The sequence below is a fragment of the Schistocerca nitens genome, chromosome 10 (assembly GCF_023898315.1).
Source record: "Schistocerca nitens isolate TAMUIC-IGC-003100 chromosome 10, iqSchNite1.1, whole genome shotgun sequence".
Lineage (NCBI taxonomy): Eukaryota > Metazoa > Arthropoda > Insecta > Orthoptera > Acrididae > Schistocerca > Schistocerca nitens.
In genome coordinates this window covers 202343891-202415979 of record NC_064623.1, presented here as the reverse complement: position 1 = coordinate 202415979, position 72089 = coordinate 202343891, and the positions used below count along the sequence as shown (strand labels likewise).

Here is a 72089-nt window from a genome sequence, read left to right as displayed (position 1 = left end):
TAGCGGACCATCATGAAATGCGGGGAGTAGCACACAATTGGTTCACATCTTACTTTAACAATAGACAACAAAAGGCCATTATCCACAGTGTTGAGAATGGCTATGGTGTGGAGTCTGAGTGGGTCACAGTCAGATGGGGGGTGCCCCAGGGATCAGTGCTGGGGCCACTGCTGTTCCTAATTTATATAAACGTATGCCCTCTTGTATTGCAGGTAATTCTGAAATAATTTTCTTTGCTGATGACACTAGCTTGTTAGTAAACGATGCCGTGCGCACCACTGGCACTGTTTCAAATAGTGCAGCTCATGGCTTGTAAAAAAATAAACTAGTGCAAAATTACAGTTTCTGACAAACAATTCAACAAAATGGACATTTTAATTTTTCAGAATGAGCATATGATAAGTGAAACTGAACAGTTCAAATTTATAGGTGTTCAGATAAATAGTAAACTATCGTGCATAGCCCACATTTAAAGACTTAATGATGTCATTTTTGCTATTCGAACGGTATCTGAAGTAAGTGATACTTTGACACGAAAAGTAATCTGCTTATTTTCATTCGATTGTGATATATGGTAGTATATTTTGGGGTAACTCTTCCCTTCCTCACAGGATATTTTTGGCTTAGACATTGACGGTCTGGGCAAGAAGTGGTATACGTTCGCAAACCTCTTGTCGATGCCTGTTCGTTGCTCTGGTCATTCTGCCATTGGCCTCTCAGTATATATATTCTTTGCTGTCGCTTCTTGTAAACAGTATCAGCCTATTCACATGAATTAGCAGCTTTCTCACAGTTAATACTAGGCAGAAATTCAATTTGCATTTGGATCGCACTTCCTCGATTCTAATGTGGAAATATGTGCACTATAATGCTGCATCCATTTTCAGCAAGCTACCACAAGAATTCAAAGATCTTAGTAGCAGTCCACGAGCCTTCAAATCGAAACTGAAGAGTTTTCTTATTGGTCACTCCTTCTATTCTGTCGAGAAGTTCCTTGAAAAATTAAGCTGATTCCTGTGTTACATTGTTGAGTACATGAACTTATGGCTCGTCTTTTTTTGGGTTCATAAACATTTTATTGTATCTGTTCTTACTTTTATGTTGTAATTTCTTGTACTGATACGTTCCATGACCATGGAGATTTGCTTCTCAGTTTGGTCCCATGGAACTAGATGTGTAAAATAAAATAAAACACTGCGCCATAAATACAAGCTGTTATCAAAAAATAGGGCAAATAATTTTATTAGAAACAAAATAATATTCTTGAATGGAATTTGATTTAATCTCCTTCAAAGTACCGTCGTTGGCTAGCAGTGCTCTTATCACAACTTTGAATCAATGACTGGAACCGTTTCTCGAATATCTCTTTTGAAAGAGCATTCAGCTGTTCCGTCATGGTCCTCTATACGTCAGGAATGGAGTCAAACTTTTTCCTTTAAGCATGGTTATAATTTATGGAACAGCCAGACGTCGCACGGTGCTAAATCTGGCGATTAAAACGGATATGGACAGGCAGGAACACATTTCCCGGGCAAAAACTAGCGAATCAAAAGCGAGATGTTGCATGGTGCGTTGCTGTGATGAAGAAGGAAGCCATTCACCTATTTTTCTGGTCTCTTTCTCCGCACATCGATTCACGATTGTCACAATATGTCCTTGTAAAATTCGCCGTTTACAGTTGTTCGCCGTGGAACGGACTCTCATAGCATTATGCTCCCAGTATTGAAAAAAAGAATGATGGCCATGTCTTTGATATTCGCTTTAGTCTGGCATGCTTTTTTAGAGCGAGGAGATTCACTGGTTCTCCATTAGGAACTCTGAAGTTGCGCCTCAGGGTCACACCCACTGACCAAAATTTCATCTCTAATTACAATTTAGGGCATGAAGCGGGGGTCTGAATGAAGAAAATCCTTCAACTCCGTGCAAACTGACACACAATTTTCCTTCTGTTCATCACTCAAAATATCGGGGAACAAATTTTGCACTCATGTGATTTGAAGGATGTTGTTATGGGTGGATTAATACAGTTCTTTATTTACATGAACATTTACTTGTATAGAGTTCATGTGTCACGGTACAAGCTCATCAGTAATACTCCTCTTTAGACAATATCGATAATCTTGCTATTACAAACTGTAGTCTCACTACTAGTCCCGTTTTAATCACAAATCTTGTTGCTATGTACTGTCATAGCCTGTTAGATGAACTGAGCCCGGTCTGCGAAGATACTGACAGAGGCCAAACTGGAAGAGTGATTCAGTGAGGACCTCCGGTCGGCAGCAGAGGCCTAAATACTTGGTGTCGAGAGGGCGTTGGCGACATGTTGCTTGGGGGTGTGTCTCTGGCCTCTCTCATGATAATCGCGCTTGAGGCAGCACCTATTATCGATCTGTGTGCTTCATCTTTGCTGACCAGTGAGCTGGCGACAGCTTATGCCGGCACATGATTTGCAAATTATTGGTTATAATGCCATACACGGACTTGTATGAGATGCTACATTCTTCCGTAATCTCTCAGATAGTTGTTCGCCTATTTGAACGAACAACTATTGCCAATTTTTGCACATTATCTTCTGTTATTGATGTTAATGGACGACCCGAGCTTTGCTCACGTTCTACTGACTCGTTTCCGCTTTTAGATAGTATTATCGACATATACCAAATCCAGCATTGCTGAGTTTCTTTGGCACTTTGTTGCAACTTGAAACAGAACTTGACGCTCATCCGTTGTTCGAAATTCACGATGCGCAATGGACTGTGTAAACACACCTCACTCCAGCGTCTCTGGAAGCTGTGTGAGAAGTCAGAACATATTCCAACTTAACACTGCCTGTGTCAACAGATCACGCTATCGTAATTACATGAAATGATTGTAGTGTCAGTTATTGCTGCTAAAAAATTCATTCACAGTATTTTTATTTTACACTTTGTGTATATTCTTACGTTTGAGGCTGCAGTGAACCTAGCACACGAGATATGTCAGGAAAGCAATGAACTGCTTGTTTTATCTACCAAACAATGTCAAGGAAAGCGTTTCTGAGGAAGAGAAATTTGTTATCATCTAGTATAGATTTAAGTGTCAGGAAGTCGTTTCAAAAGTATTTGTGTGGAGTATAGCCATGTATGGAAGTGAAACATGGACGACAAATAGTTTAGACATGAAGAGAATAGAAGCTTTCGAAATGTGATGCTGCAGAAGAATGCTGAAGATTAGATGGATGGATCATATAACTAATGAAGGGCTATTGAATAGAATTGTGGAGAAGAGAAATTTGTGGCACAACTTGACTAGAAGAAGGGGTCGGCTGGTAGGACATGTTCTGAGCCATCAAGGGATTACCAGTTTAGTATTATAGGGCAGCGTGGAGGGTAAAAATCGTAGAGGGAGACCAGGAGATGAATACACTAAGCAGATTCAGAAGGATGTAGCTTGAAGTAGGTACTTGAAGATGAAGAAGCTTGCACAGGATAGAGGAGCATGGAGAGCTGCATCAAACCAGTCTTTGGACTGAAGACCACAACAACAACAACAACAGCTATAGGCGGCAGACGCGTTGTTCCCAGCCTTGGCAGCAGCGCTGAGAGGTGTCAACTGGGAGGCCCTTTCACAGAGGGTCAGACTCTTTTCTTCAAAGTCCCAAAATGCGTTCCTTTAAGAGATTTTTCGATTTTGGGAAAAGAAAAAAATCACACGGGCTGCGATCAGATGAATAGGGGGGGAGGGGGCTTTGGAACAAACGAAATGCTGAACAGGAGGCCTGTGGAACAACAGAAACGCCTTTTGAAGTTAAAAATTCCGTGGTGGAAGTGGTCGTGTGACGTGGAGCGTTGTCAAGATGCAGCATCCATTTGTCTACAATGTATGGTCTCACTCGACTCGCCCTTTTTAATAGCGTTTCAATGATTTTTTTTGTAAAACACTTCATTGACAGTTTGTCCTTTACAAATTCGTTATGCATGATACCCCCACGTTCAAAAATGCAAATCAGCGTTGTTTTGGTCTTTGGTTTGCTCATTCGGGCTTTTTCCTGTCGAGAAGGTGTCTCAGTGTGACACTCCCCACTTTGCCGCTTTTCTCAGAAAGATTCAAGATTCATCACTTGCGATCACATGACTGACCCGTCCGTGGTCATTGACAGCCCTCGGAAGGAGATTAACGCACATGTTTCTTCATTTGGCCTTCTGCTTACTTGTAAAGTTTTGTGGCATCATTTTGGCACAAACTGTTCGGATGTGCAAAACTTTGGTCAAAATCTGATGTATGGTGAAAGCGTTTAATAGGTCACCCTTAATCCTTATTGTTAAGTTTCGGGCTAATATCACAAGAGCACGCACACATTCGACGTTTTCGCCAGTTTTTGAAGTTGAACGTCTCCCTGAGCGAGGTTCATTTTCAATGTCAACTCGAGCTTCCAAAAATGATTTGTGCCAGCGAAAAAGTTGTGCTGTTGATAACGAGTGTTCTCCGTAAACCTGTTTCAAGTTTTCATGTTTCACACTCGTGGATTCTCTCAACACAAAACTTCACAGCATAACTTCACTTGTAAGTAGGCTGTTTAGGTTTTTATGTTGGTAACGCCACGTGCTGTGTGCACCCTGTGGCTGGTTTGTATTGTTGGAATTTGCTGTTGTTGTGTTGGGCAGTTGGCTGTTAACAGCGCGTAGCGTTGCGCAGTTGGAGGTGAGCCGCCAGCAGTGGTGGACGTGGGGAGAGACAGAACTTTAAAAGCGGACGATCTGGACGTGTGTCCGCCAGAAAGAGTAAATTTGTAATACTGGATACCATAATGACATTTCAACACTATTAAGGTAAATGCATTGTTTGTTCTCTATCAAAATCTTTCATTTGCTAACTATGCCTATCAGTAGTTAGTGCCTTCAGTAGTTAGAATCTTTTATTTAGCTGGCAGTAGTGGCGCTCGCTGTATTGCAGTAGTTCGAGTAACGAAGATTTTTGTGAGGTAAGTGATTCATGAAAAGTATAGGTTATTGTTAGCAGGGCCATTCTTTTGTAGGGATTATTGAACGTCAGATTGCGTTGCGTTAAAAATATTGTGTGTCTTTTTAGTGATGATCAGAATAAGCAAAGAGAGAAATGTCTGAGTACGTTCAGTTTTGCTCAGCCGTTTGAAAATCAAATAACGTAAGGGGTTTATCAGCACAGTAATTCATTAATTTTTCTAAGGGGACGTTTCATATGATGGCGCTCTCAAAAGTCACTTGATGGCTGTACATAGCTGAACATGGACTGAGCATCTGGAAGGGAGGAAGATACCGGTTTACACAAGTAGAGCCACAAAGCCTTACCAGATCGCTCCACGCCCGATTTCCCGGGTTCGATTCCCGGCGGGGTCAGGGATTTTCTCTGCCTCGTGATGACTGGGTGTTGTGTGGTGTCCTTAGGTTAGTTAGGTTTAAGTAGTTCTGAGTTCTAGGGGACTGATGACCATAGATGTTAAGTCCCATAGTGCTCAGAGCCAGATCGCTCGCCGTGTTGTCAGTCTCATTACTATTGCCTCACCACCTCGTAAGATCATTAATGTGAAGACAGCGCCAAGGACGCCCGTACGATAGTTTGTAGGAGGGAGCCTCGAGCTGGAGGCATGGAGGGCTTTTATATTTTGGAAGACGAATAGTGGTTTGTAGGTAACCACAAATAAGTTTCGGTTCTGACCCTTTAAAAACCAGAGTAATACCGACTTTTAAATCATTTTCTCGAAACAAAAACACCTGAATATACTATATTTTTTCCTTCCTTTCCATGTCAGCTAGAAGGGGGCTGCAGCCGGCTTGTGCCCCCGGTATGAGCGCCCTTGGATAGTGCACACTTTGTACTTCCCTGGCACTGCGTAAAGATGTCTGACCATTTCGTTTCACAGCAAGGGCTAGCTTCGTTATCATGCTCGCCAGGCTGCCTCCTGAACAAGCCTGATGAGTGATCAACATTATCACATGATCAGTTTGGCCTCCAGATGCTCTTGCGAACAGCAATAACAACTTATCAGTACAGTGGTGGGAAAGAGAGCACCAGGACTGGAACATGGATGAATGGCAACGGGTTCTCTTTGCCAAGGAGTTTAGGCTTTTGGTGATGCACGATCATCGTAAGGGTGTGTGGCGCCTTCTGGGAATGAAAACGCGTTTCTACGTGCAGTAGTGATATAAGTTCACAAATTAAATGTACTGTGACCAAAACGGGCTGTGTTTGTTTTTTGGAAGTTGGCAACACCGAGTCGTAGAGGGGGATCCCCTGACCAGAGCGAGTAACGCCGGAACACAGCAGTAGGTAAACTCATGTTGTAGTGTCCAGTTGGGCGAAAGAGTTCAGCAAGACATTCCGCCTAGTGCAAGCAAAGGGCTGTCATCCGCTTCCTATTCGTGGAAGTAATAGTGCCTACCTAATGTTTTTCGCTAATCAAAACGGTTTACAACGAAGATGTTAGGAATAGGACGGGTGTGTATGGAATTTAGGAAAGGCAGAACAAATATTCATGACGAACAGGGGAGTGGATGACCTATTCATTTTGACTGATGAGTTGGTGCAAAAAAATAGAGGAAAGTGTTCGTGAAGACCACCGATTGACAGTGGATGAAATTTGTGTCATGTTCCTACAACTTTCCAGAACTGTCTTATAAGAGACACTCACAGAAACACAGGGATACCGACTTCGTACACAAAGATAAGGAGAGGTGGGCGACCGAGTGGTGCGGCAACTGTCGTCATAGGAAAGCTAGAAAGGAGAAGAAATGACTAGCGACCAACAAAGTAAACAGAAGATTTACTCTATTTGTATTTTTCCAAGTGTACGAAGAGTCATCACAAATAATACAGCAAGAGATAGAGTCCTGCTCTCATTGTCAAGAAGGAAGAGGCTGTACTGAGCACGAACGATGGTGTCGTAGCGAAGGGGCTCATGATTTCAAACAAATATTGTGCTGATACAAAGAATAATAAAATTAATTATAACACCAAATCCCGACGCTAAACCGCCAACCATAAACGAAATAGTAGAAATTATCAAGACACTGAAAAATAATAGAGCCCCAGGAGAAGATGGAATTATTGCAGAAATATGGAAATTAAATGATGAAAGATTAACAGGAAAAATCCACAAAATCATATTAAACATTTGGGAAACAGAACAGATCCCTTCCGAATGGAAATGCACACTTCCATCCCCTCCTCAAAAAAGGGGACAAAACTGAACCAAATAATTACAGGGGTATCTCACTCGTGCCGGTCACATATAAAATCCTATCAAAAGTTCTCATGAATAGATTAGAAGAACAAGCTGACACACAAATAGGAGAGTACCAGGCTGGTTTTCGCAAGGGACGATCATGCATAGAGCAGATCTGGAATCTGAAAATGATTCTCCGGATGAGAAACACCCGAAACACAGTGGTCACTTTTGTAGTTTTTAAAAAGGCCTACGACTCAATAGACAGAGTAGCGCTCTGCAACACGCTGGAAGAATTCAGCATTGACAGAAAGACAAGAGCAATCATTCGGCAAGCATTAACTGACACAGTCTCCAAGGTTAAATTTATGGGGGATATCTCTGAACCATTTGAAATCCAAACTGGAGTGCGACAGGGTGACGGACTTTCACCATTACTCTTTAATATCATTCTTGAAAAAATTATCAGGACATGGGAAAAAGAAGTCAAAGGAATCCAAACTGGCCTTTAGAAAAGATAGTAAATTCAATGTGAAGTGTTTAGCTTTTGCAGATGACCTTGCAATCCTCACAAATAATAGAAAAGAAGACACTAACGCCATAGAGAAGTTACAAGTTCAAACGCTCTCTTTAAATGGAAATAATCGAAAATAATAATAACAACAAAAACATATCAATAAGAATTAAGAAAAACCTTTTTGTATGGCATTTTCTTCGGTGTTTTTGATCTGCAAGTTTCAGCAGTAGTCTGCCACCATATGGCGATCCCAACGGCCTTAATATCGTTCCTCCATCATCTTGATGTCCTGGTGGAGCCGTCCCCCTTGTTCTTCTTTCCAATCGTCCAAGCTGTCAGCAAATTTATCTAAATGACTGTAAAAAATCCCATTTGACACTCATATCAGCTTCTAGTTTTTGAAAATTCTGGATCATTTTGTCTACTATTTCGAAATATTCTTCGCTTTGTGATTCCCCAAAAGCTTTTTGACACCTGACACAAAGGTTGTACATTCTTCCATTTCAGCTTGAGTACTGTTCTTCGTGAAATCATTGTTTATAGGAGTACGAATTTGCAGCCCATCAAAAATTCGTGCTTATAACTTTTCTATACTGAGACCAGGAAATGATTGGCAACTATATTTGAAACAATCACTATTCCTATCTAAAGCTTTAATAAACTGTTTTATAAGCCCAAATACAATATGATTTTTTTCCTGACTGACTGGCTGTTCATAAACAATGTTATATTTTCCTGTAGTCAGGTTCATTCTCAGTCGCCAGTCTTTCCTGCTCCAATGTTCAATTTTCGCACGACTGTCCCACAGACAAAGAAAACTGGGATATTTAGTGTATTCACTTTGCTGACCCAATAAAAATTCAGCATATTTAAATCTAGACGCACTGATCACTGATATTAATGAAATGAAAGTGTGTCTAAAACAAGTTTAAAATTTTGATATTCTTCCTTAAGAGTAGTTGAATGAGCTATCAGGATCGAAGCTAATTTATTTCCTTTATGCAGTAATATATATTGAAAACTTTTTTGAGATATCTAGGGAAAATCACCAATGTTTTGGTTGGTATACTGGAAGACCCATAAATTTAAAACCCCAGAAATATAACTACAATATAAGATTTCATTCGTCTCGTTAAAATATGGAAGAATGTCGCACTCTCTAGCTTGACAGGATGTTACTGATACGCTAGGCTGAAGGTAATGTTTTTCTTTCATTTTTGGCTCAAGGAGCTCAGCTGATTTCTTAGATACATTTAAATCTCGAATCAAGTCCTTTAGCTCGCCCTAAGAAAAGCTTTGCAGTGTAGGACTATATTCTTGGAATTGACATTCACTATTGCTTTTACTCTGACTGTCTAACATTTCGGCATCATCACGGTGTTCGCCTGATAAGGAAGTAAATAATGGTACTGGCGAATTTTCACTATGCAAGATTGATAGGATACAGATTATACGTTTGGGCAAACACAAGAGCGCTTTTTGTATCGATTGATATCTTTTACATTCACAGTACAAAAGTAGCAATCATCAAGGTGGTTTTTTGCCCCTGTCCATGTCATTGGTATTCCAAACAGAAGCACTTTTCGTTCTCCATGACTCCAGTATCGAAATGATTCCAGTGAAGTTTTACAAACGTTGTGTGGGGTCCAACGTTTATCTTGTTGTCCAGGCTCTTTTTCCAAAATATGCCCGATAGCTTTGTTTTGCCAAATCATTTGTATTTTATCGTTGCCTTTCTTGACAATATTTACAACATATGATCCGTGTTATTAACACAAGACTTCCGTTAAGAGTTCATACTTTATGTAACAAAAACGCCCAAACAGGGCAGTTGCATGAAGTAATTGACACAGTCTCAAATCTGTAGAAAAACTGTAACGAATGAGTGAGTAACCTGCACAAAATAATGTCTGAATGGCAAAAAACAAAATCTCACCTGTGAAATGGCTGATAGTCTTGGCACTCCCTGTGAGAAGCAGAGATTGTTAACATAGTTTGCTAAATACGCATGAGGTGCCATCTGTTGGATTCCTGTCATAATTAGCATGGTAAAGGCACTAGGCCATACTGAGTCACAGGCCATATTTGGTACAGTTACCTTACTTCGAAAAAGACACGCTCATGAGGGTAGATTAGTAAAAAACGTGTATTTTTTATAGAATCGTTCCCATGACAACCAGAGTCTATTCAAACAAAATCATTTATAGGTTAAGTACTTCATCATCGTAAGTATCTAAATCGTAAACTTAGGCCGTAAAAATCTTTTTGTTCCCCTGTGTTACCTTCATGCTGTAACTTCACACAGTTAACTCAGTAACCTGCATACGAACACTCCAAGGGACGCATTAGTACTGCAGCTATAACATTCATGCAACTCGAGCACTTGGTAGTGCGGCTACAATATTCCACTGTCTGATGGCGCTAGCAGACAAGTGCGGAGTTTTGCATGAAAAAAAAAAAAAAAAACACTATATTCGTTTATATGATCGAGTATTAATCAAGCATGGTTTCGTGTTCTTTGGAGCGGTCAGGGTCAAATGTGTCCCATTTAGAGCAGTTTGTGAGACGAATTGAGGTGGAGCCAAGATCAGTACAGAAAATATAGAATGCTCCCTGACAGGAGTTTTGTGTCACGTAACCTTTGCTGCTTCATTTACATGACTGCTGAAGGTGTGTAAGCCTTCTGAATTTTGTTGGGTTCTCAAAGTTTCCATATTTATTTCTTGCAATGAGCAAATGCAGCAATAAGGGGTTCAGTTATAGTCGTCTCAATTTTTCGAAAACTTTTACGCCTGTGCTGCTGTACCTGAAACATAAATTTTGCTCGGAGTGGAATCTAAAAATATACCCTCCCTGATAAAAAATTTGAAGGCCCCAGAAGGGGAGGGGAAAAGAAATGAAACTTGAGGGATTGAGTGGGAACGTGATGGTAATAAAATCGAGTAAGATTTACAAAGGACATGGCAGTATAAGCCTATTTATTAGTAAGCGTTGCAACCCCCTCTGGCCCGGATGCATGCACTGGTTTGGGTAGGAAAGGTGTCTTAAAGAGGTTGTTTCTTCTCCTGATGAAAGCTGACTCTCAACTGTTGTGATTGGCTCTTGATATGTTGGATATTGGCACTGTGATGACGTTTATGTCCAAGCTGATCACACACGATCTATGATAGGGCAGAACTGAGGCTCATGCTGGCCGTGGGAGTACCTCAACATCTCCCAGACAGTTCATAAAGACATGTGCCATATGTGGATGAGTACGAAAGGGAAGCAGTGATTGGGAAGGCTGTGAGACAGTATTGTAGCCTCTCCCCGATGTTATTCAATCTGTATATTGAGCAAGCAGTAAAGGAAACAAAAGAAAAATTCGGAGTAGGTATTAAAATCTATGGAGAAGAAATAAAAACTTGAGGTTCGCCGATGACATTGTAATTCTGTCAGAGACAGCAAAGGACTTGGAAGAGCAGTTGAACGGAATGGACAGTGTCTTGAAAGTTGGATATAAGACGAACATCAACATAAGCAAAACGAGGATACTGGAATGTAATCGAATCAAGTCGGGTGATGCTGAGGGAATGAGATTAGGAAATGAGACACTTAAAGTAGTAAAGGAGTTTTGCTATTTGGGGAGCAAAATAACTCATGATGGTCGAAGTAGAGAAGATATAAAATGTAGACTGGCAATGGCAAGGAAAGCGTTTCCGAAGAAGAGAAATTTGTTAACATCGAGTATAGATTTAAGTGTCAGGAAGACGTTTCTGAAAGTATTTGTATGGAGTGTAGCCATGTATGGAAGTGAAACATTGACGATAAGTAGTTTGGACACGAAGAGAATAGAAGCTTTAGAAATGTGGTGCTACAGAAGAATGCTGAAGATTAGATGGATGGATCACATAACTAATGAAGAGCTACTGAATAGAATTGGGGAGGAGTTTGTGGCACAACTTGACAAGAAGAAGGGACCGGTTGGTAGGACATGTTCTGATGCATCAAGGGATCACAAATTTAGCATTGAATCGCAGCGTGGAGGGTAAAAATCGTAGAGAGACACCAAGAGATGAATACTCTAAGCAGATTCAGAAGGATGTAGGTTGCAGTAAGTACTGGGAGATGAAGAAGCTTGCACAGGATAGAGTAGCATGGAGAGCTGCATCAAACCAGTCTCAGGACTGAAGACCACAACAACAACAACTTATTTTTTCCCATGAGACATGACACATGAAGAAGCCAGATGTCCTTGACACGTCTTTGTACCAGCAGAGTAGCCTCAGTCACTGCCAGCCATGAGCTGAAGTCCTATGCCATGGTGCTTCACAGCAAGACGTCAGCAGTAACGCCGATTTGTCTCTTCATAACACCAGAAGTATGGAACCTCTCCCCAGATCGCCACTACACTTGGCGACGACAGTGATCCAGCGTAGTGTAAAACTGAGACCACAGAGCACAATGCGACGCCATTCGTCACCAGTTCATTCTTTTCGCTCACAGCACCATTCCAAACGCAGCCATTTTTGTTGTGGTATCAACGGCTTTCTATGTATGGAACGTTAATTCTACAGTCAGTTGTCCCAGACCAGTCGTACAGGATGACTGGGAATGTTACAAGGTCCAGACATGAAGGGGTTACGGCGTACTGGGCGTACAAAATGGCGATCATCCATTGCGGTGCTCGGTCGCGATCGACTGGAGCCTTGACGGTGAGTGTGCCTGCCTTTACGTTCCCATGCTGTCCAAAACTGGGTCACCGTGACCTCCAAATGCTTTGCAAATCGGAATATCGTACAACTCGACCAGATGGTCAAATGAAGACAGTGACAGCCCTTTCTGAGTTTGCCAGGTGCTGAACATCATGTCTAGCACGAGTATGCAGCATCTCAGGATCCTTCAATGATCACACTGACTCTGTTCGCACCTCTTACATTTACCGAGCGAGGTGACGCAGTGGTTAGCACACTGGACTCGCATTCGGGAGGACGACGGTTCAATCCCGTCTCTGGCCATCCTGATTTAGGTTTTCCGTGATTTCCCTAAATCGCCTCAGGCAAGTGCCGGTATGGATCCTTTGAAAGGGCACGGCCGATTTCCTTCCCCATCCTTCCCTCACCCGAGCTTGCGCTCCGTCTCTAATGACCTCGCTGTCGACGGGACGTTAAACACTAATCTCCTCCACCTCTTACATTATGTGATCAAAACTACCCGGACACCCCCAAATTCATACGTTTTTCATATCAGGCTCATTGTGCTGCCACCTACTGCCAGAAACTTCATATCAGCGACCTCTGTGGTCATTAGACATCGTGAGAGAGCAGAATGGGGCGCTCCGCGGAACTAACAGACTTCGAATGTGGTCAGGTGACTGGGTGTCACTTGTGTCATACGTCTGTACGTGAGGTTTCCACACTCCTATACATCCCTAGGTCCACTGTTTCCGATGTGATAGTGAAGTGGAAACATGAAGGGACACATACAGCACAAAGGCGCACAGGCCTACCTCTTCTGTTGACTGACAGAGACCGCCGACAGTTGTAATAATGTGTAATGTGTAATAAACAGACATCTATCCAGACCATCACACAGAAATTCCAAACTGCATCAGGATCCACTGCAAGTACTATGAAGTTAGGCGGAACGTGAGAAAACTTGGATCTCTTGGTCGAGTGGCTGCTCGTAAGCCACACATGACGCCAGTAAATGCCAAACGACCCCTCGCTTGGTGTAAGGACCGTAAACATTACACGACTGAACAGTGGAAAACGTTATATGGATTGATGAATCACGGTACACAATGTGCCGATCCGATGGCAGGATGTGGGTATACTGAATGCACGGTGAACGTCATGTGCCAGCGTGTGTGGTGGCAACAGTAAAATTCGGACTCGGTGGTGTTATGGTGTCGTCGTGTTTCTCATGGAGGGGGCTTGCAGCACTTGTTTTGTGTGGCACTGTCACAGCACAGGCCTACATTGATGTTTTAAGCACTTTCTTGCTCCCACTGTTGGAGAGCGTTTGCATCTTTCAACACTATCGTGCACCTGTTCATAACGCACGGCATGTGGCGGAGTGGTTACACGACACTAACATCCCTGTAATGAACTGGCCCGCACAGAGCCCTGACGTGAATCCTACAGAACACTTTTGGGATGTTTTGGAACGCCGATTTCGTGCCAGGCCTCACCGACCGACATCGACATCTCTCCTGAGTGCAGTACTCCGTGAAGAATAGGCTTCCATTTCCCAAGAAACCTTCCAGCACCTGATTGTATGCCTGCGAGAGTGGAAGCTGCCATCAAGGCTAAGGGTGGGCCAACACCATATTGGACTCCGGGATTACCGATAGAGGACACCACGAACTTGTATGTCGTTTTCAGCCAGGTGTCCGGATACTTTTGATCACATAATGTATTTATGCTACCAGGCCTGGTAACAACTCTCAAGTACGACCAATACTAATGGACTCTGGTGGCCATGCCAACTGTTACAGATAATAGCACTTCTAATCATGGGTTGGGAACTTTCTCTGCCCAGGGACTGGGTGTTTTTGTTGTTCTCATCATTTCACCATCATCATCATCATCATCGTTATCAGATCTAATCATTTACTTTTGTTCTTTGGCGCTTTCAGAGCAAAACATGTCCCCTAATGATATGATTATTATGAATATCAGTCTCTTTAAATGCCTTCTATTTCATAACTCACTCATCATGAGTCCATTTCATCATCTTCTTATGTATTTAGAGAACACCTGATGACGACAATGTGCTTAAATGGTCCCATCGTGAGTGATTTATAAAATAAGAACCATTTAAAGAGCGGTGTAGCTGCCTGATATTCATAATAATCACTAATAATTTACATTCCTCCAGTGGTATGTAGGTGTACCAAGTTACATTGACTTTCGACCATGGCTTCTGGGTGTTTCCCTTTTTTCTCAGATTGTATAATTGCCTCAGAATTTTTGAAACTATCGAAACTACGATGCATCTTTTCCAAACACCATTGACAGCTACTTCACAACATATTCATTTCTTGGGCGCACTATTTCCACATAACGCATAACGAAATTCCAGTGAGCTACTTTATGGCAGTCAGGTAATATGCTAAAGAAGTTCATCTGAATTACCAAATTAAGTAGTGGTATGGATTTTGTCTCCACCCTGAGCCCCATATCAAAAATCTACCTTAAGAACAGTAAAACGCTGAGTACTATTCACCATAAATTATTAACTGTTGTGAGCTAATCCTATGATGATATAGAGATGTTCTTTCTTAATTTCATTTTCTCTCTTTCTACAGCGACGGACAGTAAATAATAAATTCAAAGAAGTATCGTACTGCTGTGGCAAATCCAATCAGCTTTTACATTGTAACATTCCCTAGGCCCATGTACCACCTTGTAACATCCCCTCTGCTGAATGACAAACTTTAACTTATAACGCAATGGACCCCTTGGACTGTCTGGTACGGTAAGCGATAGATTTACAGGGATGCGTGGCAGGTCGTCTTTGTGGCTCACCTGTAATCTTACCTGCCCTTACCTGTAGTTCAGCCACTCGTATGTTATTCGGCACCCTGTGGATTCTGAACTTTGCACATACGTAGAAGTGAGGTTTTGGAGAGGAATTCCGGTGCTGCCAAATAGTGCAACGCAGCTCTGATAAAAGCAATCATATTCTAGAGACACGTTGGCCTCAAAATCCTTTGATACAATTTACACTACTGGCCATTAAAATTGCTACACCCAGAAGAAATGCAGGTGATAGACGGGCATTCATTGGACAAATATATTCTACTAGAACTGACATGTGATTACATTTTCACTCAATTTTGGTGCATAGATCCTGAGAAATCAGTACCCAGAACAACCACCTCTGGCCGTAATAACGGCCTTGATACGCCTGGGCATTGAATCAAAAAGAGCTTGGATGGCGTGTACAGGTACAGCTGCCCATGCAGCTTCAACACGATACCACAGTTCATCAAGAGTAGTGACTGGAGTATTGTGACGAGCCAGTTGCTCTGCCACCATTGACCAGACGTTTTCAGTTGGTGAGAGATCTGGAGAATGTGCTGGCCAGGGTAGCAGTCGAACATTTTCTGTATCCAGAAAGGCCCGTGCAGGACCTGCAACATGCGGTCGTGCAGTATCCTCCTGAAATGTAGGGTTTCTCAGGGATCGAATTTAGGGTAGAGCCACGAGTCATAACACATCTGAAATGTAACGTCCACTGTTCAAAGTGCCGTCAATGCGAACAAGAGGTGACCGAGACGTGTAACCAATGGCAACCGATACCATCACGCCGGGTGATACGCCAGTGTGGCGAATACACGCTTCCAATGTGCGTTCACCGCGATGTCGCCAAACACGGATGCGACCATTATTATGCTGTAAACAGAACCTGGATTCATCCGAAAAAATGACGTTTTGCCATTCGTGCACCAAGGTTCATCAACCTCAGTTTCGGCTTTTAGCACTGCCTACTCGTAATGTCCAAATAGTGGTATGGTCTCCGATTACAATATGATTTTTGAGAAGAATTTCTAAAAATCGGAATCAATAGGAAAATACTGGTGAATTTTTTGTAGTAGTTAACCCCTTATCACGTTTCGAGGAAAGCAGAGATTTGTGGGCTGATTAAGTTTTCTTTTATTTGCCTATTTAATCAGATATTTCGATTCTATGTATCTTGAAACTAGCGTTGAAAAAAAAGATACAACGAAAAACCGATTGTATCAGTGATAACAGCCACCCCTGATGACGCGTTATCAAAGTGGGTACACCAAGTGAGTACTATCATTGTCAGATTCTACCAGATTCAGTCATGTTAACCCTTCAAATGAAATGTTTCATTATTCACCAACGGCGTGCTAACGTTAATTCAGTATGTATCTAGTTATCCTGCCTGCTCATTACTGTGCTACAAGATTGTGGTGAACAATGTTGCCAAACCAGCTTCTGAGAGAAAACTCCATTTCCATACTCCCTATATATGTCATTTAAGTTTGGCAAGTCATCAGAAACCGCCAATGTTTACATTCATTTCTTTGCGGAAATAAGTAGAAAATATTTGCAAATACAATTATGATAAATGCTAAAATTTAAAATCGATTGTCTTACTATGCAATAGCCTATTTCACATTGGAATGACTGTTGCATTCAAAGTAGCAGGGGAACAATCTCACTAGTCATATTTAAAATTAAAGAAAGCAGTACACAGTATATTGGTTAATTATAGCAAGAAAACAATAACTAATGGATGATTTCATACATGTTTGTTCATTAGATCACAGCGTGTACAAGAATGTTCATGGAAGTCGAACTCAAAAAGTTGAGTTATCAGGAAAAGTAAGCAGCTCATTCTACACCTAAAGATATCTACTACGTCTACTGCCATAGTTAATTCCCCAAACCATTCTGTATCATCAAAATAATCCCACCGATTTGCAGTGGTTAAAAAAAAAAAAAAAGAAAACAATTTTCAGACAAAGTTCTTGAAAGAATTGCATAGCAACAGCCAATAAAACATACCGTAAGACCCAAGTACTTTTGGTGATTTCAACGTAAAAACATTAATAGTTAACTGGCTCAAACATGATTGTCAAATCTTAACAACATAATTTGCTGATCGATTATGTTCAATCCATGAAATAAAAACACTGAGTAACAAAATGAGTACATTTGAAAGATATTTACTTAAAATTTATGGGATGAGCTAGAACATAGTACAGAGAATAAATTTAACTCTTAAATGTAACTATGCAGTGTTGAAGACTGGTTTACTTTAGCACAGTTTAGTACAAAAATGAATAAAAGTGTTTCCTGCTAGAGTGAGGTGTATCTTATTACAAAGAGAGCGCTGAAGAGTTGAAACTAATTTATCAGAAGTACTGTAATCCCTCCAGTGTGTCACAGCAGTAACACTCTATAAACATAAATTAAAATTCCAAAAATGAAGCAGACATTGTTTGGGACTTACACAAGAGACAATAAAAAAACAGAATAACGCTGAATTCCCAAAACGATAAGTGGCACCTACAAATAAACAGTCACCACATTTGCTTCCCATATGACGTAAAGACATCCATTTCTTTTAATTTTATTTATTAATTTCTCTCATTGCATTTTCTATTTTTTTAGCTAAAATATGTATATTAACTTTTGTATTAATTTTTGATTGTATTTCTCCTAAATTTATATGTTAATAATTTTTGATTCTACTTTTAATTTGTATTTATTAATTCTTCATTCTAATTCATTATTAATTTTTTTCTGTTTGTAATTCACATTTACTAGTTTTTATTCTACTTCTTTATTAATTCTTGATTCTAATTCCTTATTAAGCTTTGATTCTATTTCTTCTAAATTCATTTTTTCTAATTATTGTTTATTAATTTTCGGTTCTATTTCATTCTTCTTCCAGTTCGTCATATTTTGTTTTTGTTGTAATGCAAAAATGTTCATTTATTACATTTAGTTTTTTTAATTTTTAAGGTTATATTTCTAAAGTTTATATTTTTATGTTCTTTTCATGCATGTGACTTTTTTATTCAGTTGAAATTTTATGATTCACTGGTTTTCAAACATTTTCATATTTGATTAAAATTTTTGAATGAACCGTTTTTCTACTGAGATATTGGGCACTGTTGTTCCCTTTCATCACATGCCTCTTTTCTTTTTGATACATGGAGAAAGTCAGTTTGTGGAAGCTGTTTAAATAGTGGGTCTCCTTCTTTTATTCTCTGTTTTGTGAGACCATCTTATGTTACGCCAAATACCTAAGTACCTCTTTACCTACAGCTGAAGGGATTTGTTTTCATTGTGTCTTTCATTAATAATTTCACCACATCATAGAAACAGCTCATATCAGCTTTTCAATTTCGAGTTCTAATTTGTTCCAGAGCACTCCTAGAGTTAGTTATAATTCCCTTTCTCAGTTCCACGCTTAATTGCTTCTATAATTGTTGTTACTTCATAGGATATTTTCATCTTACTGACAGACCAATACATAATCTGCGATTTTAGTTTGATAATTATACTAAACCTTTAGTTCAGTGCTATTTACTTCTTCCAGTAATACAGGGTAAGTGGTTTTCAAATAAACTTCCAGACAGTCTAGTTTAATTTTACGCTCCATTAACCTAATATTCCAGAGTAGAAGTGACATTTAGCGGTCTTGCCCCTCTATGAAATCACTGATTTTCAACTGATTAGGATAAAGTGGAACAACCCCAAAATATCACATACTACTAGAAAAAAAAATTAACCGAATCCTGTGAACAAAACTGATTGAAAAAAATTTAACTGAATCTGAAATGATTTTCAAACCATTATTAATAATGATACACATTAATTCTTTACATGCTTCTTGGCTGTCTAATGGCAAGCAAATAATTCAGTGTACCAGGGAAGTAAAAATGTTTTTTTATACAGCACTGAACAGAGCTGGTGGTGCATGCTGATTTTCCGTAAATGTTGAACGTACATCTATTTTTAGCTGTAGTGATCTTGAGGTCCAAATAATTAATAGCGTTATTGTTCTCTATTTTACTGGTAAAGTTGTTTTAGGGATATGTGGAACACAACCATTTCACAAAGACGTTGACATCATTTCCACCACCAAGATGTCATCTATGCTGGTGTCTGTAATTAAAGCAACAAACGGAAATTTTGCAAGGTTGTGTTTATTTTGCCACAAAACAGTGTAAACAGGTAATAGTGAACTAAAAGATAATGTAAAAAATACAGAACGTTAACAACTGCAGCATGCATAACAGAAGACAAAAAAATTTCTTCGTTTTTTCCAACTTAACGGATTTGCTCACAGCTGGTTAATAGTCTCAGTATGGGGGCCGGCCGGGGTGGCCGAGCGGTTCTAGGCGCTACAGTCTGCAACCGCCAGACCGCTACGGTCGCAGGTTCGAATCCTGCCACGGGCATGGATGTGTGTGATGTCCTTAGGTTAGTTAGGTTTAAGTAGTTCTAAGTTCTAGGGGACTGATGACCTCAGAAGTTAAGTCCCATAGTGCTCAGAGCCATTTGAACCATTCAGTATGGGGTTTGACTACCTCTGGCAGCAATATAGGCCTGACAAAGACAGGCACGCTGTGAATGATGTCATCAGTCTCTTGTTGACGCAATAACACCCATTCTTTACACAGAGCTGTTCGCAAGTCTTGGAGAGTGGTTGGTGGATGGTGACGTGATGCACCTGTCTCCCACGTGGACCCCAGATGCACTCTATGGGATCCAAATTGGGAGAGGGAGCAGGTGACACCCTGCGTGCAACGTCTTTTGCTTCCAAGAAAACGTCAACCCCCTGTGCTCTACGAGGTCGAGCATTATCGTTCATTAACACGACCTCTTGGTCCACAGCACCTCGCAGTAACCGCACCTGAGGTCCCAATATCTCGTCACGATACCTGACAGCAATTAAACCATGCCGATTCGCCTGTACGATTACATGACGATGCGTACAAGTGGTCAACATTATCCCTGCTCACACTATTAGCGATCTTCCTCGATATCGGTCTCTTTACACTATGTTTGGGTCGCGAAGCGCAAACCCGTCGAGAATCGCTTTCTAGGTCAAATCGGGACTCACCTGTGAAGAGAACACTGGCCCACTGTTGGATAGTCCAGTTGGATGTGCACTCAACTCTAGACGTTCCCTTCTGTGGAAACGCGTCGGAGGTACACATACAGTAGGTCTCCGACTGTAAAGACCTGTCTATCGAAGCCGTCCATACAACACGTCCAGTGGATGCTGAGAGGTCAGACGGCAGCTCCTGTGCGGCAATAAGGCAGTACATCGTAGCCTTACAGCCAAATAACAGTCCTCTCTTTCTGATGTCATATGCGGTCGGCCCTGCTCTGGTCTTGGGAATAAAGTTTCGGTCTCTATAAACTGTCGCCACATCCGAGACAAAACAGAACAATCCGGGTTAAGGTATCAGGACATATCAATTTGCGACTATCCTGCTTGCATTCTTCCTATGAAATTCCATCGCAGAGACCTTGGTAGGCGCCTTCTCTGTGCTGTACTGCACCGTCTGTCTACATCTACATGACTACTCTGCAATTCACATTTAACTACTTGGCAGAGGCTTCATCGAACCACAATCATACTATCTTCCTACCATTCCACTCCCGAAGAGCGCGCGGGAAAAACGAACACCTAAACCTTTCTGTTCGAGCTCTGATTTCTCTTATTTTATTTTGATGATCATTCCTACCTATGTAGGTTGGGCTCAACAAAATATTTTCGCATTCGGAAGAGAAAGTTGGTGACTGAAATTTCGTAAATAGATCTCGCCGCGACGAAAAACGTCTTTGCTTTAATGACTTCCATACCAACTCGCCTATCATATCTGCCACACTCTCTCCCCTATTACGTCATAATACAAAACGAGCTGCCCTTTTCTGCACCCTTTCGATGTCCTTCGTCAATCCCACCTGGTAAGGATCCCACACCGCGCAGCAATATTCTAACAGAGGACGAACGAGTGTAATGTAATCTGTCTCTTTAGTGGACGTGTTGCATCCTCTAAGTGTCGTGCCAATGAAACGCAACCTTTGGCTCGCCTTCCCCACAATATTATCTATGTGGTCTTTCCAACTGAAGTTGTTCGTAATTTTAACACCCAGGTACTTAGTTGAATTGACAGCCTTGAGAATTGTACTATTTATCGAGTAATCGAATTCCAACGGATTTATTTTGGAACTCGTGTGGATCACCTTACACTTTTCGTTATTTAGCACCAACTGCCACCTGCCACACCATACAGAAATCTTTTCTAAATCACTTTGCAACTGATACTGGTCTTCGGTTGACCTTACTAGACGGTAAATTACAGCATCATCTGCGAACAACCTAAGAGAACTGCTTAGATTGTCACCCAGGTCATGTGATGTGATGTGGGATTACACGGCAAAAACTACACCATTTGATTGGTGCCCTGACGTCATCGTTACTGTGGTTGTCCGTTGACTGAAATGCCATCTTTCGTGCAGAACGCAATCGTTCAGACATCTACTGCCAGGGAGTATGATTATATGGTGAATTAGACACAGGACGGGGTAATAGCGGTTTGTTGCTGTAATTTTGGACACCAGTGCCCATTACATATATAATAAATGACCTTTTAAGAGGTCCATGACTCAGGAATTTATTGCTAGCGCACTCGAGCAGATGTAGTTTCGATGGATTGCTCACGTGCTGCCTGCGATATGTGTGCTACAATTGAATCGCAGACCAGAGAGCACTGTAGGCAGCAGCAGCAGCAGCAGTAGTAGTAGTAGTAGCTCGCAGTCGGGTGGTTGAGCCGGTCGTGGGGAGCGATGGCGGTGCTTAAGCGATGTAGTATAAGGTAAAAGCAGCCGCGCACATATGTAATTTGTAACAATTGATTTTGTACTATTGTTGTATCACGTCCCATGTAAATGTTTTAAAAAATCTTTTAATAATAATCTTTCTTATAAAATTAACTTTTGACAATCGTTCATATGAATTTAAACTTTTACTAATTTCTCCTATCCCTGGTCATACAGTTTATCGTACAGAAAAATCTGTTGTTTCTTTTTATACATGACATATCTGGCGGCCAGTATTGCACTGGGCTGTGCCAGAAAAATTTCTTATAGGAGCAGAAATATACGCGTTATCCGGCGACTCTATTGAGGTAAGAATTTTCAGTTTACTCAGAATGAGTTTTCAGGGCCAAGACGCAGCATTGCTGACGTCCAGATTTGCCAGTTTAGATTCATAATCAGTTAATTACTGGAAGGTTATATATGAGTCACAATTTTATTGAGAGGTTAGTCACTCATTTATTGCCAGGTTACGGAGATAATTTAAATTGTTAGGAGGTTACAACCTGATCTTTAAAGTATGGGAATTTATTAATTTTTTTTTTCGAAGTCATTAATACAAGTATCAGCCAGTGTGCCAGCTAAGCTGTTTTCCTTACCAAGGCCTTATCTTTGGAAATATATTTTATTACTAATATTAAAAGTGAAGCAGTTACAGTAAAGCACCAGTCCAAGTATTTCAAGGAGCTTAATGGTTCCTGCTGTTCTAATTTTCTTAGAGATATCAGATTACATTTTATAATCTGAGAAGTTCCGTTAGTGGGAACATTGGTATAGAGTTTAGGTATACCGTGCGATCAAAATTTTTTGTAACATTTTTGGCGAACAGCGATCTTGTAAGCTATATGAAATTAGTGAAAAACAGTCTAGAACGTAATGATTAATTTATTTAAAATAACCAGTTTTGGTATAGACTTAGGCCTCCTTCAGAATAGCACTGTCACCTGCAGTTGATGTTGTCCAGAACAGTCAGTAGATCTCAGTTGCTGAAACTGCTCTCGACTGAGTTCTGGTGAGTGTTCTGGACATTGTTAACTTCAGCTGACGGTGCTATTCTGAAGCTGGCCTAAGACTAGGTCGAAACTGGTCATTTTAAATAAAATAACCATTGCGATCTGGACTGTTTTTCACTAATTTTATGCTGAGTGATGTCAAAATCGCATCAGTAGGAATGCTTATATCTGTCAATAGCACTAGCGAATTCGATACTCTTCTTAAGTCTGATTTATCAGTGAAATGTGTATGCTACTTCCAGTTTTACAGTGAACATTTTATTAAGTTTATAACTAGGGCGTGATCTGTTATTTACAATAGGATGAATTGGGTTAGCATTCTTTATTTGAGAGCTAAGCTTGGGGATACTGAAGTGCATCGTTTCAGAGGCTTTCTTTCTATATTAATAACAACATGCAGTCGCCTATTTTTTTGTACAAGTCTGCTTGGGCCTTTTTCGGTGGGTCCGTATGCACCTCATTCTTTCCATTCAGTTCAATAGACAGCACTTTTGTTTTATTGAAGCTAAAGTGATATGAACGGTTTAGGTCTTTCTCCTTTCACTAAAATCATTTAGAGATCTTGGGGGTTATCTTAAATAAAGATGAACTGTTTCTTCTTTTAATATTTAGCACTATAACGTAATTCAGAAATTTATTTCTTATTACAGAGGAATATCTATGTAGTATTTATTTAAAAAGAGCGAACATAACCAATTTCCACAATCACGTAAGTTATATTTAATTATTAAAAAATCTTAGAAAAAATCACAAGGAACACCAACTAATCTATAAGATGGGGGGCAAGGTAGGGATGGAGGGAATTCCAAATGACATGTTGCTTGCATAAAAAATACTGACCAAGCATGTTATGAGAACCTATTAGTAATTTAATTTCAAACATATGTTGGAAGTTAAGTAAAATATTGCCATCAAAAATAGTATTTTCTCTGATTCACAGTTGACAAATATGGTACATCTGAAAGGGGATCATATTTTTCAATGTATTCAGAAGAAGTGAAATAATAGTCAGTCGGTCAAAGGAATGCTTCATGTATTACAGTTATATGTTTGATTGAATACATTTGAGGCAAACAAAAGTCATATTTCAGATTCACTATCTTTCTATCACTTGTACAGAATCTCTGCAAATCATCGTATTATTAGTATATTTCAAGGACAATTACTTACATTTAAGACAAAAGACAACTAATTCACCAGAAAGAACAATCGTTTAAATTTTTACCCATAATAAGTGCGTGATTCATATTCTCATCAAGAGGTTGTTTACTTCAGGAATACCAAATTAGTAAGGTAATAAGTGTCCATTAATGGAGATACGATGTGGAAATATGTCAACAGCTTTTACATAATTTCCTACAACATTCAAATTCTAAAAATAAAATCTATGTGTGATAAAATAACATACTGAACGAGGTCTTACACTAACAAGGTGTAGAGAAAGAGGAACGAGGAAAAAATGAGAACAACTAGTAGCTGCCATAGATAGAAGCTAAGAGATGCTCGTCTTGTTTCTGAATGTAAAGAGGGGCATGGAAAAACACTGACCTGGAGGAGTATAGATGGTCCAGAGAAAAACAGAGGGGTAGCTGTCGCACATCGATGTAGATATGTATAAACAATGTTTCCAACACCATGAATTCTCCTACTAGACAAATCTATTAATGTGTTGTGACAAGTAGTTTAAAGATAATAAGGTTGTTTTGTAACCAAACTTAAATGCATAGCTGTAAATAAAAAAAAGTTCTTTTCCAGTAGCCTCTCATACAAATGGATCGGTTTTAAATATGACATTTGGTCTTACATGTCAGTACAGCTGTCTGTGGTAGGTGATGTAAGCTGGAAATACTGCATTTTTTGGTGAAAGAGCCAAGAGTTATTCGTAGTGTAAACATTTTTGCCTAGTTCGCTTAAAACGATTCAAATAAACGAGCATCTAGTACTATACACTTTCCAAAGAAGCCCACGTTCTTTTTCAGGTTTCAGGCTATCTCCATACCATATCGGTTCAGTGGTTTAGCAGTGAAAACGTAACAGAATTACACTCAATTGTGGTAATTTGGTTCCATTTTTTGAACATACTCGACGCAGTGTAAGTTACACATCGCTACAGACATTGTAACATTTTATATCTATGGTTACTTAGTGCTTGGGAAAGCGAAAACGTACACTAACTATGCCACATTAGAGTAAAATTTCTATTTTAATACTGGTACAAAAGATAGTGTCATTTAGGGTAACTTAAGATCTGTCTTTAAAACGTAGTACTGGCAATTTAGCTTCTAATAAATATGCAACCAGTCGCTTGTTGCATATTTATTACAAGATAAATAGCCAATTTAAATCACAAAGGATATACTGAAACATACTCCAATGGATATACTGAAACATACTCCAACACCTAATGATCTGGGTAAACTTAGATTACGCCAGAAGAAAATAGGGTGTTAATAATAAGTAAAAACAAACAGTGTTAATTCAGTATTGCAGGTTTACTTTGAAATATTAAGATATCTGTGTAGAATTGGCATTTTTCGACTTAAATCACTGCTGCCAAAAGCTCTCTTCACAGCTGGTGCCATCAAAAGAGAATCACAAGCCTGAGAGCTTGTAAGAAGGTTGAAATACAACTGACATACTAAGTAGAAACCAGGGATGTAATGAAATTATTGCTGTTAGTACAAAATAACGGAGGTAGGTGGCGCAGCAGGCATTTGAAACAAAAACAGTGAGTGGTGCAAAGATAGCCAGGCTGATAAAAAGTTACCCTGACTGACTCTACTTTCACATTTGTAATATTAGATGCATAGACAGGAGGTGTAAAGGCAAAAATAAATAACTATATTGTTTTTTTATTCACAGACTAGACATTTCTTAAATGGAAATCTTTTAATCTACTGGCCAAATTCTAGCCTGTGGTCTCTCCTCAGTTGGAGGCGAATCCGCAATGGACTGTGACATGCATGTCGATAGCTGAGACTATGGCTAAAATGGAATAAACGTACTCGTTTGCGTATTCACATATTGAAGGTGACTTGGAAGGAGCTGTAGACTTAAATGGTTTACTGGCTTCATCTTCTTGTGTAGATTTGCTACTGGACTCTTGAATTCTACAGTGATTCGACGCCATTACAAATGACTGTGGCACCAGCTTTGAGTTTTGTATTAGGGCAGAAGTAGTTTGATACTGCCGTGAGCATCTGTATGTGTAGAAACTGAAGGTTTGTAATTGTGGTGATTTACATCTACTAGCTAAAGTTGTTATTTAACTCTGGCAATTTCTCAATTTGTGGCGTCTGGTAAAACTGCAATTCCTCATTTGGTGTCTAGAACAAGTGTGCAAGTGGCCTGAGCTTACTTTGAGCACCAGTTTGCCGTCACAATTACGTCTTCAGAGACGGAATGTTGTAGCAATCAAATACTATTTTTGATATGGTAGTAGCCAGAGATGTGTTCAGTTTCATGGGAAAAAATGCTACCTCGCATTGAATCTGAGACTATGGAACAAATGAGAATGGAGGAATAACCTGCTAATGTGTTGTATATTTTTGTCTTCATCTATTTAATACCACCATGGTAAATCATCACTTGCTGTTCTGTCTCCAGTTGAGGATGACTTCTTGTAAGGCACTGATTCTTCGGATTTAGTGAGAGACTTACGAGAAATATGGCTCGGATTAACAAAAGCACTGGCTTCTGTGTTATATTCCTGTCTTTGAGATGGTACATACCACCATGGATAATTATCTGCATCAGGTTTATTCCTGGTCTCTGGTCTGTCCTCAGTTGAAGAGGACTTGCCAGAGGACTGTGATTCTTGTGCTGACGTCTGAGAGTGTGGAGAAGGACTAGACTTGGTTCCAGTTGCTTTAGCCATTCGCATGGCAAGCCAGTCAGTCAAACCAGAGTCAGAAGTACTGGATTCAGGCTTTTCTCTTGAGCCTAAGTCGTTCGGACTTTGGGGCTCGTCCATAAGGGCAAAGCCATCCAAATGAGATTTGGATTTAGATCTCACCAATCCTGGCATGCGCCTACTGGCCAGATCCCCAGGACCCCTGGGTGCTCTGTAGGTTTCCTGGGAACTTCCCACACGCTGGAGTGGGGTCCTGAAAAGCAGAGCATGATGATACTGTGAGAAAATACAGTTTGCAAACGCTACAAAAAAACACCCACAATTTAAATTTAAATAACACCAAAGCCTTACTATCATGTGTTAGCCTAAAGGGAAAATCATGCATACAGAGACACACACACACACACACACACAGATATATATATATATATATATATATATATATATATATATATATATATATATATATATATATATATACACACACTCCTGGAAATGGAAAAAAGAACACATTGACACCGGTGTGTCAGACCCACCATACTTGCTCCGGACACTGCGAGAGGGCTGTACAAGCAATGATCACACGCACGGCACAGCGGACACACCAGGAACCGCGGTGTTGGCCGTCGAATGGCGCTAGCTGCGCAGCATTTGTGCACCGCCGCCGTCAGTGTCAGCCAGTTTGCCGTGGCATACGGAGCTCCATCGCAGTCTTTAACACTGGTAGCATGCCGCGACAGCGTGGACGTGAACCGTATGTGCAGCTGACGGACTTTGAGCGAGGGCGTGTAGTGGGCATGCGGGAGGCCGGGTGGACGTACCGCCGAATTGCTCAACACGTGGGGCGTGAGGTCTCCACAGTACATCGATGTTGTCGCCAGTGGTCGGCGGAAGGTGCACGTGCCCGTCGACCTGGGACCGGACCGCAGCGACGCACGGATGCACGCCAAGACCGTAGGATCCTACGCAGTGCCGTAGGGGACCGCACCGCCACTTCCCAGCAAATTAGGGACACTGTTGCTCCTGGGGTATCGGCGAGGACCATTCGCAACCGTCTCCATGAAGCTGGGCTACGGTCCCGCACACCGTTAGGCCGTCTTCCGCTCACGCCCCAACATCGTGCAGCCCGCCTCCAGTGGTGTCGCGACAGGCGTGAATGGAGGGACGAATGGAGACGTGTCGTCTTCAGCGATGAGAGTCGCTTCTGCCTTGGTGCCAATGATGGTCGTATGCGTGTTTGGCGCCGTGCAGGTGAGCGCCACAATCAGGACTGCATACGACCGAGGCACACAGGGCCAACACCCGGCATCATGGTGTGGGGAGCGATCTCCTACACTGGCCGTACACCACTGGTGATCGTCGAGGGGACACTGAATAGTGCACGGTACATCCAAACCGTCATCGAACCCATCGTTCTACCATTCCTAGACCGGCAAGGGAACTTGCTGTTCCAACAGGACAATGCACGTCCGCATGTATCCCGTGCCACCCAACGTGCTCTAGAAGGTGTAAGTCAACTACCCTGGCCAGCAAGATCTCCGGATCTGTCCCCCATTGAGCATGTTTGGGACTGGATGAAGCGTCGTCTCACGCGGTCTGCACGTCCAGCACGAACGCTGGTCCAACTGAGGCGCCAGGTGGAAATGGCATGGCAAGCCGTTCCACAGGACTACATCCAGCATCTCTACGATCGTCACCATGGGAGAATAGCAGCCTGCATTGCTACGAAAGGTGGATATACACTGTACTAGTGCCGACATTGTGCATGCTCTGTTGCCTGTGTCTATGTGCCTGTGGTTCTGTCAGTGTGATCATGTGATGTATCTGACCCCAGGAATGTGTCAATAAAGTTTCCCCTTCCTGGGACAATGAATTCACGGTGTTCTTATTTCAATTTCCAGGAGTGTATATAAAGATTTTTTGCTTTAAAGTGAGCTGACTAGCCGAGGAAATTAATATGAAAAGCTTATTCCATTGTTCAACTTATACGCTGATATTTTAAGATTCAGTGAGTCTAACGTTCATTAACGTAACAAATAATTTATACTGAAGATTAATATTGTTAAAAAAGAGAACTTCACAAAAGCATTTAATTGTAAATCAAAATAAAATGAAATATTTTTATTAAGGCCCACCACGTAAGTCGGCAACAATCAACGTTACCAACAAATAATGTATTAAATTACGCCGACCGACGGACGCGAGAGAGGGAGAAACTGTCAGAGCCTATGGCGGACTCTGTGCGTACTAGACAACAGGATGCATGCTGAACCGAGGTGACTGAAATACTGATCATATCTGCAGATACTAATGTACATGTCTTGTGGATATAAACGTCCTATAAGAAATACGCATGAGAGGGAGTGGTCAAGGATTGGTCACGGTGTGCAAAACTTAACACGTGCGTGCGTTCCGAGGCTAGGCCTGTAACGGCACTGGTCGAACATTGCAGCTTTGATTAGCCCTTCTCGGTACAGTGGCGACATTTCATTTCATCTCATTTAGCAGTGCAATACGAGACTTTCTCCCAGAATTTGATGAAGGTTATTTTGGTGGGTACGACTTTCGGCAGATTGGCAGAATCATGGCGGAAGCGCTTTTTATCCTCCGCTATTTTTTCGTGGTATAAAGGAAGTTCACGGATCGCGTGGCTGTTGGTGCAAAAAGACTGAGTCTAGTGATCTATCCTCGAGAATCCTTTAACAACGAGTAATTATCACAGGGAAGAGGTATGAGAACTCTCAATATCTAATACGTACCCACATAATCAACAGGTCGGTAAAGTTCCCATGGAACGACATTACAGCACCATGTAGAAAGAATTTTAAGATTTAGTTGACGATGAAAGAGGAAAAATTATAATGATTGACAGACGATTTGTATGAGATTCATTGTTCTGTACACCAAGAACCACTTTTGGTTAAATACGCTGACCTGGGAAAAGTGATGGAAGTGATAGTGGAATTAGTAAATTTTCTGAAGCTGCACACATCATTACATCGTCAGTGGCGATAATTTATGATGGAATTGAACGAAGGGTAGAGAGACGTTGAACCGTCCCCAGTGAAATACTGCAAATAACTTGGAAATGACAGTGAAAGAAAAAAACATATTAATATTAGAGTGAACACTAACCGCTCAGGCGAGATACTATTTTCTCTCCTGCGTGTTATTATTATTACATAAAATTCTATGAATCATTTTCGAGTGCAGAGAATAAAAAGATGCACTCGAAACAATAATGGACCAGATAGCTGAAAAAGGAGATATCATTTGTCTTATTTTGGCCGTTATCAAGCCCTTGTCTTCGTTGCGAGTAGGCGGACATCTTGTCGAGTGCCATTGAATGTAAGCAATACTGTATCTTTAATCAGATAATATATTAGTTTCATATTATTATTCCCTTTTAATTTGTAAGAGGTAAGCCCTATCTCATGTCCGCCTCCTTGATATAACTTGCATTTTAAATAATTTACACCGCAACAATTGCGGCGTCCATTGCAGCCAACGGCGCCATTACGTGGCAATATTATAAAATTAGCGGAAGCGAAAAACTCGCCCGCTACAATTATAACAACATTTTTTTTCAGAGCAGGCAGACGTTGCAGCAGAGCACGTGGTTTTAAGATTTCAATTTTCAGTTCAATAGCCGAGATCCAGAGCCACGACGCAGACTACAATGCAAACTCTAAAATGGGAAGAAATAATTCTCTCGCGCGTGTGTGGGAAAAATGCAAATAATAATTAAAGATCTCGGGCTTGATTAAAAAACCTAATTAGCCGAGACAATAATCTGAAAAAGTTTATTTCATTTTTCGACGTATATGTCCATGTTATAAGATCAGTGTGTCTTATAGTTAGTAAAGTGACAAATAATTTTGCTAAAGATCAACTTTGATTAAACGGACAATTTCCACAAAAGCAATTTAATGTAACTCAAAATCAAAACCAAATTATTTCAATTATTTTGAGCAAAGCCCACCACATTACGAAACAATACTCCATCATTATCAACGCATAATTTGTGTAAAAAATAATAAATCACGTTGGCACGCGAGACCGTGATACAGAGTGTTCGGAAATTGCCATTCCAAACTTCAAGGACGAGTGAAAGGGAGTGAGTGCATTACATTTTTAACAGGAAGCCTTGTCTGGAAATGTAACGTTTCCGTTCTCCGACAGTTTCACTTCAGATGTTTAACTCATCCACTTCGGCCTGAGGAATAGAATTAGGCGTGATGTAGTACAATTATTGGGTATCAGTTCGAAAGGAAACACAACGAAACATCTGTTTACTTTTTTGTATTAACACTTGAACATTACGTGTTTACCTTCAACAACAAAGAACCCAGCGTACTGCACATACATAACAGCTGATGCATTACAACAGCAGCTCTATGTGGCTACCACCAATTTTCTTACATACATTGCACCTAAGAAGCATATTCTGGTACACACTCTCCGTCCCAGCTGGTGTCTATTCAGTTTCTGGTTCAGTGGCCAGAACTCGTGCCGGCAGATCTTCCTCTGTCTCTATGGGAGACCCTACAAGAAGTAGTACACGTCTTCCCGTCTACCCTGTTGTATACCGGGACACGAAACTTTGAGACTTTTCTCATTCTCTCAGAAGAGAACTGAAACCGTCGTAGAATGGAAACGGTACGTTTCCGGACAAGGGTTCCTATTCAAAATACCATGTACTTGCTTCCATCTACAACCCCTAGACTTTTTAACGGGAATCTCCGAACACACCGTATATTACAGTACAGTCTCGATTATCCGATCTTCGGTTATCCGACCTTCTGTGTTATCCGACCCTCTCACTGCGCCGACGACAGTTCAGCAACTAATGTGTTGTTTGTTGATACTCAGTTCATTGTCGTCGTGTGCTACTCCTCGGTGGTCGTTTCCATGGAAGAAAAACTTAAAACTTTAAAAAGAATAGACAATGGTGAAACTTTATTAAAAGTGGCGCATGATTATAACGTCGGGAAAACAACAGTTGGAGACTGGAAAAGGAACCGAAATGAAATTGAGAAGTGGTGTTCTCAGCGAGCAACCTCGGCTGTTTTGGAAGATCGGAAAACCATGAAAAAATGTGATTATGAAAAAGTAAGTGAAGCTTTGTTCCTACGATTTACTCAACATAGAGACCTATTTTGCAGGGAAAAGCCTTAAAGTTTTGGTTAGCACACTGGACTCGCATTCGGGAGGACGACGGTTCAATCCCGTCTCCAGCCATCCTGATTTAGGTTTTCCGTGATTTCCCTAAATCGCTTCAGGCAAATGCCGGGATGGTTCCTTTGAAAGGGCACGGCCGATTTCCTTCCCAATCCTTCCCTAACCCGAGCATGAGCTCCGTCTCTAATGACCTCGTTGTCGACGGGACGTTAAACACTAACCACCACCTCCACCTTAAAGTTTCGTAGCGAACTAAACGAAGGTAAACCTGATTTCACAGCTAGTGTAGGCCGGCTCGATAGATGGAAGAAAAGATACGGAATTCGGCAACTTAATGTCTCTGGTGAAAAGTTTTCAGCAAATTTTGAAGCTGTTCAATTGTTTAGGAATAAACTTCACAAGGTATTGGACAAGGAAAACTTAATAGGTGGTCAAATTTTTATCTGCGACGAGACTGGTCTCAATTACAAAATGTTACCGGAAAAAAGATTAGCGTCAAAGGCCGAAAAGGCAGCGCCAGGCTACAAATGTAGCAAAGAAAGAGTGACCATTCTTGCATGCAGTACCACCACAGCAAATTTGAAAATGAAACTGTCTATGATAGGTAAGCCGAAAAAACCGAGAGCATTTAAAAATGTATCTAAAAATGCTTTATCGGAGAAATATTACAATAAAAAAAATGCTTGGATGAGCTCAGACATTTTTAAAGAATGGTTTTTTAACGCATTCGTGCCACAAACTGAAAAGTTTTTGAAAGCCAACAACTTGCCCCGCTTGCTTCTAGACAATGCCACTTGTCATCCTAATGATGATGAGCTTCAAGATCAAGATATAAAGGCCATGTTTAAGCCTCCAAATGTCACATCCGTATGTCAGCCTATGGACCAAGGGACCTTAGAGACACTAAAGAGGAACTACCGCAGAAACTTGTTTTCCTCTTTAACTAATGCTATGGACAAGGGAGAAGACATGCTAGAGCAGGTGCGCCGTATTAATTTGAAAGACGTAGCTTATGACGTGGTCCAATCTTGGGAGAGTGTTGGAGCAAATACAATTGCAAAATCCTGGAATATTTTGCTACAGGAAAATCAAGAAAATTCTCCAGATGATGAAAATCTACAGCAGCCGACCGAACCAGAAAATACTACCCTGCTTTCATTGTTACGAAAAGTTCAAGGGATGTGCTGACGCCACAGAAGATGACATAAATGAATGGATTGTCCAAGATGAAGAATTTGAAGTGACAGATGAAGAAATAGTCAACATGGTAAACGAAAAAGAAGAAGACGGAGAAGCGGATGTAATGGAGGAAAGTGCGCCCAAGATTTCTCACAACGAAGGACACAAGGCCTTAGAAACTGCTTTAGAATATGTAGAGCAACTGGAGGAAACATCGTATACCGAGGTTTTACTTCTTAAGAGATTACGTGATTAAGCGGCAAAAAAAACGGCAAACAAAAGACAATTACTAACTTCTTCACACAGTAAATATCTATTCAGTCTAATTTGATTTGTGTTGTATTAAATGTTTAACACATTCGGCCTACTTTAGTTTAATTTTTGTGTTTTTTGTATTATTTTCCGTGTTATCCGACCTTCCCGCTTATCCGACCTTGCCGCGGACGGTTCAGGTTGGATAATCGAGACACTACTGTACTTCAAAATAAGTTGGTTAAGTCAAAGGACTTACGTGAAAGGAGCTTTCGATTTAAGACCCGCTATGATTGAATTTCTGAAGGAAAAATGAAATCGTGAACAAAAATTAGAAGATCTGGAATGGATTACAGACCTTGCGTTTTAAACAGAATTAATCGCAGACTTCTTTCTAAACATTTGAGGACGCTGCAAATCCTCAATCCGCCCCTGAGCTGTTTTCGAGACCGTTTGACATTCCAGTTGAAGGCGACACCTTGCATGTGCAGATGGAACTGTTCGATCTGCAATGAATTACTGTTTAAAAAAGAAATTCTTTTGCGTTAAAACTGTGCAGACGTTCTACATTCGTTTCCTCGAGAATAGTTTCCACGTCTCCAAAATGAGGTTGAAAACGTTATATCAATGTTAGATCAGCATACGGGCATGAAACTTTTTTCGATTATGAAACTACACTACAGGCCATTAAAATTGCTACATCACGAAGATGACATGCTACAGACGTGAAATTTAACCGACAGGAGGAAGATGCTGTGATACGCAAATGATTAGCTTTTCAGAGCATTCACACAAGGTTGGCGCCGGTGGCGACACCTACAACGTGCTGACATGAGGAAAGTTTCCAACCGATTTCTCATACACAAACAACAGTTGACCGGTTGACCGGCGTTGCCTGGTGAAACGTCATTGTGATGCCTCGTGTATGGAGGAGAAATGCGTACCATCACGTTTCCGTGGGAATTTAACAAGATGGGACATGGATAAACTGAAAGAACCAGAGGTTGTACAGGGTTTCAGGGAGAGCATAAGGGAGCAATTGACAGGAAAGAAATACAGTAGAAAAAGAATGGGTACCTTTGAGGGATGAAATAGTGAAGGCAGCAGAGGATCAAATAGGTAAAAAGACGAGGGCTAGTAGAAACCTTTGGGTAACAGAAGAAATATTGAATTTAATTGATGAAAGGAGAAAATATAAAAATGAAGTAAATGAAGCAGGCAAAAAGGAATACAAACGTCTCAAAAATGAGATCGACAGGAAGTGCAAAATGGCTAAGCATGGATGGCTAGAGCACAAATGTAAGGATGTACAGGCTTATTTCACTAGGGGTAAGATAGATACTGCCTACAGGAAAATTAAAGAAACCTTTGGAGATAGGAGAGCCACTTGCATGAATATCAAGAGCTTTTATGGAAACCGAGTTCTTTGCTTAGAAGGGAAAGCAGAAAGGTGGAAGGAGTATATAGAGGGTCTATACAAGGGCGATGTACTTGAAGACAATCTTATGGAAATGGAAGAGGATATAGATGAAGATGAAATGGGAGATACGATACTGTATGAAGAGTTTGACAGAGCACTGAAAGACCTGAGCCGAAACAAGGCCCCCGGAGTAGACAACATTCCATTACAACTACTGACAGCCTTGGGAGAGCTAATCCTGGCAAAACTCTACCATTTGGTGAGCAAGATGTATGAGACAGGCGAAATACCCTCAGACTTCAAGAAGAATATAATAATTCCAATTCCAAAGAAAGCAAGTGTTGACAGATGTGAAAATTACCGAACTATAAGTTTAATAAGTCACAGCTGCAAAATAATAACGCGAATTCTTTACAGACGAATGGAAAAACTGATAGAAGCCGACCTCGGGGAAGATCAGTTTGGATTCCGTAGAAATGTTGGATCACGTGAGGCAATACTGACCCTACGACTTATCTTAGAAGAAAGATTAAGGACAGGCAAACCTACGTTTCTAGCATTTGTAGACTTAGAGAAAGCTTTTCACAATGTTGATTGGAATACTCTCTTTCAAATTCTGAAGGTGGCAGGGGTAAAATACAGGGAGCGAAAGGCTATTTACAATTTGTACAGAAAGCAGTTGGCAGTTATAAGAGTCTAGTGATACGAAAGGGAAGCAGTGGTTGGGAAGGGAGTGAGACAGGGTTGTAGCCTCTCCCGGATGTTATTCAAACTTTATATTGAGCAAGCAGTGAAGGAAACAAAAGAAAAACTCGGAGTAGGTATTAAAATCCATGGATAAGTAATAAAAACTTTGAGGTTTGCCGATGACATTGTAATTGTGTCAGAGACAGCAAACGACTTGGAAGAGCAGTTGAACGGAATGGACAGTGTCTTGAAAGGAGGGTATAAGATGAACATCAACAAAAGCGAAACGAGGATAATGGAATGTAATCGAATTAAGTCGGGTGATGCTGAGGGAATTAGATTAGGAAATGAGACACTTAAAGTAGTAAAGGAGATTTGCTATTTGGGGAGCAAAATAACTGATGATGGTCGAAGTAGAGAGGATATAAAAAGTAGACTTGCAATGGCAAGGAAAGCGTTTCTTAAGAAGAGAAATTTGTTAACATCGAGTATAGATTTAAGTGTCAAGAAGTCGTTTCTGAAAGTATTTGTATGGAGTGTAGCCATGTATGGAAGTGAAACGTGGACGATAAATAGTTTGTACAAGAAAAGAATGGAAGCTTTCGAAATGTGGTGCTACAGAAGAATGCTGAAGATGAGATGGGTAGATCACATAACTAATGAGGAGGTACTGAACAGAATTGGGGAGAAGAGAAATTTGTGGCACAACCTGACCAGAAGAAGGGATCAGTTGGTAGGACATATTCTGATGCATCAAGGGATCACCAATTTAGTACTGGAGGGCAGCGTGGAGGGTAAAAATCGTAGAGGGAGACCAAGAGATGATTACACTAAACAGATTCAGAAGGATGTAGGTTGCAGTAGGTACTGGGAATGAAGAAGCTTGCACAGGATAGAGTAGCATGGAGAGCTGCATCAAACCAATCTCTGGACTGGAGACCACAACAACAACATGAGAGACAGTGACAAAATAGACGTAATCAAATCGAGAAACCACACCAGCCTGGAGTACTATTCATATTGACAGCTTTTTCAGTATTATACAACAACATATTTATTTTTCATGTAACAAAACGTTTGACGAAGTTTGATGAGGTAATAGATTCTTCGCAGAAAGAAAAGCGCGTCGTGTGTAAATTTGTAGCATGAGCAGAGAGAAAAGAATTCTGGGACCTAACGGTTGAGGAACTGTGTACTGCCTTGCTTGTCCCTCCTCTTTACATGTTTTATGTTTCCTATATTTAATTTTATGCCACAGAAAAAAAAAATTCATAGTCAATAGGCATTATATGTATTAAGGATAGTAGGATGTCAAGCTGGCCGACTGGGAGGAGGAGAGGCACTATAGCACATTTTAATTTCCACTGTCCTGAATATAAGCTTGATGGCTTCCATTACAAAATATACACGTTTGAATTCAACAGAGCGAAATACAGTGAAGTGCGATAGAATAATTCTGTGTGAAGAGGCGCGGCACTCCACTTTGGCACACTTATCACCAAATAACATGTCTTACATTTCCGCGTACGTGTATGTTTTACACGTCTTTCTATATTCCGACATAATTGTCGTAAGGGAGTGTGACTATAATATAAGTTAAATGTTTATTTGACACTACAGTAGTGAAATCATAGTCTCAGTACATAAATTTTTTTCTTAAAAAGATGGGATTATGTTACCGGTTTCAACGAATTACGTCAGCATTTCTAAAAGTAAAACATCAGTTGGAGAATATACAGGGTGAATCACTAACTATTGCCAGCTAGAATAACTCCGAAAGTATGAAAGTAGCTGAAAAGTTTGTGGGACAAATGTTGTATGGAACTACGGGGGCCATAATATGACGTTGGTTTTTTGTTGCTCGGTGGGGTCGCGTCAGAGATTTGTTTTTTAAATGGGATGCTACAGTTTGATTTTCTGATAGCGGCTATCGAGATGAATCCAATGATGTGTAACAGTAAGGTCTTTGAAGGTCAACGAAGGTCAAAAAGGTGGCATGAACGTGATGACCATTGGTGTCAATGCAGAGCTGCAATCATCTTCTCATGGATTGAGTGAATTCCTTATCACCATGGCACTTATCGAAGAACATGCTCTGACAATTCTCTCTCGTACGAGGTGTGGCTAGAAAAAAACCGGACTAGTACTGGTGAAACAATAAAACGAATGCAATAAGGCTGAAAGTCGCGTGGCCTGTCACGTGACTCGCTCCGCCTACTGCTCGAGTTTCATCTGCCTCCTGCACTCAGTCTGCCCGTGGCGTCTGTTTTAAGTAGTTGACGTTTTGTCTGTGCGTCGGAAAATGTTGAGTGTACAGAAAGAACAGCGTGTTAACATCAAATTTTGTTTCAAACTAGGAAAATCTGCAAGTGAAACGTTTGTAATGTTACAACAAGTGTACGGCGATGATTGTTTATCGCGAACACAAGTGTTTGAGTGGTTTAAACGATTTAAAGATGGCCGCGAAGACACCAGTGATGACACTCGCACTGGCAGACCATTGTCAGCAAAAACTGATGCAAACATTGAAAAAATCGGTAAACTTGTTCGACAAGATCGCCGTTTAACAATCAGAGCAGTGTCTGAGTTAACAGGAGTTGACAAGGAAAGTGTTAGGCAGATTCTTCATGAAAGTTTCAACATGAACAAAGTGTGTTCAAAAATGGTTCCAAAGTGTCTCACAATTGAACAGAAGGAACGCCGAAGAATGATTTGTTCTGACATCCTGGAAAACATTGAAAGTGATCCCACCTTCTTACAAAATGTTATTACTTGCGATGAATCGTGGTTTTTTACTTACGATCCCAAAACTAAACGCCAATCGATGCATTGGAAAACTCCTGGTTCTCCACGACAAAAAAAAAAAAAGCACGAATGTCAAAATCGAAATTCAAGGCAATGATGATTGTTTTTTTTTTTGACATCAAAGGGATTGTGCACATTGATTGGGTACCAGAGGGACAAACAGTGAATCAGCATTACTACATTAGCGTCCTGGCTACCCTACGTGAGCGAGTACGGAGAAAACGGAACGATTTGTGGAGAAAAAAGTCATGGATCCTTCACCAAGACAATGCCCCAGCTCACAGTGCGTTGTCAGTGAAGACGTTTTTGGCAAAACACAACATTCCCATCTTAGATCATCCACCCTACTCACCTGATTTGGCCCCCTGTGACTTTTTTCTTTTCCCTAAAGTCAAGTCAGCTTTGAAAGGAACTAGATTTGAGACTGTTGAAGCAGTAAAAGAAAAAGCGACGGAAGTAATGTATGGACTTGCCGAAAATGATCTGCAGCATTGCTATGAACAGTGGAAAATTCGTATGGAGCGGTGTAGAGACCGAGGAGGAGAGTACATTGAAGGAGATAACATGAAATTGTAAATAATTGTAAATAAATGTTTTTTCCAGCATCAGTCCGGTGTTTTTCTAGCCGCACCTCGTATATCGTGCAAATAGTAAATATTCGCCAAATACGGCGTATCAATCTAACATGCCATTGACATGTAAACACCATTCGACGGTTTCGCAATACAACACTAATAGGAACGGTACGATTAATATCGTCGAATCACGCGAATGAGAATGATGTATTCGTTCGAAGAACAATTCGATGTGCTTCTCATTTACAGAGAAAGCCAACGAAATCAGACTTCTACGCTGAAAGATATCCTCAACGTACTCGTCCTTCACGTCGTACATTTAAATATGTGTATGATACATTGAGAACAACTGGATCTTTAACGCATCGGAAACATGTTTGGCAAAGGGAAGTTACCATCGAGAAAACGGAAATTGGTTCTATTGCGACTGTGGTTCGAGATTCTGTGTTAGTTTGCGTCAAATCGGGAAGGAATGTGGCGTGAGCCAGAGTAGTGTTGTTCGTGTTCGGCATGGCCATAAATATCATCCTTGCCATATCAGTCTGGACCAAGAATTAACAGGTACGGATTGTATATGTCGCGTTGAATTCTGCCGATGGGCTCAACTTCATATTCAGAGGGATGACGCATTTATTAATTTGATTTTATTTACTGGGGCTACATTCACGAGCCATGGAAATGTTAATTTGCATAAGACGCATTACTGGGCAACTGAAAATCCATGTTGGCTGCGGCAAGCTGCACACCAAAAACCGTGGTCGATGAATGTATGGTGTGAGATTCTGGAGGAAAGAATTATAGGCCCCTTGGTAGCAAGTACACCACATTCCTGCAAGAAACATTAAGTCCGTTTGTTATTGGAAGAGATACCTTCAGGAACAAGGAACAGAATGTAGTATCAACACGATGGGTGTCCTGCACATTTTTCGCTGATGGCTAAAAATGAGTTGCAGAGACAATTCCCAAATCGTTGGATTGGACGCGGAGGAGATGTGTCGTGGCCAGCTCGTTCGACAGACTTGACACCTCTTGATTTTTTCTTGTGGGGATTCGTAAAAGACATTGTTTGTTCCAACTACACCTGAATATATGTGAGAGAGACTTGTCAGAGCATGTGCTTCGATAAGTGCCGATGTGATAAGGAATACCACTCAATCCATGATAAGAAGATTGCAGCACAGCTTTGATACCAATGGTCATCACTTCTAATACCTTCTGTAAATGGATGTTCATACCACCTTTTTGACCTTCGTTGACCTTCAAAGACCTTACTGTTACATATCATTGGTTTCGTCTCGATAGCCGCTGCCAGAAAATAAGTACCAAACTATAGAATCTCATCAAAAAAAAAAATAAAAAAAAATACAAGTTGACCTTCTTGTATCTCTGACGTGACCCCACGTAGCAACAAAAAACTAATGTGATATTATGGGCCCAATTTTCCCATGTAACTCTTAATCCACAAATTTTTCAGCTCCTATCATACTTTCGGAGTTATTCTTGGTGGCAATAGTTAATGACTCACCCTGTATAATAGAAATTAAGACCATACATCTGATAACAATTACGAAAAATAATGGGACCAGACAACCGAGGCAAAGGGCATAACTAAGTCGCTGCAATTTGTGCCTATGCTCGCGCAACCGTTCATTCCATGTCCTAATGTAGAATAGATGAAAGCTAGACCAGGTAAAAATTGGCAGAGATTCTCGCAATGTGTCCTGCTGTGACACAATGATCGTATGAGTGATATAAATTCACAAGTCGTAACTTTATCAAGCACAGCAAGCTTCCATATGGAATGCAGCGCATAATTTGGAAGCTTGATGATCTTACGACCTGTGAATTCATATCAGCTATATGGTCGTCGTGTCACAGCAGGACACACTGCAATAATCCTTGGCAATTTTTACCATGGTGTGGTTTTTATCTACTCTACATTAGGGCATGGAATGAACGGTTGGGCAAGCATGGGCATAGCTTGGAGTGACTTAGTTGCGCCCTTTGCCTCGGTTGCCTGGTCTTATTTTTCGTAACTGTTGTTAGATGTATAGTCACAATCCCCATTATACAGGGTGCATCATAATTAATGCCGTAAACGCATATAGTTGAAAGTACACGATACCAGAAGCAAAAAAGTCTCAGTAAACATAGGGTCGAGAATGCTTACCTTAAGAGTTATGACCAATTTTTCATCTTCGATACTGTGAAACAAATCTCTTCTACTGCAAGTTCAAGTGGTAGTATGGATCAAAATAGGAAAAAAGTGTTCAGCAAACATGTGCTCTAAAACGCATTCCTTAAAAGTTACGAGCACTTGATCATTACCAGAGTTGTGTTTCAAAATAGCAAAGATGAACAAGTGCTCATAGCTCTTCAAGATATGAATTTTAGAGCACATGTTTGCTGAATTTTTTTTTCTTATTTTGGTCCATACTACCACTCCGCAAAATATGGAAAGCAAAGAACTTGCAGTGAAAGGGATTTGTTTCATAGTATCGAAGACGAAAAATTGCTCGTACCTCTTAAGGTATGAATTTTCGACACTATGTTTACTGAGACTTTTTTGATTCTAGTACTGTGTACTTTCAACTGTAAGCGTTTACGCCATTAATTATGATACAACCTGTATATTCTCCAACTGATGTTTTAGACTTGGAAATGCTGACATAGTTCGTTGTAACCGCCCTTTTTTCAAAGAAAAAATTTTATGTACTGTGAATATGGCTTCAATATTGTAGTATCAAATAAACATTTAAATTTTATGTATCAAACTCTTCAGTAAGATGTAAGCTACAAAATGAATATATTTTTGAAAAACCGATATTTTAAAATTTTTGACGTCCCACCTGAAACTCTAGAGGAGGGCGCGGGGGAGGGGGGGGGGAGGGTGCCACTATCAAGTTTTGCCCCAGTTCGGAAATATCGTAGTTCCGGGGCTGACGAACGCCACAATCGAGCAGAGTTCTTGACCAACCATGGAGTAGGGAGTTGTAGCACTCTGACCTGCTTTCCGTTTGTGCTGGGGCTGAAACCAGGCGCGAGACCTGCGAGAGGGCTTTGGGGTGGCTGTGCAGGGCGTCGTTCCAGCCGCGTGTGCCCATGACGCTGAGAGAGTGGCTCCTGATGAAGCCGACGACGGCCCGCCTCAGCTCTGGACAGCATCGCTCGACTGCCAGGACGGCGCTGTCCGCTGCGTTCTCCACGTCTAGGTCTCGGATCAGCTGCTGTTCGCACCGGTCCTTGAGGACCTGCAGGTCGTATTTGTCTGCCGCGACGAGCAGCTGTGGGGCCATCCTGACCAGCTCGGGCGCCTCGTCGGTGTAGATGAAGGTCAGCAGTTGGCGCAGGACGTCCTTCTCCATGTCTGGGATCTCGAGGGAGGCTTCGTGCTGGTGGCGCCGCAGTATGGCGGCGAAGACGGGGCTCCGGGCGGACAGTATCAGCCTGTGCGCCTCGATTCTTGCCTCACCGGCCACCAGGGTGACGTCAGAGTCGTAGCCGGACTCCAGCAGTGCTGCCAAGTCGCCCACCACAGTGCCACTCCGCAGCTTCGACCCGGCCATCTCTGGAACCAAAGTACAACATCAGAGTCATAGCTAGACTCCAGCAGTGCTGCGAAGTCGCCGACCACAGTGCCGCTCCGCAGCTTCGACCCAGCCATTTGTATAACCAAAGTACAACGACAGTCAGTCAAACTACTAATGATTCACACTAGCAAGGGAAGTGGGTGACATTGAATGCTGAGAACTGCATGAAAGTGTGCTTAGAATATGCAGTAAAGTGACAATTATCTGAAGTTCTATTCGCTCACCCTCCCCCCCCCCCCCCCTCCCCCGAGTTGTCTACAGTACGAGCTGCACTCACTAAGTAATGCAAGACTTTCTTTTTCTGGAAGCTTGTTGACTTTATTGGTTGGTTGGTTGGTTGATTCAGGGGAGGGACCAAATAACGAGGTCATCAGTCTCATTGGATTAGGGAAGGATTGGGAAGGAAGTCGGCCATGCCCTGTCAAAGGAACCATCGTGGCATTGGTCTGAAGCGATTTAGGGAAACCACAGAAAACCTAAATCAGGATTACTGGGTGTGAGTTTGAACCTCTGTCCTCCGGAATGTGAGCCTGGTGCGCTAACCACTGCACCATTTGGTTTTATTGAGGATTCCAAATTCCACATTATTCCCTACTATTTTAGCTACAAAACTCTATTTTTTAACATATTCAGCATTGAATGTGACGACCTTACACCTTGCTGGGAGGGCCTGTATACCTGCATAGTACCACTTTTTAACACCCCCCCCTTTTGTCTTTCATTGGGTTTTGTGTGATTGTATGACCATGTGCTTAATGGATGAAAGGCTATCGGTTTTTCTGCTGTGGCTTCGGGGGGTGTTTCAACCGAGTACGGCTGTTCTGAGACGGAATAGTTAATGATTGAAAGTTTGTCTATTATTAAAGACCATAAAGTTTGCGATGTGCTAACTGATATGTATTTTCTACTAACACACAAGTCCTGAGTCAGTTGCTACCTTCGCCATACACATCTAATTACGGTTATAACTTTTATTGGTTGCTGATTTTAAGTACTTCGTCACATGCAATGATGATGGTTGAAATTCACAACAATCCTCACTGCAATCCATGGTTGTTTCTGGACGACACGGTTGACGCGAAACACGTAATACGGCACTTGTCACTTTTGGTTTTATATCACTCGCGAATCGGTATCGATGAGGGTCAACCCCACGACGAGCAGAGGGACACGCTCATTTGTCATACTCAGGTGAATTTACCGTTTACTACTCACTCGACCACCATTCTTGCCCGTCTCTCCAGTACTACTACTCATTTGACACTACTAGCCTCACTGCCTCCTGCAACGCTCGACAATCGACTCCTGTCTGCTACCGACCTGAGTGTCGGATACTAATATCTGTTCGTGGGCTCACGGATCCCTTACGCACTCTGCTTATCGACATCGGATGCAACACTTTGCTGCATCAGAAACCTCCCCATCATCCACATACTGCTTCCCGCAGAGCGCAGCCTTTTGCAGGGCAGACAGGGGTCAGAAGATGCGAGATGCAGGCTATGGTGGATGAGGAAGAACTGCCCAATGAGGTTCTGTGAGCTCCTCTCAGGTGCGCAGGCCTGCACGACGCTCTGCAATGTCAGCCGAAAGAGCAATTTGCTTTTATGTGACAACGAAGACGCTGCAATAGAGAGAGTGTATGCACATTCCAGCACTGCAGGAGTCACACCTGTGTGCGGCAGGCAAGCTCGATGGAGATCTCGCCGTGACTTGTCGCGAGATGACAGACTTCTTGTCCAGTGACTCGTCGTGCTTTTGTTCACTGGTATGTCTTTGTAGACATTGTAGAAGCGCCTCTGAATGTTTTTCCGCCAAAAGAAAGTCAGTGACAGTTCTCTGCTTGGAAACGCTTCTCCGTTACAGACGCCATTTTGAAGGCTACATACAGCGCCTTCACCAATCGGGGTTTCATTAAACTATAGGGGCCGAGGCAGGAATATTTCACGATGTCCCACAAGTTCAACATTTTTCAACCGAAACTGAGAAAAAAATATGTTACATTACTTATTAATGGCACCTCACAGTAACTATTTGCACTCTGTTATGATCACCACCGTCGACTTTGCCACGTAGAGTAAAATTGCGATATAAAATGCCTAAACATAAACATGTTCTCGTTTCTACGAGTAATACATTTGAGATAAATGAAATGTCAGAGGAAGGTGAATCTGCAACTATGTTATCTAACCAGTATACGGTTGGTAAGTCGACTATCACTGATATGAAAAATAAAAGCCAAGCATCACAAATTTTTTACCTAAGCTCGAGTCTGCTGAGGGATTGGTAAGTTGTTAAACAGTGGAGCTCGCCACGTACACAGATCTAGATGATGCTGTTTACAAGAGCCTTACACAAAACACTTGGCAGGGAGAACCTGTTCCGGTCTAACGACAAGCGCCGGCACGAAGACGAAGAAATCAAGAGCAGAGAAGGCGGTGAGCCAATAACACACTGACTAGGACCGCACCACGACAGGAGCGGTCTCTACACGAAGTGAATATAAGCGCCGCTCCTGCCAACCTCAGCCCCTCCCCTGCTGCCCCTTGCTCACCTCTCCTTTTCCATCCTCTCCGGCCTCTCCCTCCGGCAGGTCCCACCCGGCAGTTTTATTCTACGTCATGTGTGCTCCAAGTGGGTTTTAAGTGTGCTGTTCTAGACTGTTTTTAATACTGTGGCCGACTTTTAACCTGCGTGTGCCTTCAGTGTCTTCTTTGTGTTTTAAGAATCGCCAACTGTGTTTTTTTGAACTTTATGTCGACTTTTTTAATTGTCCCCCCATGAACGTCTCCATGTCAGTGTATTTTTACCTCCATGATCTCCCATTACTCTGTTTTATGTCCCCCTTTTTTATCGCCTTATGTGTGTAACATTTTATTCTTGTCTTAGTTGTCATGTGACTCGGCTGAAGAGCGCCAGATTGTGCCACTGACAGCCCTCTCCTGCCCATATGGGGCAGGGGAATGAAATCACAATAACGAGAAAAAAAACAACTTCAGCCATACAGTACTAGACCCGACCTAGCAGAAAGTGCTATGATAACAGTTATTAGTGATCCATATCCATTGCTTGTATGGACATTCTCTACAGCGAAAGACATTGACTGTTTACATGTCGCCCATCGCTTGCGACACTGTTGTAAATTCAAAGTTAAGTATTGTCAATCTTCTTTATTGTAATAACACCATTATCGTGATTTGCTTGAATTGTTGCATAGTTATCAGAGAAAGCAGCATCCTTTAGGCACCCTATAAGCGACAGGACCCCACAGGACCTATTCCCAGTTCCATTCTGTGTGAAGAGGGAATTCAATTTGATGAAAGTTTCAGGGGGTCGTCTAATTTTCAAGATTGCATGGGCTGGTTAAAATACTTTAAGTCAAGACACGACATTACTGAGACTCAGACATTGGCAGAAAAACTGGCTGCTTTCAAAATCAAACTGAGGGTGTGTTGAGGGAAGAGGATTACGCTATCGAAAACATTTACAATACTGACAAAACTAGGCTCAATTGGAAAGATTTGTGAAGACAAACAACTGCTTCGCGTCGTGATTTCGCAGTACCTGATTCTAAAGTAAGCAAAGATCCTATAACTGCTTTAGTGTGTGCTTATCCTTCTGGTAAACACCGACTGCCTACGTTTGGTACAACTAAGGAGCCACGTTGTTTCATATGCGTTAATATATCTGCGATGTCTATTGTTTGCACCCCACAAAAGAGCGCCTGGATGAATAGTACGATTTTCACGGAATGGTTTATGGACGTTTTTGTACCTTCTGTTAAAGTTCACCAATTAAAGAAAGGCAAAAGGGAGAAAACAATTCGGCTAAACGAAAAGGACGAATTCATAAAAGTGATATTCCTTCCACCTAACGTAAGGGCTTTATTATACCAACAGGATCAAGGCGTTTTGATACTTGCAAACGGTATGACAGAAAAGAATTGTTACATAAATTATTGTTGGAAACAGAATAGCAGAGAGAAGGAAGTCTCTTCAGAAATAATAAAATATTGGTTTGAAATATGCGTCATACATGATCAGAGAAGCATAGGTTACTGTAAAATAACAGAATATGAAAAAGGACTGGAATACAACTCCGGGAATGGTGGAACGTTCTCAAAGTCTACCTGAAAATGACCAACAGAATGATGTATCCAAAATACTCAGTATACTAAGAGAACTCAATTGCGATGAATTTGATGAAAAAGATGTTGGAGAACAGATGAGTGTCGACAATGCAGACCTAGAGCTCCAAATCATACTGGCTAAGGAAACTGTAAAACTCGTTACTGAAAAACCTGACGCCGTCACCGTCTCATCCGCTGGTGGTCTAGAAAATTACGACAAAACCTACCGTCTGCTTCTGAGACATTTATATGTTTAGATGTAGTTACGGTTTGAAGTTCAAGATGCAAGTGACAAGTATCAGATAACTGTCCAGACAAATTAGCGTGACGTAGCTGCTCGAAAGCAGGAAGGCTTGCTTAGACAGACCAGAGTAAAGGATTTTTAAACGGTAGTTCTGCACATATGTGCTGTGCAAGCAAAATGCTTACACATTTCATATGTTTTGATTGCTAGGCTGCACTACATACTTTCCTACGATACTTAACTTTATAATAATAGAACAGATGCATGTTATTATAAATAGACTCTAGGAAAACAATTAAAAAAAATAAAATGTGCATCATGAAGGAATGAGACGAAAGTCATAGATGTGATGTACATGTACAGTCGAATAAGGGTTTACAGTGTAAAAAAAAAAAAAAAACGTAGGATCATTCATTCAGTAGAAAGAGCTTCGCAAATGGAGCAAGTCAATAGCACGTTGATTCAATTCTGGCCCTTTACAACCAGGTATTCAGCTTGGTACTGATTGATAGTTGATGGATGACATCGTGCCAAATTCTGTCCAACTGGCGCGTCCGATCGTCAAAATGCCCCCCCCCCCCCGCCCCCCTGGTTGGGAAGCGATGACCACAATGCCCCAAATGTTCTCAATGAAAGAGAGATCCGGCGACCTTGCTGGCCAAATTAATGTTTGGCAAGAACGAAACAAGCAATCGCCATCTCCGAATTGCTCTTCAACAGTGGGAAGCAAGAAGGTGCTTAAAACATCAATGTGTGCCTGTGCTGTGATAGTGAAAGGGTGCAAGCCCCCTCCACGATAAACACGACCACACAATAAACCCGAATTTTACTGTTGGCACTACGCACGATGGCAGACGTCGTTCACCGGGCCATTCGCCATACCCACACCCTGCCATCGGATCACCACATTGTGTACCGTGATTCGCCACTCCAAACAACGTTTTCCCACTGGTAAATCGTCCAATGTTTACGCTCCTTACACCAAGCGAGGCGTCGTTTGACATTTACCGGCGTGATACGTTGCTTATGAGCAGCCGCTCGACCATGTAATCCAAGTTTTCTCACCTCCTGCCTAACTGTCATAGTACTTGCAGTGGAACCTGATGCAGTTTGTAATTCCTGTGTAACGGTCTGGATAATTGTCTGTCAATTAAACCTTACAACCATCTTCAAACTGTCGGCGGTCTCTATCAGTCAACAGACGAGGTCGACCTGTACACTTTTGTGCTGTACATGTCCCTTCACGTTTCTTGTTCACTATTACATCGGAAACAGTGAACCTACGGATGTTTAGTAGTGTGGAAATCTCGCGTATAGACGTATGACTCAAGTGACGTCCAATCACCTGACCACATTCAAAGACCGTGAGTTCCACGGAGCGCCCCATTCTACTCTCTCACGATGTCTAATGACTACCGAGGTCGCTGATATGGAGAACCTGGCAGTAGGTGGCAGCACGATGCACTTAATATGAAATATGTATGACCTGGGTGTCTGGATACTTTTGATCACATTGTGTATCAACGTAAGTTCACTAAAATGCTCCTCAAGCCGCTGTAGCACGGTTCTGGCTCCGAGACACTGACAGTTATACTGCTGACAGATGATACCGCCATCAGGGAAGACATCAAGCATGAAGGGATGCAGATGGTTCGCAGCCGTCAGGGTGCCTTCAGTTAGTATCACATGTCCCATGCAAGCGCAGGAGAATGTCTCCCGTAGGCTAATACTGCTCCCAGCAGCCTGCGTCCATGGCGCGCTGCACGTGTCGAGCCGCCATTCACCTCGATGACGGATTTTATGGAGATGCTTTTCCATTGATCTACGGTCGAATGCCGATGGTCCCGTGTCCACTGCGATCGTGATTGTCGAAGTCAATGGGTCAGCATGTGAACACATAAGGCTGGTCTGCTGCGGAGCTCCATGTTCAACAATGTACGATGAACAGTGTGCTCCGAAACACTGGTGCGTGCACCAGGATTGTGCTGTTTCGGTAGAGATGCCACAGATTGCCATCTATCCTACTTTACAGAGCAGACAAGTCCCCTAACCCCACTTTCCGTGAAGAGTCGTAGACGTTGAACCATTTAGCGCCAAGTGGTAGTTTGACTGAGTTACCTCTTTTCCTAGATGCTCGCGACTCGACAGTAGCAGTTGACCATTCCTCCAGCTTCGCCGTTTTCGAGGTGCTAAAAAAAAATGGCTCTGAGCACTATGGGACCTAACAGCTGAGGTCATCAGTCCCCTAGAACTTAGAACTACTTAAGGGGCTCCGGAAAGGCTCAAAATCATGAAAAATTCAATTTTTACTTTTTTGCGTTTTCTGAATCTGCAGACTATTACCTTTTAATAGATGTATAATTTATTCAATTCCGAAGACTACAACTATTTTTAAATTTTTTTTGAAATGAGTTCTACATGGGCGTGACCCACTGTGGCGCTGTTAAACTGCTGCCAAATGGTGTTATTATTAACGTCCGTGTTCATCAGGTACATTTTAGTGATGTGAGATAAAGTATGTGTTGTGGCTAACCTGTGATGGTTCAATATATATCGCTGGTGTGATTGTCGATTGTTTCATGTTTATTTACTCTGTCGTTATCTCGAAAATATTCGTAATTAATTCTGTTTCTTGAGTCTCTGTTTTGTTGAAGTATAATAATGAGTAAAAGTAAAGTTATTAGAAATCCTCTGAAGGCTTTTAAGAAAAGGAGAAATGTTGGAAAGCCAAAGGTATTTAGAAATATGGGAATGAAGATAGGTTCTAACATGGTACGAGCGATGCTTGATTTAGACAAGGAACGCCTTCGGGCTGCAGACAGGGCTGTAAAGAGTCTAGAAATACAAGCAAGAGTAAACAGGAGGAGGAACAAGAGGAAGCTGGAGGAGGAGTTTGCAGACGATGAAGATAATCCATCCTATGGACCTGGAATGCACTAAAAAGTTAATCCAATTTTTGTCGCTCGATTCCCAAAACTTTTATTTTCTCATACTAATTACATGTTTTCTAAGGATCTTCGAAACATATTCGTTTCAAACTTTCAGTAAATGTTACACAGTACCTTCTGCATAATTTAACACAGCCTTTTTCCTAAAAACTGTATTTTTTTAATATATAAATAAAAAATTGCAAAAAAATGTTGTGAATTTTCATTACAATTGAAAAAAAATCATCTTTAATAACTGAACAAAAATTTTGTAAAATCCCTGTGTTAAGTTGTAGCCCATATTCCAATAAATAATCTGTAAAAAGTTCAACTTCCTACCTCAAATACTCTGTGAGGAAAGATGTAATTTATAAGCGTTATTTTAACATTGCAAGTATAGGGCGTTCCGGAGCCCCTTAAACCTAACTAACCTAAGGACATCACACACATCCATGCCCGAGGCAGGATTCGAACCTGCGACCGTAGCGGTCGCGCGGTTCCAGACTGAAGCGCCTACAACCGCTCGGCCACACCAACCAGCCTCGTGGTGCTCGTCCACAGGTTACGTGTAATAATAATTTGCCCTTTGTCAACGTTGCTTGTGCCAATGGATTTCCCCATTTGCAGCCCATATCTTCGTTAGAGTGGTCCCACATCCGTGTCTGTTCCACTTCGACATTACTATTACCGCGTCACGTGGCCCCAACGCCACCAGGCGGCATCCAACGTCGGGATGGGCAGTGGTTTTGGCTTTTCGGTGTATATCTCGCGAAAAAGAGACAAAATTAGAGAGTTTCCATTCCACTAGGATTGGAAGGGGAAGAGGGGAAAGTGACAGCGATCCACAAAGTATCCCCTGCCACGCACCGGAAGGCGGCTTGCCGAGTATTGATGTAGATGCAGATGGAAACAACACATATTTCAGTGTCACGACTAACTGTTGTATTTCTATCTGCTTGAAAGAAGCACATTTTCTAGTAACCTGACAGCGTCGCACAGCTATTCAGTCTTCAGAGTGAAGGTTGTAAGAGGTCCATGACTAACGAATTTTATTGCTAGCGCACTCGAGCAGACGTAATTTTGATGTATTGCTCACGCACTGCCTGCGATATGTAAGCTATAAGAGAATCTCAGACCAAAGTGCAGTGTTGGCTGCAGTAGGAACTGTGTGGCAGTAGTAGTAAGTAGTTGCTAAAGTGCGCGTCATTTATGATGGCGGCCGAGTTTAGGTTCGTTCTGCGCATCTGACGTCACAAAATACAGTCAGCCAATGAACAGAGAATGACGTTGCCAGAGCTTGACTGCAGTGCAGAGCACGGACTAGTGTCTTCAGTTTTAGAAACGTTCAGTCATAAATAAAGTAATTGAACAAAAGCACTGTCTTGATAGCAGACTTTCTTTTACAGGAAGTTTGGAAAAAGCATTCTTTACAGCAATTGCTTCATATTCTATTAATTAATTAAACCAAACAAGCAATAAGCCTCCTAATTCAGGCGATAGCAAGGAAAGGTGTTTGTATCATTCTCACTAACCGCTTTTTCGCAATAAAGAAGAGCGGTAATTGTTTATTTCCTATTGTACTTCGACGAAACGTGAGTAATTCATAATCATACCAATAGTGTTTGACGGTATTTTGCGTGACATTTTAAAGTCCTCCGGGAGAACTATTGAATGATTAGCTGTGTTAGTGTAATGGTTAAAGTGTTGCCGGCACGGTAGCTCAGCGTGTTCGGTCAGAGGGTTAGCTCCCTCTGTAATAAAAAAACTGAGTTAATCGATCAACAACAAACTTAAACGGATGTCCTATGACGTCCGCCCCGAGCAGATGCAACGAACAAAATCGAACAAAACGAGATTAAAAAAAAAAAAGTGCAGGACTGCTAAGCGAAGGTTCTGAGTTCAAACCTCAATCGCTGCTTAATATTTTCTTTATTTTAAAAACAATATCGAAGTGTCTTACTTCATGAATTTTATTTGTTTGAATGTAGTTTTTTGAAATTTCTAGTGGCAACTAAAATCGACTATACGGAAAGTATGCACTATGGACTTTTACCTCTGCAAACTCTTCAAAATTTCGTGCAATGGTTTACTACATCTAATGCTGCACAATAACTGCGTTGAACATCGAAACAAAATTAAGTCATTTATGGGGGAAAGAATTGAACTATTGCAGTCTCGTGTATCGAGTTGGCTGGCCCGGTCGTGGGGAGCGATGGCGGTGCCTGAGCGATATAATATAAGGTAAAAGCAACCTCACGCATACGTGCTATTGTTATATCAAGTCCCACGTAAATGTTTTTAAAAAATCTCTTAATAATAATGTTTCTTATAATAATTAAGTTTTGACAATCATTCATCTCAATTTAAAGAATTTACTAATTTCTCCAATCCATGGTCATCCCGATTATTGTAAAGAAAAATCAGTTGTTTCTTTTTATACATGACAAATCTATCGGCCAGCATTGCACTGGGCTGTGCCAGAAAAATTTCTTATAGGTGCAGATATATACGCGTTATCCGGCGACCTTATTGAGGTAAGAACTTTCAGTTTATTCAGAATGATCTTTCAGGGCCATGACGCAGCACTGCTGACGTCCAAATTTACCAGTTTAGATTCACAGTCAGTTAATTATTGGAAGGTTATAAGTGAGCCACAATTTTATTGAGAGGTTAGTCACGTTATTATTGCGAGGTTACTGAATAATAAACTGTTGCTAGGTTACACTGAACGCAAATGATACAATTATATTTTTTTACTGTTGGGAGGTTATAATTTTTTTTACTGTTGGGAGGTTACAAGGTGTCGGATTGTGTAAGAAACTGGAATAGAGAAAAGTACACATGTGAGTAAAGCCAATTTTTCACATTCAGTGTCACTTCTGCATCAAACACAGCTCTTCGTATTTTCATTTTCAAACGATGATATTGATGTGTGAAAGTAAGTTGTATAGCACTTTTTTCAAACAATGGTTCAAATGGCTCTGAGCACTATGGGACTTAACAGCTGAGGTCATCAGTCCCCTAGAACTTAGAACTACTTAAACCTAACTAACCTAAGGACATCACACACATCCATGCCTGAGGCAGGATTCGAACCTGCAACCGTAGCAGCCGCGTGGTTCCGGACTGAAGCGCCTAGAACCGCTTGGTTACAGCGGCTGGCAGCACTTTTTTGATCAGGAATGTGTACAGAGGGGTCCAGAAAAATAAAAACACTCTTTGATAGTGAATATCTTTGGAACAAAATGAGATATGAAACTTCCTGGCAGATTAAAACTGTGTGCCCGACCGAGACTCGAACTCGGGACCTTTGTCTTTCGCGGGCAAGTGCTCTACCAGCTGAGCTACCGAAGCACGACTCACGCCCGGTACTCACAGCTTTCCTTCTGCCAGTATCTCGTCTCCTACCTTCCAAACTTTACAGAAGCTCTCCTGCGAACCTTGCAGAACTAGCACTCCTGAAAGAAAGGATATAGCGGAGACATGGCTTAGCCACAGCCTGGGGGATGTTTCCAGAATGAGATTTTCACTCTACAGCGGAGTGTGCGCTGATATGAAACTTCCTGGCAGATTAAAACTGTGTGCCCGACCGACACTCGAACTCGGGACCTTTGCCTTTCGCGGGCAAGTGCTCTACCATCTGAGCTACCGAAGCACGATTCACGACTCACGAGACGAGATACTGGCAGAATTAAAGCTGTGAGTACCGGGCGTGACTCGTGCTTCGGTAGCTCGGATGGTAGAGCACTTGCCCGCGAAAGGCAAAGGTCCCGAGTTCGAGTCTCGGTCGGGCACACAGTTTTAATCTGCCAGGAAGTTTCATATCAGCGCACACTCCGCTGCAGAGTGAAAATCTCATTCTGAAAATGAAATATCGTTGCAATTTTGCACCGTAGCGTAGTCCATTGTTATCTTAAGAGATCATTGAAAGCGTTGTCCGCCTGTTTAGCTAGGTGGTAACGTGCCCGCCTCCTACTCAAGCTGGTTCGATTCCCGGCCGGGTTGGAGATTTTCTCCGCTCGGAGACTGGGTGTTGTGTTGTCCTCATCACCGGCACACAAGTCGCCCAATGCGGCGTCGACTGAAATAAGACCGACTCTTGGCTGCCGAACTTCCCCGAACAGGGGCCTCCCGGGCAAAGATGCCATACGCTCATTTCATTTTTTATAGAAAGCGCTTTTCAGCAGAAGACAGTGCAGCAGCAATGGAGAGTAGTCTTCCGAAGTAAGAGTGATTTCAGGTGTGGCGCAGGGGAGTGTCGTAGGACCGTTGCTATTCACAATATACATAAATGACCTTGTGGATGACATCGGAAGTTCACTGAGACTATTTGCGGATGATGCTGTGGTATATCGAGAGTTTGTAACAATGGAAAATTGTACTGAAATGCAGGAGGATCTGCAGCGAATTGACGTATGGTGCAGGGAATGGCAATTGAATCTCAATGTAGACAAGTGTAATGTGCTGCGAATACATAGAAAGATAGATCCCTTATCATTTAGCCGCAATATAGCAGGTCAACAAATGGCAGCAGTTAATGCCATAAATTATCTGGGAGTACGCATTAGGAGTGATTTAAAATGGAATGATCATATAAAGTTGATCGTCGGTAAAGCAGATGCCAGACTGAGATTCACTGGAAGAATCCTAAGGAAATGCAATCCGAAAACAAAGGAAGTAGGTTACAGTGCGCTAGTTCGCCCACTGCTTGAATACTGCTCAGCAGTGTGGGGTCCGTACCAGATAGGGTTGATAGAAGAGATAGAGAAGATCCAACGGAGAGCAGCGCGCTTCGTTACAGGATCAGTTAGTAATCGCGAAAGCGTTACGGAGATGATAGATAAACTCCAGTGGAGGACTCTGCAGGAGAGACGCTCAGTAGCTCGGTACGGGCTTTTGTTGAAGTTTCGAGAACATACCTTCACCGAGGAGTCAAGCAGTATATTGCTCCCTCCTACGTATATCTCGCGAAGAGACCGTGACGATAAAATCAGAGATATTAGAGTCCACACAGAGGCATACCGACAATCCTTCTTTCCACGAACAATACGAGACTGGAATAGAAGGGAGAACCGATAGAGGTACTCAAGGTACCCTCCGCCACACACCGTCAGGTGGCTTGCGGAGTATGGATGTAGATGTAGAAATAAGACTGTCGGTTGAGCAATGCAAGGCCGTAATGAAATGGTACTGGAAGTACGAAAATATGACGGAGGTACAACGGCAATGGCGTAATGTCTACGGAACTGAGCTACTAACACGTACAACAATTTATCGTATTCGGCACGAATTCGAAGCTGACAGTACTGTTCAGGATGTCTATAACGAAAGGTCCAGTCGACCTAAAACATCAGAAAGTCTGGCTTCCAGCGCTGCTGTGTTGCAATACTTTACTAGGTCACCTCGAAAATCTGCGAAGCAGGGTGCACGTGAAAGAGGGGTAATCCGATCAAGCGCACGACACATTCTGATGGCTGCAAATTGGAAAGTGTACATTCCAAGATCACTGCACGCTGTGAACGAGGACGACACGGATCGAATGATGGAGTACTGCGAGTGGTTTGAAGGCATGCTTCGCGAGGATGAACGATTTGTAGATATGGTTATCTGGTCTGACGAGGCGCAGTTCGAACTGAACGGTAATGCAAACCGCCACGGCTCCGTGCACTGGGCCGGCCGCTGTGGCCGAGCGGTTCTAGGCGCTTCAGTTTGGAACCGCGCGACCGCTACGGTCGCAGGTTCGAATCCTGCCTCGGGCATGGATGTGTGTGATGTCCTTAGGTTAGTTAGGTTTAAGTAGTTCTAAGTTCTAGGGGACTGATGACCTCAGATGTTAACTCCCATAGTGCTCAGAGCCATTTTTTTTGCGTGCATTGGGCTCTGAAATCCCCACGTTTACATGGACAAAAGTGTTAATCTACCGGGTGCTAACGTGTGGTGTGGTCTGCCATCGCGCTGTTTGATTGGCCCCATTCTTCCTTCAAGGTACCGTCGCTGTTTGATTGGCCCCATTCTTCTTTCAAGGTACCGTAACTGGCGAGGTGTATCTTCATATGCTGCAAACATCGATTTCACCTGCCATCTTAGAGCTTTTTTGGAAATGAAAGATTTTACCTACAACAAGATAGCTTTCCGCCTCGATAACACAGAGGCGTCAGAGCCTACTTGGATGAAAATCTACCTGGACAATGGATGGGTCGAAGAGGAGCTGTTGAGCACCGACTTTGATCTCCAGCCCTTAAACCTCTTGACTCATGCCTATGGAGGACCTTGAAAAATGAAGTTCATCGATAGAGGTCAGCAACACTGAACGAGTTACGAGAAGTCATCAACACGTCCTGCGTAGCTGTCACACCGGCAAGACTGACAGCCGTAGTTCGGTCAACAATTCAGCGGCCTCGATGTTGTTTGGCCGCTAATGGGAGTCACTTTGAACACACAGAATTACTGTTAAAATTATCGTACTGTTTAATAAGTCATGGTTGCAAAATACTAACACGAATTGTCTACAGACGAATGGAAAAACTGGTAGAAGCTGACCTCCGGGAAGGTCAGTTTGGATTCCGTTGGAACACGCGAGGCAATACTGATCCTACGACGTATCTTAGAAGAGAGATTAAGGAAAAGCAAACCCTACGTTTCTAGCATTTGTAGACTTAAGTAAAGCTTTTCACAATGTTAACTGGAATACTCTCTTTCAAATTCTGAAGGTGGCAGGGATCAAATATAGGCAGCGAAAGGCTATTTACAATTTGTACTGAACCCAGGCTGCAGTTGTAAGAGTCGAGAGGCATGAAAGGGAAGCTGTGGTTGAGAAGAGAGTGAGACAGGGTTGTAGCCTATCCCCGATGTTATTCAATCTGTATATTGAGCAAGCAGCAAAAGGAAACAAAAAAATTGAAGTAGGAATTAAAATCCATGGAGAAGAAATAATAACTTTGACGTTTGTCGATGACATTGTAATTCTGTCGGAGACTGCAAAGGACCTGAAAGAGCAGTTGAACGGAAAGGACAATGTCTTGAAAGGAGGATATTAGATGAACATAAAAAAAGCATAACGAGAATAAGGGAATGTAGTTAAATAAAATCAGGTGATGCTGATGGAACTAGATTAGGAAATGAACACTTAAAGTAGTAGATAAGTTTTTCTAATTGGGAAGCAAAATAGCTGAGGACGGTCGAAGTAGAAAGGATATAAAATGCAGGCTTGCAATGGCAAGGAAAGTGTTTCTTGAAGAAGAGAAATTTGTTAACATTGAGATAGATTTAAGTGTGAGGAAGTCTTTTCTGAAAGTATTTGTGTGGAGTGTAGCCATGTACGGAAGTGACTCATGGACAATAAATAGTTTAGACAGGAAGAGAATAGAAGCTTTCGAAATGTGGTGCTACAGAAGAATGCTGAAGATTAGATGGGTAGATGACACAGCTAATGAGGATGTACTGAACAGAATCAGGGAGAAGAGAAATTTGTGGCACTGACCAAAAGAGGGGATCGGGTGGTAGGACACGTTCTGAGGCATCAACGGATCGCCAATTTAGTATTGGAGGGAACCGTGGAGGGTAAAAGCCGTACAGGAAGACCAAGAGATGAATACACTAAGCAGATTCAGAAGGATGTAGGCTGCAGTAGTTACTCAGAGATGAAGAGGCGTGTACAAGGTAGGGTAGTATGGTGAGCTACATCAAGCCAGTGTCTGGACTGAAGACCACAACAGCAAAAAAATCAAAGTGTGTCTATTTTTCTGGATGCCTTTGTACAGACTAGCTTAATGCCCGCTGCGTCGCTCGTGTAAACTGTATGATCTGGGTGGATTTTTTTTTTCTTTTTCTTCAGTCGAATTTTTGTGTTGTTCAGAAATTGCAACACCTTTTAAACTTCTCACGCTAATTAAGGCCGTAGAAGCATGGTCTTTTCTGAAAGCGCGTCTGATCAAAAAGCAATTCTGGCAGCTGGAGTCAAAGAGTTTTGTTAATCATGCCTTTGGCGTTCTTTTGATGATATTTCTATAGAAACTTTCATCCTCTAAGACATATTTCTCTACATCAAATCGAGAAGTGAAATATTAATTTCCATAGATTTATCTTTGAAAATGGTTATATAACGAAATAATTTCATAAAATTTTTCATCTCTATTTTACTCTCTTAGGGAGTTCAGTTTCCAAAAACACTGAAACACGTATGTTTTCGTTGGATCCGGAAATTCAAATGCCGACTTTGGTAGGGTTAGCCTTAAAAACACTTTAGTCGTTCTTTAATAATGTTTGATTATCAAACAGATTTTGAGCCACTATTTCATCCCCATAGGGGCTACATTTCCAAAAGTTCCGAAACATGTATTTCTTTATTTATGATCGAGACACCAAATAGCAATTTTATTAGATCTAGCATCAAAATTGCCTTAATAGATAAGTATTTTCAATAAAACCTTTCATTCCTTATTTCACCTCCTTAGGGGCGGAATTTCGAAAGATCGCTTTTTGAACGAAGCCTACAGTATAAGAGCAACACCCTCTCAAAATTTCAAGTTTCTATCCGTAGTGGTTTAATCCGGGCGGTGACGAGGTAATCAGTCTCGAAATGGCCTTTTATATTGATGGTCCTACGAGTGATGTTTTTAGCTCCTTAATGTTATTCGTTGATGACGTAACTGTAGATAAAGAGTTTTGATTTTGTGATCAGATTGAGACCTGGGTGCACCACTTCCCTCTGGAAATACAAGAGCAAGCGGAACTATAAGCGGAGTCCCTGTATAACAATAGTTTGCAATAGGATTTGTGTCAACGGACGGTTGTAGTCAATATTTTTTGTGACCTATAAGATGTACATTTTGAGAAGGAAAAATATAGGAGGAACATCAGCACCAATCACATACCACGCTAGTATTCTGTACAGGCTGCATGCAAAGGTGCACCGGAATAAGCAATGGGTAACGCTCATTGTTTCATTACAAACGTACCCAACAAATGAAATGCCTTGCCATTCGAGAAACTGAGTGGTGTTAGGTATGAATAATTGGAATATCTAATAACTGACATGGTGAGACCGTGGCTGTGTACAATTAATGTACAAAGAAGAAACCAGCAACCAGCCACTATTAATACTACTATTTATTTAGGTAAATAGCGCCGTTACCGGTTTCGAACTGGCAAGTTCATCATTAGATGCCTGTTGACATGATTTTCAAGATACATTTTAAATTATCGTCCGTTTTCGATTTTTATTATTCCACTGTGGCGAAGTATTTTTGGTGTGTTGTTGCCGTCGAAAATTCCGCGCGATTTTGTTACGAAGTTGCGAAAAATACAATCCTGCAACTTCGCAACAAAATCGCGCGGAATTTTCGACGGCAACACACCAAAAATACTTCGCCACAGTGGAATAATAAAAATCGAAAACGGACGATAATGTGAAATGTATCTTTAAAATCATGTGAACAGCCGTCTGATGATGAACTTGCCAGTTCGAAACCGGTAACGGCGCTATTTACCTAAATAAATAGCAGTATTAATAGTGGCTGGTGGCTGTTTTCTTCTTTGTAAGAATTAACCTACATTAGTTGGTATTTCTACCTCCGACTTCCATCTATTTCCGCATCGGAACAAGTTTGGGTTTGAAAACCGTTTAGAATCCAATGAAAAGGTTTCCATATCTTCCAGAATCTTCTTCTTTCTTCTGGCCTTACCCCGAATGTTCTCGGCGTTGACATGTTAATCTGGGTTTTGTAGTGTTAGTGGTCGGTCGGATGTGGCCCATGCGAAAACTTAAAAATGTTTTCGAAGTGCTTAGGAATCGTGTAACTGAAGCGGAAAGTCGTTACCATTCTGTTATTCACCTACTTAGACGTGAGAAATCGCCAAAATATTGTATCACAGATAGAATGCACGCCGGCTCTCATTCCGCCGGACGGATTCGATCGACAGCACTCGCACCTCCCCGAGCGCGTGAAGCGGCGCGCTAACGCACACGGTTATTCCATGGGATCCGTACTCCGTAGTGGTCGTTCTGAAAATAATGCGTTTCTACAGTTTGCTGTTTGTACATTAAAAAGATATCAGGCTATACTATTCAGTGTGTACTATGTCCAACACACAGAACGGTCACTAATGATGGCTTGTATGTAAAAGCGAAGTGCGTGCGATGTAAAAGATTCTTAAACGGCGCGACCGGTACGGTCGCAGGTTCGAATCCTGCCTCGGGCATGGATGTGTGTGATGTCCTTAGGTTGGTTAGGTTTAGGTAGTTCTAAGTTCTAGGGGACTGATGACCTCAGAAGTTAAGTCCCATAGTGCTCAGAGCCATTTGAACCATTTGAACTCTTAAACGGCAGTAAGCTTAAGACGAAAAAGTCAGATAATAGACGGCTTTATATCGTGTAGTCGAGTCTGCCAAGAGCTTCATTTCTGTACGTTTGAAAATCACTGTGTTATTCATTTACCGTACACTGAGTCTTCTTTTCCATTTTTCTTTCATTTAAGGGTGTGTACCTCAAACGGTAAAAGCGGAACCCTTATTCTCCAACTCATGGTCTTTCCGTCTGTTAAGACATCTTTACTCAGGAACGGATATACGTAACAATTTAAAATTTATGTCCACACACTAAGGCCTTTGGTCCCTTGGCGGTCTAAAAAACTTAAGCTTCCAAGGCAATGAAATCGGAAGATACAGGGGCAACAGTCTGGATGATTGACTGATCTGGCCTTGTAACACTAACCAAAACGGCCTTGCTGTGCTCGTACTGCGAACGGCTGAAAGCAAGGGGAAACTACAGCCGTACTTTTTCCCGAGAGCATGCAGCTTTACTTTATGATTAAATGATGATGGCGTCCTCTTGGGTAAAATATTCCGGAGGTATAATAGTCCGCCACTCGGATCTCCGGGCGGGGACTACTCAAGGGGACGTCGTGAAAGAAAACTGGCGTTCTACGGATCGGAGCGTGGAATGTCAGATCCCTTAATCGGGCAGGTAGGTTAGAAAATTTAAAAAGGGAAATTGATAGGTTAAAGTTAGATATAGTGGGAATTAGTGACGTTCGGTGGCAGGAGGAACAATACTTTTGCTCAGGCGAATACAGGGTTATAAATACAAATCAAATAGGGGTAATGCAGGAGTAGGTTTAATAATGAATAAAAAAATAGGAGTACGGGTAAGCTACTACAAACAGCATAGTGAACGCATTATTGTGGCCAAGATAGACACGAAGCCCATGCCTACTACAGTAGTACAAGTTTATATGCCAACTAGCTCCGCAGATGACGAAGGAATTGATGAAACGTATGATGAGATAAAAGAAATTATTCAGGTAGTGAAGGGAGACGAAAATTTAATAGTCATGGTTGACTGGAATTCGGCAGTAGAAAAAGGGAGAGAACGAAACGTAGTAGGTGAATATGGACTGGGAATAAGAAATGAAAGAGGAAGCCTTCTGGTAGAATTTTGCACAGAGCATAAGTTAATCATAGCTAAAACTTTGTTCAAGAATCATGAAAGAAGGTTGTATACATGGAAGAAGCCTGGAGATACTGATTGGTTTCAGGTAGATTATATAATGGTAAGACACAGATTTAGGAACCAGGTTTTAAATTGCAAGACATTTCCAGGGGCAGATGTGGACTATGACCACAATCTATTGGTTATGAACTGTAGATTAAAACTGAAGAAACTGCAAAAAGGTGGGAATTTAAGGAGATGGGACGTGGATAAACTGACTAAACCAGAGGTTGTACAGAGTTTCAGGGAGAGCATAAGGGAACAATTGACAGGAATGGGGGAAAGGAATACAGTAGAAGAAGAATGGGTAGCTGTGAGGGATGAAGTAGTGAAGGCAGCAGAGGATCAAGTAGGTAAAAAGACAAGGGCTAGTAGAAATCCTTTGGTAACAGAAGAAATATTGAATTTAATTGATGAAAGGGGAAAGTATATATATGCACTAAATGAAGCAGGCAAAAAGAAATACAAACGTCTCAAAAATGAGATCGACAGGAAGTGAAAATGGCTAAGCAGGGATAGCTAGAGGACAAATGTAAGGATGTAGAGGCTTATCTCACTAGGGTTAAGAAAGATACTGCCTACAAGAAAATTAAAGAGACCTTTGGAGAAAAGAGAGCCACTTGTACGAATATCAATAGCTCAGATGGAAACCCAGTTCTAAACAAAGAAGACCTGAGTCGAACCGGAAGTAGACAACATTCCATTAGAACTACTGACAGCCTTGGGAGAGCCAGTCCTGACAAAACTCTACCATCTGGTGAGCAAGATGTATGAGACAGGTGAAATACCCTCAGACTCCAAGAAGAATATAATAATTCCAACCCCAAAGAAAGCAGGTGTTGACAGTTGTGAAAATTACCGAACTATCAGTTTAATAAGTCACAGCTGCAAAATACTAACACGAATTCTTTACAGACGAATGAAAAACTGCTAGAAGCCGACCTCGGGAAAGATCAGTTTGGATTCCGTAGAAATGTTGGAACACGTGAGGCAATACTGACCCTACGACTTATCTTAGAAGAAAGATTAAGGAAAGACAAAGGTACGTTTCTAGCGTTTGTAGACTTAGAGAAAGCTTTTGACAATGTTGACTGGAATACTCTCTTTCGAATTCTGAAGGTGTCAGGGGTAAAATACAGGGAGCAAAAGGCTATTTACAAATTGTACAGAAACCAGATGGCAGTTATAAGAGTCGAGGGACATGAAAGGGAAGCAGTGGTTGGTAAGGGAGTGAGACAGGGTTGTAGCCTCTCCCCGATGTTATTCAATCTGTATATTGAGCAAGCAGTAAAGGAAACAAAAGAAAAATTCGGAGTAGGTATTAAAATCCATGGAGAAGAAATAAAAACTTTGAGGTTCGCCGATGACATTGTAATTCTGACAGAGACAGCAAAGGACTTGGAAGAGCAGTTGAACGGAAATGATAGTGTCTTGAAAGGAGGATATAAGATGAACATTAACAAAAGCAAAACGAGGATAATGGAATGTAGTCGAATTAAGTCGGGTGATGCTGAGGGAATTAGATTAGGAAATGTGACACTTAAAGTAGGAAACGAGTTTTGCTATTTGGGGAGTAAAATAACTGACGATGGTCGAAGTAGAGAGGATATAAAATGTAGACTGGCAATGACAAGGAAAACGTTTCTGAAGAGGAGAGATTTGTTAACATCGAGTATAGATTTAAGTGTCAGGAACTCGTTTCTGAAAGTATTTGTATAGAGTGTAGCCATGTATGGAAGTGAATCATGGACGATAAATAGTTTGGACAAGAAGAGAATAGAAGCTTTCGAAATGTGGTGCTACAGAAGAATGCTGAAGATTAGTTGGGTAGATCACATAACTAATGAGGAGGTATTGAATAGGATTGGGGAGAAGAGAAGCTTGTGGCACAACTTGACTAGAAGAAGGGATCGGTTGGTAGGACATGTTCTGAGGCATCAAGGGATCACCTCTTTAGTATTGGAGGGCAGCGTGGAGGGTAAAAATCGTAGAGGGAGACCAAGAGATGAATACACTAAGTAGATTCAGAAGGATGTAGGCTGCGGTAGGTACTGGGAGATGAAGAAGCTTGCACAGGATAGAGTAGCATGGAGAGCTGCATCAAACCAGTCTCAGGACTGAAGACCACAAAAACAACACTGTCAGATACGTCAATTACTTCGCTAATCGGAATTTCACACAGAAAAATCTATATGGTACTTCCCATTGACCTAGACTCAAGAAATCAGACAAGAAGTAAGATTTAACAGTCCAAGTAAAGGAAAAAATCCGAAACTGATAATTTGTAATTATATTAGTGAAAAATTGTCATTTTTCGTCCGACTGTCTCTCTGTCAGTAAAGCTGTTAAGACGACTTTCTCTCAGGAGCCGCATGGAGGAATGAAGTTGAAATTTATGTTACATACCAAAATCTGTGGCTTCTTAGTGGTAGAAAAACCTTAAGCTTCTAAGTCAACGCAGTCAAAAGATACTGCCATTTATGTCACATATTTAGATGCTCGCGAACTCGCTTATTAAAATCTACAGGGCGCTACCCGTTCACGTACAACAATGAAATTTTGAAGAAGCAAGGTTTCGCAATAGAAGTAAAGGAAACAATCCTGAAATTGTGTCAACAATTAACATTCATAGCACACGAAAAAAATATTTCTTTGGTCGTTTGTTATGCGACTTCAAACTTAAAATTAAATCTTCCTGTAAACCCTTATAGTTCCCAGGAGCGATACCTTGCCAGTACCAATGTCGATAACAGTAAAAAATCATCGATATTCTCGGTTTCTGCGAATGGGTAAACTGTCTATACAGGGTGGTCCATTGATAGTGACCGGGCCAAATATCTCACGAAATAAGCATCAAACGAAAAAACTACAATGAACGAAACTCGTCTAGCTTGAAGGAGGAAACCAGATGGCGCTATGGTTGGTCCGCTAGATGGCGCTGCCATAGGTCAAACGGATATCAACTGCGCTTTTTTAAATAGGAACCACCTTTAAGGAAGTTAGACACAGGTGCTTCAGTAATTTTGCTTAATTGCGCCACGTACAAACAGGCTCACCACGCCTTTCTAAATCTTGCAAGCACCTCGCTGCTTACAACGGACAGTAAATTCCAGGGCTTGGACAGTGTAGTTTGTCTGCCAGCTGCAAATCTCACACCAGGACAGAGAGTTTTACTGTGTTCAAATCCAGAGATAGTCAGAACATTTTCAGTTTAGGTGCCTTTGATTTGTTTGACCCTAGCATCCACGACAACGTACTTTCCATATCAACTTTTGCACCAAAAAGATAGTGTCACTTGTTTGCTTAAGGATACAGGGTACTTTTCCGTCTCAATATTATGATACAGGGTACTTTTCCGTCTTAATATTATGTAAAAATCAACACCTATTTCTTTCAGGCACTGTTTTACAGATTTTTTTGTTGATATCAGGTGATGAAGCACACTTTCTAAACAAATTAGAAGTATTTTGAATACTTTTGACCTGCTTAGGGTTATTAAAAAGAATTACAAAGAAACTGATGTATTTTTTCCGAAATGCTTTCTCAAATTGAGGTGCCATTTAATGCAATGTTATACATTCGAAGGAGACCACATTTTTACCAGATATGCATGACATGATGGCTGAGTTGCCAGACCTATTTAATTCCACCTATTACGTATATCACAAGGATAAAAAAATATCACATCTTACATTTTAATTTTTATAATTTTTTTCGCAATAATAATGTTATTTTTTCTATAATTTCGTTGATTCTGCAGTAAAGCTTAGGTCTACTATATAAGTATGGACTACTGCAAGTTACAGAAAAAAATTAGAGCAATGGTTTATAAACTTTAGGAAATATTTGTACCTGAATTCTAAAAATACAACTTGCGGGAAATTGCGAATGAAGATATGAGTCCAATTAAACTGTGCCTCAGAACATTACTGACCTATAGTCTTCATCCTGCAGCATTTTACCATCTTCAAGCTTCCACTTGGCATTCCTTTTAGCACGTCTTGCTTCTTTGGTAGCTCGAAAAGTGGATCTTTCAGCTTGATGTACCCGTTGTCTGCCCATGCAAGCAATTTATCTTCCATTTTATGCCTAAATTTCGCAGGAATTCCTACCTTCCTCTCAGTCCGTCACTGAAACATATCACAGCATATAGTACACCAACCTTTCATGTATTTAGTCCTACAAAAACATTGTTGGGTAATCTTTCCCATATGCAATGGGTGAAACTTTGATTTGTATTCTGAGTGCTCCCATGAAGACACTTACTAAGCAAAACAGGGTCACTCAGGTCTCTAAAAATTGGTTTTGTTTCATACATAACAGGCCCAGGAAGAGAATGCTTATGATGGTATATCTGACCACTTTCTTTTGCTTTTTGGTAACCACACCAAGAATCTAGGGCAAAGTCATCATGAAAGCAGGTGGCCCATAAAGTGTGGTGTCACCGCCAGACACCACACTTGCTAGGTGGTAGCCTTTAAATCGGCCGCGGTCCGGTAGTATACGTCGGACCCACGTGTCGCCACTGTCAGTGATTGCAGACCGAGCGCCGCCACACGGCAGGTCTAGAGAGACGTCCTAGCACTCGCCCCAGTTGTACAGCCGACTTTGCTAGCGATGGTTCACTGACAAATTACGCTCTCATTTGCCGAGACGATAGTTAGCATAGCCTTCAGCTATGTCATTTGCTACGACCTAGCAAGGCGCCATTATGAATTGCTATTTATCTTGTGATGCATGTACCGTCAGACCGATGTTCACCAATTATGGATTAAAGTTAAGTATTCCAGAAGCTACGTACTTTTCTTGCTAGTATAATTACTTTACCTGTTCCAGACCTCACGCCATCCTGCGTGAGCTTAACGCGTGCCTTTCGGCTACCCGTCACTGTGGATTGGCTGTCTTGCCAGTCCACAACATAAAGCTTTTCTCATTTCTGTAACATCATTCAGAGGTGCAGTTCGTCTAATGACCAGTCCATAATAACTCTAAGGAAGGTCTATTTCAGTTTCTGTCAATCTGCCTCGGCCAGACACAGATTTTCCATCAGATAGCAACTTTCATTTCTTTTCGTAGCTTCCTCAATCTAGCACCCAACCTCTTTTGCACATATCCACAACACTGAAGTTTTGTTACCAAGGTATCACCATAGACATTGAACTCATTCATTTTTTGGAATTCCCACCGCCTAGATACTTCGTATATTTAACTTTATGAACGGGCACCGACCTTTGACATATTTTTAGATCTCCATCTCACTGCAACCTCCACTGTAACCATGATAATTCTTAGAACACTGATGTTCAATATGTCCTTCAGTGTTACCATGGCAGGTGTGGCAATACTTAGATAAGCACTCAACATCAACAACTTTTCCATTCTAGAGAGGAGTAGCACTTACAACACCATTCAAGGAACCATGTTCTCGACATTGCAATGTCCCATCATGTGCAACAGAAATGTTCCTGGTTCCGCTAATATTTACAGTTTCTTCCACTGCACTTTTCATAGATCGTTTAGACACAACCGTCAAGGCACCTAAAAGTATTATGTACTTGCTGAACCTTCTGGGAGGAGGAGGAAGGTCCATCAAACCACAAAACGTTTGGTGAGCAGCCTTTTTTCCTTTTCCTATTGCACGCATTGCGTACACTAACTTCAAGTTGACATCATATAAATTATGCACACTGTTCCAAGTCATATTCGAGGCAGATTTATTGCAGGATCTACACAGAACAACTAATTTTGATGCTAAACCCTTCCTGCTACTTTGTTGTTCAGTTATTTTCAGACAACCTACACCATAACATTGTTTACATTTCGCCACTTCCTTTATCAAAGAAGATAAGATGCCCATATCAACAACAACAAATCCACAACAAACAGCGTCATTGTTAACAGAAAAATTTGAATAACCAGGAGGCGTGCCGTGTGGGACTTTCTTCCCTGAAGAACTGATATGTAGGTTACTTTCAACAGTGTGGCTTGATTTGTTTGTGAACTGGTTACCACGGAATTTCATTTTATTGCCTTTCTTGATACGTGGCATAGTTCGTGGCTCTAAATGGCTCTGAGCACTATGGGACTTAACAGCTATGGTCATCAGTCCCCTAGAACTACTTAAACCTAACTAACCTAAGGACATCACACACATCCATGCCAAGGCAGGATTCGAACCTGCGACCGTAACGGTCACGCGGTTCCAAACTGAAGCGCTTGGAACCGCACGGTCACACCGGCCGGCGATTGTGGTCATTTACTTCAAAAAAATAATTCGATATTTGTATTTCAGCAGTAAGCCTTAAAACCTTATTTACTGCCATTCCTGGCGCCTGATACCTTCTGCTGTGTTTGTGGCCCCTTGCTTTTAATATTTCAATGCTTGTAATTTGTAAGTTGCTGCGAGTTTTAAACAATTCTTAATTTATTGCCATTCCTGGCGTGTAAGGCCTTCTGCCCAGGTCACAATGGTTTCCTTTTAAAACATTATCTGCTGTATCTGTATTTAATGGTGAGTTCCCAAATTGTAACTCACTGAAAACACTATTATTTACACAGTTGTTTATTCCTTAATAACGTGTGGTATTTTTATATATGTTGACCCCGTCCACAATCGTAACCGAGTCCTGCCTTCCCTTGACTACCAGGTTTCAAAGAGTTTGTATCACAAGACCTGGACTACCTTAAGTAGCTTCCTGTCTGACTTAATAAAGAACGCTGTCAATATTTGTGTGCAGTTGTGTTACAGAAAGAGGATACCAGCTGTCAACAACATCCTGTCCTTGCTTCCCGTTGTACAAGCCAACATTGATAACGAGACGTCACCAAAGTTTCAGTAGTTAAACCATCCATTCCAGTGCCAGTATGCAATGGTTCAGCACGTACTTTATACCAGTGCAGGCTGAAATTCTTACTGCACTTACGTCAGTCTCAAGTGTTAACCCACTATCGATTGTCCTTCAAGTGTTTTCTCAGTCTCCACGGAATGGGGGATCACCTGTTTACCTCAGAGATAAGAGACTGATAAGTACGATAAATTCTTCAAGTTAAGTCTCATACTGTAACTTTTATCTTCAAACCAGTTCTTCGAAACCATCACATCAGAGTAATAGTTCGTGACTTTTTTGGAGAATACCAAATAAGAGATTTTCTTATACAATATATTATTTCAAGCGGTTGTTCAAACATGTGAGCGCTCCACAGGGTATATTTGTGAGCCTTCCATTACAGCGCTTAAGTTGCTCTGAGTTGACAAATCATGGGATTGCGATATGCACATATACTGACGACAGTATCGCGTAAACAAGGTATAAAAGTGCAGTGCGTTGGCGGAGCTGTTATTTGCACTCTCAGATGATTCATGTGAAAAGGTTTCTGACGTGATTATGAACGCATTACGGGAATTAACAATCTTTGAAAGCAGAATGGTAGTTGGAACTGCATGCGGGGGACATTCCACATCTGAAATCGTTAGGAAATTCAGTTTTTCGAGATCCACGGTGTCAATAGTGTTCAGAGAATACCGAATTTCAGGAATTACGTCTCACCACAGACAACGTAGTGGCCGACGGCCTTCACTGAACTACGGAGTTCGCGTAGAGTAGTCTGTGTTAATGGACAGGCAACACTGCATCCGTTAGGACAGTGCGGAGAAATTTGGGCGTAAATGAGCTATGGCAGCCGATGACCGACGTTAGTGCCTTTGCAAAAAGCACGACATCATTTGCAGTGCCTCTCCTAGGGCTCGCAACCATATTGGTTGGACCATACGTCTATGGTCCAAAAGTGTGCCATGGTCAGATTAGACCCGATTTCAGTTTGTAAGAGCTGATGGTGGGGTTCGAGTGTGGTGCAGACCCTATGAAGACATGGAACCGAGTTGTCAACAACGCACTGTGCAACTGGTGGTGGCTCCATAATGGTGTGGGCTGTGTTTACATGGAATGTACTGGGTTCTCTGGTCCAACAGAACCGATCAGTGAATGAAAATGGTTATTGAGCCGTGTATCGACTCCTGCTACACCTTGTGTTTAGATTGCATTGGTTTTCCTTTTCTTCCCCTGACATGTTTGATGTGTTGTCTGTCATTAAGTGGCTGCTTGGTTGGCTTTTCCCTCTGCTATCGATATCTGCGTTTTTGCTTCTGGGAAGCTCATGGAGGTATAAGGAGGGGAGATGGCACTATGGCCGTCTGCTGTACGTCTGTTTGAAGCCGGTGGGCCACCATGTTTGATTGGTCAAAACACTGACAGAGCTCTTGTTAGAATTGCGTGTTCTTCATATTTAACGTTATGTCTGCGAAATAATTTCAGATGATGAGTGTTACAATGTTTACATGCATAACACAACGTCAGAATAGCTTTTTCAGGTGTTTTCGTTTTGTTTTTAATGCGTTTTTGCCCCAGCAATACAACTGATTTGGTCTCGTTAACTTAAGTGTTTCTTATGGATACGAACTTCGAATGATGAAAAATAACAGTGTACAAAGCTCTTTTCAAACTCAAATCACCTTTTACTGTATTTGTGTCGATGTAAACTGAAAGCAGAACCCGAAAGCTATGCTAGTTTACATACCGGATGATATTTCTTACTCGTTTACACACTTATACAAAATTTCATTTGTAAATACAAACATCGTTTGTGCTTTGTCAAGAAAAATAAGCATATGAACCCACAGAGCCGTACGAGCTTCATTGATCGGAAATCTGAAATAAAATGAGAAGAAAACAGTTTCACAAAACGTAAACAAGGCCGCACATCTCACGAATATAAACGATAATATTTTACGAACGGGGCCACTTACGCATGGAACGTGATTCCTTTTAACTTGGTAGCACTATTCCAACGGTTAGTACACCCGTAAACAATGCAAACCGGCATTTTAAAATGAAAAAACCTTCAGCAGCTCTAGACAGTAGCACAATCGGAAACGAGTCTTCTGACCAAACTGCAATGGCGGAGCTCGGTTTTTGTCGGCTTCAAGTTTGTGACGTCATGGCATCTCCCCTCCTTATACCTCCATGGGGAAACTGCTATGGAGGAAGTGAGATCTTTGACCGGTTGTAACCTCGTGTGGTGGTGCGGAAGTGGGGGCGTTGCACGCAGAGAGAGTGTGGTGGACGCGGGAGGGCAGTGTGGCTCTCCAGCGCGAAGCAGGCGTGGTCGGTTGTACCGAGTCGCCACGTGATGTATGTCGGTTGTGTGTAACGAGCGGGTCGGGTTGACGGGAGAGCTCCCCGCGTGTTGGTTGTATACAGAATCGCCCCACGAGTAGGCTGTTCATTTCGCCTTGGTGGGACGGTAACAAGCTTCTTTAAGTCCTCCGTTTCTACACTGGCGTTTAAAAGGAGACACCTAACATGAAGCAGCGGTCACTACCCGTCAACGTTGCAGAGAAGACGTGAACTCCGGTGACAGAGCGTGCTGTCGCGTGACCGTGGCGTGTTGGGTACGCTGTGCACGGTCGGATGTGTGGATCCTTGCCATCGGAGGTCGTGTACTGCCTGTTCGAGCATAACTGCAAGATAAATTCGTGGAAGGTTTAATCATTAACTAATAATTTTGTGTAACCAGCGTCTCTTCTGCCTTGTGGCCTCCGGCGACCGGGTTTCCTGTCCCCGTCACCGGTGTCATTGAAGACAGTGGTCTTTCCTCCTCCTCTCGTTACTGTCCGATGGGAGGTGTAGTTTTGGCAGTTTAATTGTTTCGCTATTCTGTCGTGGGTTATGAGTAAATTCGTGCTTCTTGTTGGTTGATCATGTGGTCGCTCATTCAGGACTGTGTGGTGTAATGTTTCCTTGCACGAGGTTAGCGCTAATTCTGTCAGAAAGTTAAGCCATCTTATAACAAGTTTTCGCTGGCTAAAAGTCGGTGCAGTGACCAGCCTGAGAGTGGCAAGTGTGTTTACGGGCGTATTTAAATTGTTCAGTATTCTGTCTAGCCTGAGCATCCCTGAGTGGGTGATTGGTGGCCGCCTCACACGGGTCCGTCATATCTGTTATGTTCTAACGATACTCCAGGACACTTTTGTTTGAAAATTTTTTAAATTCCTCCAAGTTTGTAAATTCCTTTTATTGCCATTAATCGTGTGTCTGCTGAGACCTGTTTAATCTTTTTTAGTGGCGGTGTTGGTAGCTTCACTACCTCACCATGCCTTATTAACAAAGTTCTCTATTTACTTTAGTAGCCTGTTTACTAATGTTCTTTAAATTTTTTAAACTGTTGTATTGCTATAAATTACTTGATTGCCGTTAGCGGCGTGTTTTTAAAGGTTGTTTATTGCCATACTGCTAGCTTCTGTGTTTTTTTTAATTTCTTTTAAATTGTTGTATTGCTATAAATTACTTGATTGCCGTTAGCGGCGTGTTTAAAAGGCTTTTTATTGCCGTACTGCTAGTTTCTGTAAGATACGAATAAAATATTTGTGAAAATCTCAACTACTAGAAATTTGGCCTCGTTTCCCAACTTGTGGTGTGGCTTGTAGTAACCGTAACCACTGTGTGTGTCAGTTATGTTCTTCTACTTGGAGACCATCTTATGCCAAATAACGATGGAATTTTTATGGAAGAGAGTGCTTCATGGTGATGGGTCATAACTGTTGTGATTAGTCTGAAGAACATTCTGGACAATTTGAGTAAATGACTTGGCCACCCACATCGCTCAACATGAATCCCATCGAACATTTCTGG

At 41.6% G+C, this 72089-nt stretch overlaps 1 protein-coding gene across 1 annotated transcript; it reads right to left on the bottom strand.

Annotated features, from left to right (window-relative positions):
* Positions 1–23829: 23829 nt before the first annotated feature.
* On the bottom strand, positions 23830–65483 carry LOC126210000 (uncharacterized). Its single transcript, XM_049939108.1, has 3 exons — positions 65336–65483; positions 42032–42593; positions 23830–27179 (listed from the first exon to the last, which is right to left on the bottom strand). The coding sequence occupies exons 1-3, from the start codon at positions 65481–65483 to the stop codon at positions 26636–26638; spliced, it is 1254 nt and encodes a 417-aa protein (XP_049795065.1). The 3' UTR covers positions 23830–26635.
* Between the last annotated feature and the right edge of the window lie 6606 nt (positions 65484–72089).

Excerpts from the sequence above, each read along its gene's own strand:
- LOC126210000 (XM_049939108.1), bottom strand. The coding sequence starts at position 65,483 with ATGGAAGATAAATTGCTTGCATGGGCAGACAACGGGTACATCAAGCTG. Across the intron at positions 42,594-65,335 it reads CTGCAGGATGAAGACTATAG|AGATGGCCGGGTCGAAGCTG; the intron begins GTCAGTAATGTT and ends CTTTGGTTCCAG. Across the intron at positions 27,180-42,031 it reads CCAGCACAAACGGAAAGCAG|GACCCCACTCCAGCGTGTGG; the intron begins GTCAGAGTGCTA and ends TCTGCTTTTCAG.